The 60,476-nt window shown below is 43.9% G+C and overlaps 2 protein-coding genes across 2 annotated transcripts; one reads left to right on the forward strand and one right to left on the reverse strand.

Annotated features, from left to right (window-relative positions):
• The first annotated feature begins 22,793 nt into the window (after positions 1 to 22,793).
• Positions 22,794 to 44,203, forward strand: RPA2 (replication protein A2). Its single transcript, XM_055573981.1, has 9 exons — positions 22,794 to 22,943; positions 23,227 to 23,333; positions 27,972 to 28,073; positions 28,402 to 28,515; positions 34,505 to 34,579; positions 35,065 to 35,181; positions 40,824 to 40,931; positions 41,098 to 41,192; positions 43,310 to 44,203. The coding sequence occupies exons 1-9, from the start codon at positions 22,934 to 22,936 to the stop codon at positions 43,392 to 43,394; spliced, it is 813 nt and encodes a 270-aa protein (XP_055429956.1). The 5' UTR covers positions 22,794 to 22,933; the 3' UTR covers positions 43,395 to 44,203.
• Positions 44,204 to 44,818: 615 nt separating this feature from the next.
• Positions 44,819 to 59,533, reverse strand: THEMIS2 (thymocyte selection associated family member 2). The gene is made up of 6 exons (XM_055573980.1): positions 59,428 to 59,533; positions 56,821 to 56,961; positions 53,941 to 54,351; positions 50,921 to 51,993; positions 47,509 to 47,665; positions 44,819 to 47,085 (listed from the first exon to the last, which is right to left on the reverse strand). Exons 1-6 carry the CDS (start codon positions 59,519 to 59,521, stop codon positions 47,033 to 47,035), a joined length of 1,929 nt encoding a protein of 642 aa, XP_055429955.1. The 5' UTR covers positions 59,522 to 59,533; the 3' UTR covers positions 44,819 to 47,032.
• Positions 59,534 to 60,476: the final 943 nt, after the last annotated feature.

Consider the following 60,476-nt stretch of genomic DNA (forward strand, 5'->3'; position numbering starts at 1 on the left):
TACTGTATTGGTGTTTTTCTTTCTGGCTTACTTCACTCTGTATAATAGGCTCCAGTTTCATCCACCTCATTAGAACTGATTCAAATGTATTCTTTTTAATGGCTGAATAATACTCCATTGTGTATATGTACCACAGCTTTCTTATCCATTCATCTGCTGATGGACATCTAGGTTGCTTCCATGTCCTGGCTATTATAAACAGTGCTGCGATGAACATTGGGGTACTTGTGTCTCTTTCCCTTCTGGTTTTCTCAGTGTGTATGCCCAGCAGTGGGATTGCTGGATCATAAGGCATGTCTATTTCCAGTTTTTTAAGGAATCTCCACACTGTTCTCCATAGTGGCTGCACTAGTTTGCATTCCCACCAACAGTGTAAGAGGGTTCCCTTTTCTCCACACCCTCTCCAGCATTTATTACTTGTAGACTTTTGGATTGCAGCCATTCTGACTGGCGTGAAATGGTACCTCATAGTGGTTTTGATTTGCATTTCTCTGATAATGAGTGATGTTGAGCATCTTTTCATGTGTTTGTTAGCCATCTTTATGTCTTCTTTGGAGAAATGTCTATTTAGTTCTTTGGCCCATTTTTTGATTGGGTCATTTATTTTTCTGGAGTTGAGCTGTAGGAGTTGCTTGTATATTCTCGAGATTAGTTGTTTGTCAGTTGCTTCATTTGCTATTATCTTCTCCCATTCTGAAGGCTGTCTTTTCACCTTGCTAATAGTTTCCTTTGATGTGCAGAAGCTTTTAAGGTTAATTAGGTCCCATTTGTTTATTTTTGCTTTTATTTCCAATATTCTGGGAGGTGGGTCATAGAGGATCCTGCTGTGATGTATGTCAGAGAGTGTTTTGCCTATGTTCTCCTCTAGGAGTTTTATAGTTTCTGGTCTTACGTTTAGATCTTTAATCCATTTTGAGTTTATTTTTGTGTATGGTGTTAGAAAGTGTTCTAGTTTCATTCTTTTACAAGTGGTTGACCAGAGTTCCCAGCACCACTTGTTAAAGAGATTGTCTTTAATCCATTGTATATTCTTGCCTCCTTTGTCGAAGATAAGGTGTCCATATGTGCGTGGATTTATCTCTGGGCTTTCTATTTTGTTCCATTGATCTATATTTCTGTCTTTGTGCCAGTACCATACTGTCTTGATAACTGTGGCTTTGTAGTAGAGCCTGAAGTCAGGTAGGTTGATTCCTCCAGTTCCATTCTTCTTTCTCAAGATCGCTTTGGCTATTCGAGGTTTTTTGTTTTTCCATACAAATTGTGAAATTATTTGTTCTAGCTCTGTGAAGAATGCTGTTGGTAGCTTGATAGGGATTGCATTGAATCTATAGATTGCTTTGGGTAGTATACTCATTTTCACTACATTGATTCTTCCAATCCATGAACATGGTATATTTCTCCATCTGTTAGTGTCCTCTTTGATTTCTTTCACCAGTGTTTTATAGTTTTCTATATATAGGTCTTTAGATTCTTTAGGTAGATATATTCCTAAGTATTTTATTCTTTCCGTTGCAATGGTGAATGGAATTGTTTCCTTAATTTCTCTTTCTGTTTTCTCATTATTAGTGTATAGGAATGCAAGGGATTTCTGTGTGTTGATTTTATATCCTGCAACTTTACTATAGTCATTGATTAGTTCTAGTAATTTTCTGGTGGAGTCTTTAGGGTTTTCTATGTAGAGGATCATGTCATCTGCAAACAGTGAGAGCTTTACTTCTTCTTTTCCAATTTGGATTCCTTTTATTTCTTTTTCTGCTCTGATTGCTGTGGCCAAAACTTCCAAAACTATGTTGAATAGTAATGGTGAAAGTGGGCACCCTTGTCTTGTTCCTGACTTTAGAGGAAATGCTTTCAATTTTTCACCATTGAGGATAATGTTTGCTGTGGGTTTGTCATATATAGCTTTGATTATGTTGAGGTAGGTTCCTTCTATTCCTGCTTTCTGGAGAGTTTTGATCATAAATGGATGTTGAATTTTGTCAAAGGCTTTCTCTGCATCTATTGAGATAATCATATGGTTTTTATTTTTCAATTTGTTAATGTGGTGTATTACATTGATTGATTTGCGGATATTGAAGAATCCTTGCATCCCTGGGATAAAGCCCACTTGGTCATGGTGTATGATCTTTTTAATGTGTTGTTGGATTCTGATTGCTAGAATTTTGTTAAGGATTTTTGCATCTATGTTCATCAGTGATATTGGCCTGTAGTTTTCTTTTTTTGTGGGATCTTTGTCAGGTTTTGGTATTAGGGTGATGGTGGCCTCATAGAATGAGTTTGGAAGTTTACCATCCTCTGCAATTTTCTGGAAGAGTTTGAGCAGGATAGGTGTTAGCTCTTCTCTAAATTTTTGGTAGAATTCAGCTGTGAAGCCGTCTGGACCTGGGCTTTTGTTTGCTGGAAGATTTTTGATTACAGTTTCAATTTCCGTGCTTGTGATGGGTCTGTTAAGATTTTCTATTTCTTCCTGATCAAGTTTTGGAAAGTTGTACTTTTCTAAGAATTTGTCCATTTCTTCCACGTTGTCCATTTTATTGGCATATAATTGTTGATAGTAGTCTCTTATGATCCTTTGTATTTCTGTGTTGTCTGTTGTGATCTCTCCATTTTCATTTCTAATTTTATTGATTTGATTTTTCTCCCTTTGTTTCTTGATGAGTCTGGCTAATGGTTTGTCAATTTTATTTATCCTTTCAAAGAACCAGCTTTTGGTTTTGTTGATTTTTGCTATGGTCTCTTTTGTTTCTTTTGCATTTATTTCTGCTCTAATTTTTAAGATTTCTTTCCTTCTACTAACCCTGGGGTTCTTCATTTCTTCCTTTTCTAGTTGCTTTAGGTGTAGAGTTAGGTTGTTTATTTGACTTTTTTCTTGTTTCTTGAGGTGTGCCTGTATTGCTATGAACTTTCCCCTTAGGACTGCTTTTACCGTGTCCCACAGGTTTTGGGTTGTTGTGTTTTCATTTTCATTCGTTTCTATGCAAATTTTGATTTCTTTTTTGATTTCTTCTGTGATTTGTTGGTTATTCAGCAGCGTGTTGTTCAGCCTCCATATGTTGGATTTTTTAATAGTTTTTCTCCTGTAATTGAGATCTAATCTTACTGCATTGTGGTCAGAAAAGATGCTTGGAATGATTTCTATTTTTTTGAATTTACCAAGGCTAGCTTTATGGCCCAGGATGTGATCTATCCTGGAGAAGGTTCCCTGTGCACTTGAGAAGAAGGTGAAATTCATTGTTTTGGGATGAAATGTCCTATAGATATCAATTAGGTCTAACTGGTCTATTGTATCGTTTAAAGTTTGTGTTTCCTTGTTAATTTTCTGTTTAGTTGATCTATCCATAGGTGTGAGTGGGGTATTAAAGTCTCCCACTATTATTGTGTTATTGTTAATTTCTTCTTTCATACTTGTTAGCATTTGTCTTACATACTGCGGTGCTCCCGTGTTGGGTGCATATATATTTATAATTGTTATATCTTCTTCTTGGATTGATCCTTTGATCATTATGTAGTGACCATCTTTGTCTCTTTTCACAGTCTTTGTTTTAAAGTCTATTTTATCTGATATGAGTATTGCTACTCCTGCTTTCTTTTGGTCCCTATTCGCATGGAAAATCTTTTTCCAGCCCTTCACTTTCAGTCTGTATGTGTCCCCTGTTTTGAGGTGGGTCTCTTGTAGACAACATATGCAGGGGTCTTGTTTTTGTATCCATTCAGCCAGTCTTTGTCTTTTGGTTGGGGCATTCAACCCATTTACGTTTAAGGTAATTACTGATAAGTATGACCCCGTTGCCATTTACTTTATTGTTTTGGGTTCGAATTTATACACAATTTTTGTGTTTCCTGTCTAGAGAATATCCTTTAGTATTTGTTGGAGAGCTGGTTTGGTGGTGCAGAATTCTCTCAGCTTTTGCTTGTCTGAAAAGCTTTTGATTTCTCCTTCATACTTGAATGAGATCCTTGCTGGGTACAATAATCTTGGCTGTAGATTATTTTCTTTCATCATTTTAAGTATGTCTTGCCATTCCCTCCTGGCTTGAAGAGTTTCTATTGAAAGATCAGCTGTTATCCTTATGGGAATTCCCTTGTGTGTTATTTGTTGTTTTTCCCTTGCTGCTTTTAATATTTGTTCTTTGTGTTTGATCTTTGTTAATTTGATTACTATGTGTCTTGGGGTGTTTCGCCTTGGGTTTATCCTATTTGGGACTCTCTGGGTTTCTTGGACTTGGGTGATTATTTCCTTCCCCATTTTAGGGAAGTTTTCAACTATTATCTCCTCAAGTATTTTCTCATGGTCTTTCTTTTTGTCTTCTTCTTCTGGGACCCCTATGATTCGAATGTTGTAGCGTTTAATATTGTCCTGGAGGTCTCTGAGATTGTCCTCATTTCTTTTAATTCGTTTTTCTTTTATCCTCTCTGATTCATTTATTTCTACCATTCTATCTTCTAATTCACTAATCCTATCTTCTGCCTCTGTTATTCTACTATTTGTTGCCTCCAGAGTGTTTTTAATTTCACTTATTGCATTATTCATTATATATTGACTCTTTTTTATTTCTTCTAAGTCCTTGTTAAACCTTTCTTGCATCTTCTCAATCCTTGCCTCCAGGCTATTTATCTGTGATTCCATTTTAATTTCAAGATTTTGGATCAATTTCACTATCATTATTCGGAATTCTTTATCAGGTAGATTCCCTATCTCTTCCTCTTTGGTTTGGTTTGGTGGGCATTTATCCTGTTCCTTTATCTGCTGGCTATTCCTCTGTCTCTTCATCTTGTTTAAATTGCTGAGTTTGGGGTGTCCTTTCTGTATTCTGGCAGTTTGTGGAGTTCTCTTTATTGTGGCGTTTCCTCGCTGTGTGTGGGTTTGTACAGGTGGCTTGTCAAGGTTTCCTGGTTAGGGAAGCTTTTGTCGATGTTCTGGTGGATGGAGCTGTATTTCTTCTCTCTGGAGTGTAATGAAATGTCCAGTAATGAGTTATGAGATGTTTATGGTTTTGGGGTGACTTTGGGCAGCCTGTATCTTGAAGCTCAGGGCTGTGTTCCTTTGTTGCTGGAGAATTTGCTTGTTATGTCTTTCCCTGGAACTTGTTGGCCCTTGTGTGGTGCTTGGTTTCAGTGTCGGTATGGAGGCGTTTGATGAGCTCCTGTCAATTAATGTTCCTTGGAGTCAGGAGTTCCCTGGAGTCAGGGATTGGACTTAAGCCTCCTACTTCCAGTTATCGGTCTTAATTTTACAGTAGTTTCAAAACTTCTCCTTCTATACAGCACCACTGATAAAACATCTACGTTAAAGATGAAAAGTTTCTCTACTGTGAGGGTCACTCAGAGAGGTTCACAGCGTTACATGGAGAAGAGAAGAGGGAGGAGGGAGTTAGAGGTGACCCAAATGAGATGAGGTGGAATCAATAGTGGAGAGAGTGGGCTAGCCAGTAGTCACTTCCTTATGTGCACTCCACAACTGGACCACTCAGAGATGTTCACAGAGTTATACAGGGAAGAGAAGAAGGAGGCAGGAGACAGAGGTGGCCAGAAGGATAAAAGGGGGAAATGAAAAGGCGGGAGACAGATCCAGCCAGTAATCAGTTCCTTAAGTGTTCTCCACCGTCTGGAACACACAGAAATTCACAGAGTTGGGTAGAGTAGAGAGGGGTTAGGGAGGAGATACAGGTGACCTGGTGGAGAAAATGGAGAGTCCAAAGGGAGAGAGAGCAGTCAAGCCAGTAATCTCGTACACTAGTGAAAAATGGGTCCTGAAGATTGGGTTCTTAAAGGTACAAAATTGGTAACAAATACATAAAAACAAAAATTAGAAATTAGAGTAGAGTTTGGAATTTCAAAAATGCGATGTTAATGAAAAGGAGAAGGAAAAGAAAGAGAGAAAAAACGAACAAAGAAAAACAAACAAGGTCGTGAAAGTAATAAAGAAACTACAGGTACAAAATTGATAACTAAAACCAAACAGCAAAAATTAAAAATCCAGAGTAGAGTTTGGAATTTCAAAAATACAACGTTAAAAAAAAAAAAAAAAAAAGAAGAAGAAGAAAAATAAAGAGAGAAAACAAACAAACCAACCAAAAACAATGTCGCAAAAATTATAAAGAAAATACAGGTACAAAATTGATATCAAATACCAAAAAGCATAAATTAAAAATCTTGAGTAGAGTTTGGAATTGCAGATATACGATGTTATATAAAAGAAGAAGAGAAAGAAACAGAGGAAAAAAAAAAAGTCACAGCAATTATGAAAAAAACTATAGGTACAAAATTGATAACATATATCAAAAGGCTAAAATTAAAAATCTAGAGTAGAGTTTGGAATTTCAAAAATGCAATGTTAAAGAAAAGAAGAAAAAGAAAAAAGAAAAAAAAAAAAAAAAAAAAAAACCACGGTCAAAAAATTATAAAATATATATATGAAGTTTGCTGAAGAAGAAAAAAAAAAAAAATAGGGTCTTTTTTTTTTTTTTTTGCAAAGTAATAGTTATAAAAGTGAAAATTAAAGGACAATAGAGGACTTAAAAAAATTTTTTTTTTAATTAAAAAAAAAAGAAAGAAAGATTGATCGTAAAAATAGTAAAAATATATCTAGGTCTTTCTCTGGTTTTGTTGTGAGTATTGTGGGTTCAGTTCATTTTTGGCAGTTCCTTAGTCCGACTTATATTTCTCAAGATCTATAGGCCCCTTCCTGTGTAATCCGTAGTAACCACAGGGTTTTAATCTATGGCCTGTAGCTTCCAAGGCGTTTCCCTCTGTTAGAGCTTCTTCTGTTTGCTGGTCTCTTCAGTGTCTGGTTCCCGCCCTGACACAAAGGGGACGGTGGAGGACCCTATTTTTTTTTTTTTTTTAATTTAGGCTCACTTGTTCAGCCGCGCTGTGGGGAGGGAGGGAGGGATGCTGCAAACAGATAACACTGGCGTGCGCTCGAAGTGCCTCGGTCACACTGGGTCTGCCCCCGCTCACGGCGCGTGTAACCTCCCTGCCCACACTGCTTGGGCTCTAGGTTGTTCCGCCGGGAACAATCAGAGGCCGGCCCTGGACTGAGCTCCCAGGTCCAAGCCGCTCAGGTTCAGGCACTCGGGTAGTCCTCAGAGGCGCAGACTCGGTTGGGCCTGCGTTTTGTGTTCTTCCCAGGTCGAGCAGCTCAGGCGATGAGGTGCTTGGCGGGCGCCAATGCTGCGACTTATCGCCTCCCCGCCACTCGGTTATCTGGGTGTAAAACCGGCGCACCTTCTCAGGCAGATGTTGACCGTCCAGACCCCCAAGAAGTTTTAGTTAGCAAAGAAGCCTGCTTACAGTTTTATAGATAGTGTCTCTCTGGGGCTGCGATTGCCCCCTTCCGGCTCTGGTTGCCTGTCACCGGAGGGGGAGGTCTGCAGCCGGCTATCTCTGTTCAGTCCTTTGTTCTGTGCGTGGGCCTGGCGGTGTCTTAGGTTAGGGCTGGCTTTTCGCGTGGTAGATATCCCACAGTCTGGTTTGCTAGCCCAAATTATTTCGCTCAGATAGCGCTCAGGACATTCGGCCCGATTCTTACTCTAAGGGACACAGCCTGTGCCGCACTTCCCTGCCCAGCCCCCGCTTGCTAATGCCGTGTGCAGGCGTCTGCGCTGCTTCTCCGCTGGGGGAGTTCCCGTAGGGCTCACAATCCGCGATTTTTAATTGTTTATTTATTTATTTATTTTTTTTTTTTTTTTTTTTTTTTTTCCCCTCCCTTTTATGTTGCCCTCTGTGCTTCCAAAGCTCGGCACAGATTCGGCAGTGAGAGGGTTTCCTGGTGTTTGGAAACTTCTCTCTTTTTAAGACTCCCTTCCCGGGACGGAACTCCGTCCCTCCCTCTTTTGTCTCTTTTTTTGTCTTTTATATTTTTTCCTACCTCCTTTCGAAGAGTTGGGCTGCTTTTCTGGGTGCCTGATGTCCTCTGCCGGCATTCGGAAGTTGTTTTGTGGAATTTACTCGATGTTTAAATGCTCTTTTGATGAATTTGTGGGGGAGAAAGTGTTCTCCCCGTCCTACTCCTCCGCCATCTTGGCTCCTCCTGCTAGAATTTTTTAAAAACAGCATAGAGGATCTAAAAACAACAGTGTTACTGACCCTCCTCCTTGGCCTCATTTTTCTTTTTTTAAATTTGTTTATTTTAATCCAAGGAAAATTGCTTTACAACATTGTGATGGGTTTTGCCGTACATTAGTATGAATCGGCCATAGGCATACACGTGTCCCCTCCTTCCTGAACCCCGCTCCCACCTTCCTCCCTTGTTCGTTGTTCAGTCACTGAGCCATGTCTGATTCTTTGCGACTCTGTGGAGTAAAAGCATGCCAGGCTTGCCAGGCTTCCCTGTCCTTCACTATCTCTCTGAGTTTGCTCAGCTTTAGCATCAGTCCTTCCAATGAATATTCAGGGTTGATTTCCTTTAGGATGGACTGGTTGGATCTCCTTGCTGTCCAAGGGACTCTCAAGAGTCTTCTTCAGCACCACAATTTCAAAGAATCAATCCTTTGGCACTCAGCCCTCTTTATGGTTCAACTCTCACATCCGTACATGACTACCGGAAATACTATAGCTTTGACCATATGGACCTTTGTTGGTAACGTGATGTCTCTGCTTTTTAATACACTGTCTAGGTCTGTCATAGCTTTTCCTCCAAGGAGCAAGTGTCTTTTAATTTAATAGAAATTGATAAGGGACCAGACGAGAGATTCAAGCAAGGCTTTACTGGGACTTGTGCTGCATCACGACAGAATGAAAACAAGACACCAGTGCCCTGGCTCACTCTCCCAGGAGGGTGGGCTGGTTCTTTAAGTGGGATGAAGATAGGAGCAGATGGTTGGACTGGAGGGGTAGTTTAGACGGTCTCCCCACCCCTTGGTGGTGCTGTGTGCAGGGGTCCTACACAGTACCCAGCTTTTGCTCCCAGCACCTCAGAAGTTTGTGGCCTTTTTGTATCTTATTTTCATAATTGGCCCAACTGCTCCTGCTTGCAGTTATTTTTAGCTGCTTATAGTTTCTTTGTATTCTGTTGCTCAAGGAGGCATTTACCCAGGTGAAAGTGCAAGCACTCCAGTAGAGGGTCCCAGGTCCCAGCCTATCTCAGGAGTAATTCCTAGTAACCATACCACCAGGGAGATACTTGGTCAGTGTTTAAACTTTCCTGATTTTCTCATAGTATTTTTTAAAATTTAATTAAAATTTTTGTTTAACTTACGGAAAAACTGGAACGCACTTTTTGGCTAACCAAATACAATTGATTTGCTCAAATCAAGATCCAAATCAGGCCCACACGTTGCATGCAGTTTATCTGTCTCTTTAAGTCTTTCTTAATTTTAGACTTTTCCCCCTCCCCGCTTTTTTCTTTTCCCTTGTTAAGGAACTAGGTCATTTTTCTTGTGAAATTTCCCACATTCTGGAGTGTTTGGCTGATTGCCTCTTGGTGTCATTTAAGTTGTTCTTCTGTTCTCCATACTGCCTATAAACTGGTAGTTAGATCTGAAGTTTTGATGACGGTTAGCTTTGAATTTTTTGGCAAGATGACATCTCATGCGGTCTTGTGTCCCACCTGTTGCATTGCAGAGCAAAGGCGCATACTTGTATGGTTGTCCCACCAGCTCAATCTTAATGTGCAGGCGTGCCTGCGTGCTCAGTTGCTCAGTCAGTCTGACTCTTTGGGCTTCCCAGGTGGCTCTAGTGGTAAAGAACCCGCCTGCCAATGCAAGAGATGTAACAGATGTGGGTTTGATCCCTGAGCTGGGAAGATCCCATGGAAGAGGGCATTGCAACCCACTTCAGTATTCTTGCTGGGATAATCCCATAGACAGAGGACCTGGCGTGCTGCAGCCCATAGGGTCACAAAGAGTCAGAGACAACTGAAGCGACTTAGCACGCATGCACATCTGACTCTAAGACCCCATGGACTGTGCCACACCGGGCTCCTCTGTCCATGGGATTATCCCAGCAAGAATACTAGAATGGGTTGCTATTTCCTCCTCCAGAGGATCTTCCCAACCCAGGGATGGAACCTGTATCCCTTGTGTCTCCTGCATTGGCAGGTGGGTTCTTTTTTTTTTTTTTAACCTTATTGAGAATATTTATTACAACTGCATAAAACCTATGGGCCAATTCTTCTCAACTTGATATTTTTATGATACTGAATTTTTCTGCCCATGAGTGCAATCTATTTCTTTATGTATTTAGATCTTCAATGTTTTCCTTCTTTTAATTGAAGTATTGTTGGTTTACCATGTTGTATTAGTTTTAGGTATATGGCACAGTGATTAAGTTATGCATACATATATTCTTTTTCAGACTCTCTTCCCTTATAGCTTATCACAAAATATTGAGTATAGTTCCCTGAACTATGCAGGAGGTCCTTGTTGAATATCTATTTTATATATAGCAGTGTGTTTATGTTAATCGGAACTCTTAGTTTAGCCCTTCCCTGCCCTTTCCTCTTTGGTAACCTAAGTTTGTTTTCTAGGTATGTGAGTCTGTTTCTGTTTTGTAAACTGGTTCATTTGTATTTTTTAAAGGGTCCATATATAAGCTATATCATGATACTTGTCTGTCTCTGTCTGACTTGCTTCACTTAGTATGACAACCTCTAGGCCCATCCATGTTGCTGCAAATGGCATTATTTCCTTCTTTTTTATGGCTGAGTAGTATTCCATTGTGGGGTGTCTGTGTGTGTGTGTGTGTGTATGTGACATCTTTGTCCATTTATCTGTCGATGAACATGTAGGTTGCTTCCATTTCTTGTCTATTGTAAATAGTGCTGCAATGAACCCAAAGCACTCTTTAAAATTGTGGCTATGTTTGAGAAAAACAAGAATAAGCTCCTTTCCCCTCTGTTTGTTTAATGTGACTAGACCATCAAAGCACTAAGCATCTTAGGGTAAAGAAGAGCTGAAAGGGTGAGGGAATGGGCAATAAGGACAAAGCATCACGATTAAGAGCTGGGCTCAGGAGTCACATAGAGTTGGGTTCAATCTGGTTTCTCTTTTTACTAGCTCTGCAACCTCAGGCTGATTACTGAGCCTCACATGGAATATCCAGGCACATCAGTACATCACTAGCAGGTTACAGGAGCAAGGAGATATTCATACATAGGTCAGGCAGGCAGGGTGGGCTTGACCAGAGACCTCTGAAGCATGATTAAGCATCTTGGTTTCACTGAGACTGGAGGGGTTTCCAAGACAAGAGACCTTTAGTTTTAAAAATGGGAAATTCTTGTGACATCCCTGGCAGTCCAGTGGCTAAGACTCCATGCTCCCACGGGTTTCATCCCTGGTTGGGGAACTAAGATCCCACATGCTGTGCAGCCAAAAAAACGGGAAAGTCCTGGGCAAACTGGGATGAGTGCCCCTTTAGCTTCTGCACCTCTGGTGCCTGCCAGCCCTAAGTGTTTAGTCCAGCACACCACACAGGCCCCATTTTCTTCATATGTCTATGACATAAATGCAGGTTGGGAAGCTCAGTTTCCTCATCTGTAAAATAGGGATGACAACAGCGCTTACCTCACTTGGTTGTTGTGAAGATGAAGTGACTAAAGCAGGATATTTGACCCTGCCTTCCCAATCCAGAGGCATACCCAGGTCCTATGTCTTTCCCAATCTAATGCCTTTTGGAGCGGCAAAGCATCTAAAAAAAACTATCCACAATGTATTTGTCAGCATAACAAATGTAAGGTACAGCAACATGCTCTGTTAAACTGCAAAAATAAATGTTAACTCCTAACTTGAAGAGAGAAAGGCTTCCATTCATGAGTGACTACTAAGAAGGCTCTAACAGCAGGGTCCCTCTGTATCCTTCTCCATGCAAAGGAGGAGAACTGAGTCCGTGTCTTGGGAAAAGAAAAAAGTCAGACTGGATGAGGCGGAATGTCCTCCTGCTGCCAGAACACCAGCAGGCTTTAAGAAGCATCAGCAGCGCTGGTCCGTCTAAGGAACCAACCTCTAACCGACCAAGCTGTGACAACTGCAGCATTAATAATAACACGACACTTGTTTTCCTCTTCTTGTCATAATTACGGGAGCAACTTGCATCTGTGAAAGGCCATGAGTTCATGTTGTTGTTTAGTCGTTAAGTCATGTCCAACTTGACAACCTCATGGACTGCAGCACGCTAAGCTTCCCTTCACTATCTTCCAGAGTTTGTTCAAAATCATGTCCATTGAGTTGCTGATGCTATCCAACCATCTCATCCTCTGTATCCCCCTTCTCCTCCTGCCCTTAGTCTCTCCCAGCATCAGGGTCTTTTGCAATGAGTCGGCTCTTCCCATCAGGTGGCCAAAGTATTGGAGCTCCAGCTTCAGCATCAGTCCTTCTAATGAATACTCAGGGTTGATTTTCTTTAAGATTGACTGGTTTGATCTCCTTGCAGTTGAAGGGACTCTCAAGTCTTCTCAAGCACCAAAATTTGAAAGAATCAATTTTTTGGCATTCAGCCTTCCTTATGGTCCAACTCTCACATCCATACATGACTAATGGAAAAACCATAGCTTTGATTATATGGACCTTTGTAGGCAAAGTGATGTTTCTGCTTTTTAATATGCTGTTTAGATTTGTTACAGCTTTCCTTCCAAGGAGTAAGTGTCTTTTAATTTCATGGCTGCAGTCACTGTCTGCAGTGATTTTGGAGCCCAAGAAAAGAAAACCTATCAGTTTCCACTTTTCCTCCTTCTATTTGCTGTGAAGTGATGGAATTAGATGCCATGATCTTAGTTTTTTGAATGTTGAATTTTTAAGCCAGCTTTTTCACTCTCATCTTTCATCCTCATCAAGAGGCTCTTTAGTTCCTCTTTCCAAATAGAAAAAGAGCACAAAAAGTTAGTTAAAACATACAAGAATGGTGACTAGTACAGGATATGTTTAATTTTTTTATTTTCATAAGAAAAATTAACACATGGATACTTTGCTTCTTTTATTAACTGAATTCCTATTTATAAAATATACATACATACTGTTCCCACTTGGGTATAAAAGCAATTCACTGACCTGTGAGGAGTCAAATAGTCCCAAACAATGGGAATTGTGTGAAGAACAAGATAGGCTGACAGGCTGGATTGCTCACACACAATAATCAAGAAGGGAATCCAAGAGCTAATTAGCCAACCAGAGTCTGGCTAACCCCAAGGACTCTATTCCTCCTCCTCTAGGAAGTGAAGATTTCAGGTGGCCCTATAAATATCACAAAATAATGTATCAGTAGGAATACATGAATTTGCAAAAATCGCCATCAATGTATCAAACAGGATATGTGTGAGTGTGTTCACTCAGTGGTGTCCAGCTCTTTGCAATCCTATGGACTGTAGCCTGCCAGACTCCTCTGTCCGAGGGATTTTCCAGGGAAAAATACTGGAGTGGGTTGCCATTTCCTCACTCAGGGGATGGTCCCAACCCAGGGATTGAACCCACGTCTCCTGCATCTCCTGCTTTGGGCAGGCAGATTCTTTACCACTGAGCCACCTGGGAAGCCCATGAGACAGGACAGCAGTTTATATAATGCCACCCAAGTGAGACTGAAAGCTCATGATTTTGAGGGAGAATATCACATTACAAACAATGAAAACCTAAGAGAAAGGTATGATTTTAAAACTCTTATAGACATTATAAAAAGGGAGCTCATTTTGATCATCAGTGGCCTGGTGAAAATCCCCTTGGACCACACAAGCAGATCTTAAGACTGACCAAGAATCAGTTGATTGAAGACCCAGATCTAATTACCTCAACTGAACTAAGATGACATTTCTCTTTCTTTCCAGTCTGATCGGATTTTTGAAAGCCCAGAAAGGAATATGAATAATATTACAGAAACCATAGGACAATAACAAAAGAAAGCAATGGTCCAAGAAAGCAGGGGGCAATAAGCTCCAGATTTTGTGGGGCCCATGGCTGAAACAATTTGTGTGGCCCTACTTAAGAAAAAAAATGCATAGTAAGGTATTAAAGAGGCATACAGACAAAAGAAGGGCCTTGGAAGAGGCTATGCAAGCAAAGAGCACTGAAATTTAAACTTCATTACTTTCAGTTATCATTTTTGTTTCTGATCTCCTCTTGAAGATGTTTGAAGAATTCATAAGCATCAGCCAAACCAGCACTTTAATTACAGTTTAAAATTTTAAGGAGGATTTCCCTGGTGCGGAGTAGATAAGAATTTGCCTGCCAAGGTAGGTGACACAGGTTTGATCCCTGGTCCAGGAAGATTTCTCATGCCTTGGACTACTGAGCCAACTCTCTAGCACCTGAGAGCCGCACTACTGAAGCCTGTGTGCCCTAGAGCCTGTGCTTTTAACAAGAGAAGCCATCGCAATCAGAAGCCAATGCACCCTGATGAAGAGTAGCCCCCAGCTCACCACAGCTAGAGAAAGCCTGTGTGCAGCAATGAAGACCCAGTGCCATCAAAAATAAATCAATAAAAAAAATCAATAAATAAATTCTTAAAAAGGATCCTGCAAGCTGAGTGGCAAAGTCCACCAAAAAAACTATTTTAAAAATTTAAGAATAATTAATTAAGTTTGTAAAAGATGATGCTGTGAAAGTGCTGCACTCAATATGTCAGCAAATGCGGAAAACTCAGCAGTGGCCACAGGACTGGAAAAGGTCAGTTTTCATTCCAAGCCTAAAGAAAGACAATGCCAAAGGATGCTCAAACTACTGCACAATTGCACTCATCTCACATGCTAGTAAAGTAATGCTCAAAATTCTCCAAGCCAGGCTTCAACAATATGTGAACCGTGAACTTTCAGATGTTCAAGCTGGTTTTAGAAAAGGCAGAGGAACCAGAGATCAAATTGCCAACATCCGCTGGATCATCAAAAAAGCAAGAGAGTTCCAGAAAAACATGTATTTCTGCTTTATTGACTATGCCAAAGCCTTTGACTGTGTGGATCACAATCAACTGTGGAAAATTCTTCAAGAGATGGGAATACCAGACCACCTGACCTGCCTCTTGAGAAACCTGTATGCAAGTCAGGAAGCAACAGTTAGAACTGGACATGGAAGAACAGACTGGTTCCAAATAGGGAAAGGAGTACGTCAAGGCTGTATATTGTCACCCTGCTTATTTAACTTATAAGCAGGGTGTGTGGGTGGGTGGGTGTGTGTGTGTGTGTGTGTTAGTCGCTCAGTCATGTCTGACTCTTTGCGACCCCACGGACTGTAACCTGCCAGGCTTCACTGTCCATGGAATTCTCCAGGCAAGAATACTGGAGTGGATTGCCATTCCCTTCTCCATATATGCAGGGTGAAAAGAAAGTGAAGTCGCTCAGTTGTGTCTGACTCTTTGCGACCCCATGGACTGTAGCCTACCAGGCTCTTCCGTCCATAGGAATTTCCAGGCAAGAGTACTGGAGTGGGTTGCCATTTCCTTCTCCAGGGGATCTTCCCAACCCAGGGGTTGAACCCGGGTCTCCCACATTACAGGCAGACGCTTTACCCTCTAAGCCATGCTGGGCTGGATGAAGCACAAACTGGAATCAAGATTGCCAGGAGAAATATCAATAACCTCAGATATGTAGATGACACCATCCTTATGGCAGAAACTGAAGAAGAACTAAAGAGCCTCTTGATGAAAGTGAAAGAGGAGAATGAAAAAGTTGGCTTGAAGCTGAACATTCAGAAAACTAAGATCATGGCATCCAGTCCCATCACTTCATGGAAAATAGATGGGAAAACAGTGGAAACAGTGTCAGCCTTTATTTTTTGGGGCTCCAAAATCACTGCAGATGGTGACTGCAGCCATGAAATTAAAAAACGTTGACTCCTTGGAAGGAAAGTTATGACCAACCTAGACAGCATATTAAAAAGCAGAGACATTACTTTGCCAACAAAGGTCCATCTAGTCAAGGCTATGGTTTTTCCAGTAGTCATGTATGGATGTGAGAGTTGGAGTATAAAGAAAGCTGAGTGCAGAAGAATTGATGCTTTTGAACTGTGGTGTTGGAGAAGACTCTTGAGAGTCCCTTGGACTGCAACCGGTCCATCCTAGAGGAAATAGGTCCTGAATATTCACTGGAAGGACTGATGTTGAAGCTGAAACTCCAATCCTTTGGCCACCTGATGCGAAGAGCTGACTCATTTGAAAAGACCCTGATGCTGGGAAAGATTGAAGGCAGGAGGAGAAGGAGACGATGGAGGATGAGATGGTTGGATGGCATCACTGACTCAATGGACATGAGTTTGAGCAAACTCCGGGAGTTGGTGATGGACTGGGAGGCCTGGCGTGCTGCAGTCCATGGGGTCACAAAGAGTTAGACGTGACTTAGCGAATGAACTGAACTGAAACAATGTTTAAATACCAAAAAATTGACTTCAAGGTTTATCACCTATAAGACTTTGATAAATTGAGCGTTAAACAAATAATTCTAAGTGCTCTGCTTCACTTATAAAAGCCTCTTTAATATGAAAATGAAACTGTTAGCGTCATTTCCAGGGCTCCAAAGAGCTCTGGTATCACAGTCCTCTATGTCTCAACACAGGAAGGAATTCTGCAAGAGGCAAAGTGATAGAGAAGAAGTGATTTGTTAGACTAGGACGCTTGTAAGTTTCACAAGGGCTTCTCTGGTGGCTTAGACAGTAAAGAATCTGTCTGCAATGTGGGGACCTGGGTTTGATCTCTGGGTTGGGGAGATCTCCTGGAGAAGGGAAAGGCTACCCACTTCAGTATTTTTGCCTGGAGAATCCCCATGAACAGAGGAGCAGGCAGACAAGTGTTGCACTGCCCGGAGTACTCAGTGGGTTACATTTTTATAATCAAAGGAAGAGAGGGAAAGGGGAGAACATCTTTGTCTTTCTTAAATAGGTGTCAGGTTTCCTTCATCGGTTCCTCCCCCAAGTAAGGTGGGGAAGTTTTCTTGTCACTATATGATCAGGCCAAGACTGTCATAACATTTTGGAATAATATTTTCAGGTCTCAGTACAATGAAGGTCTTTCATTTTGAATATTCACCTTTCCATAAATGATGGTTTTTTTGTGGGCACAGGGCATATTTTGGGAGTCATTAACTTGTTGACACCACTGGGCAGGTTGTAGGCCTTATTCTCTACTATTGTTTTATTGTTTGGGGGGCATTGTGCAAAGAACACGTCTTCGGGGCCAAAGGGCATGTTTTGGAGGTTATTAACTTACTGAACTTACTGGGCAGGATGTAGGTCTCATGCTACCATTGTTGTATTGTTTTGGGGCATGTCTCGTGCTTCTGTTGCATGGTTTTGTCGCTAAGCAAAGATAGCTTGATTTTGTTAAGCCAGCCAATCTGGCTTTGATGCTAAGCGACTTGTTTTGCTTCAAGAGTCAAGCAAGCCCACATTGTTTCAGAACATTTTCATTACTTTTTTGAGTGATCATTAGTCTTATTGTGGTCTCCCAACCCCCCTAAAGTTCCCTATCTACAATTCCCTAATGGGGTTTCTAAGCTATTTGATTATCCTATGCCATTCCTGCTTATTTATGCAGAGCACATCACGCAAAATGCTGGACTGGATGAAGCACTAGCGGCAATCAAGATTGCCAGGAGAAATATCATTAATCTCAGATATGCAGATGATACCACCTTTATGGAAGAAAGCAAAGAGTAACTAAAGAGACTCTTGATGAAGATGAAAGAGGAGAGTGAAAAAGCTGGCTTAAAACTCAACATTAAAAAATAAAAGATCATGGCATCCAGTCTCATCACTTCATGGCAAATAGATGGGGAAACAACAGAAACTTTTTATTTCCTTGGGGCTCCAAAATCACTGCAGATTGTGACTGGAGTCATGAACTTAAAAGACACTCACTCCTTGGAAGGAAAGCTGTAACAAATCCAGACAGCATATTAAAAATTAAGACATCGCTTTGCTAACAAAAGGTCCATATAGTCAAAGCTATGGTTTTTCCAGTAGTCATGTATGGATGTGAGAATTGGACCATAAAGAACACTGAGTGCCAAAGAATTGATGCTTTCAAATTGTGGTGCTGGAGAAGACTTTTGAGAGTCCCTTGGACTGCAAGGAGATCAAAACAGTAATCCTAAAGGAAATCAACTCTGAATATTCATTAGAAGGACTGATGCTGAAGCTGAAGCTCCAATACTTTGGCCACCTGATGCAAAGAGCCAACTCTAGAAAAGACCCTGATGTTGGAAAAAACTGAAGGCAGGAGGAGAAGGGGACAACAGGGGACAAGATGGTTGATGGCATCACTGACTCAATGGACATGAGTTTGAGCAAACTCCAGGAGATGCTTGAAGGACAGGTAAGCCTGGTGTGCTGCAGTCCATGGGGGTCTCAAAGAGTCAGACATGACTGAGTGACTGAACAACAACAATCCCTATCAAAAAGAATTCTATCAGTATCAACCAATTCATAATGACAATTACTAGTAGAAATAATCAGCATGATATAAAACTGAAAATGACTACTCCATCCAGTAAAATTATCTTAGAAAAAAAGAATCATATTTTGCATATAACATTGAGAACTACCAGGAATCCCCTTAATCAAATTGTATTCGATAGAAATAAGCACCCATGAAACTATAGCGGCAGATGTGAAAAAAAATTAAAATTTGGTATGGATCAAATTTAAAAGATGAATTTAACCCTCATTGTAAAGTTTACCCAGGAAAGAACTGATTCACAGTGATTTCTGCAAAATTGAAAATAGAAAAAAATTAGAAATGGCTAAATCTCACTGTACAAAAAATTGAACAGGAAATCAAATCTAAATGAAAGTTCATTGATGTTGAGACAGTTCTGATCAAAATATGTTTGTTTATGATGTGGAGGAAAAATGAACTTGGAGGTTAAAATGGCAGGTCAAAAACTTCCGGAGATAATGCGTATGAAGCATTTAGTAGAGATAATGCACATATCTGGCATGTGGTATATACTCAAGAAATACTAGGGTTGATTAATTTTTTTTAATTGTGGTAAAATAGAAACAGCATAAAACTTACCATTTTCAAGTATAGTTCAGTGGCATTAGCTACATTCCTGTTATTGCGCAACCATCACCACTATCCATCTCCAGAACTTTTTAATCTTCCCAAATGGCAACCATACCCATTAAATGATAACTTGCCATTTCTCTCTCTCTCCAGCCCCTGATAACTGCCATTTACTTAGGGGTTCATGTCCCTGTGAATTTGATTACTCTATGTACATCATAAAAGTGGAATCATACCACATTTGTCTTTTGTGACTGGCTTATTTCATAACGTCTTTTATGAAAGACATGATGCCATTTTTGTCATTAGCATAGTCTCCTACGTTCATTCATACTGTAGCATGCATGTACCAGAGTTTTCTTCAAGACTACATAATATTCCATTGTATATTCATACCACATTTTGTTTATCAATTCATCTGTCAATAGAGACTTGGTTTGCTTCCACTTTTGACTTTTGTGAATAATGTTGGCTATGAACACTGGTGTAGAATTATCTCTTTGAGTCCCTAATTTCAGTTCTTTGGGGTATACACCCAGAAATGGAACTGCCAGATCAACCAGGGATTGAACCTGTGCCCTCTGCATTGGAAGGGTGGAGTCTTAACCCCTGCACAAACAGGGAGGTCCCCACCAGATTGTTTTTAAACTGTAGTTTTTCCTTTTCTCAATCTTGCTGTGGATATCCCTGATAGCAGTCTACCTAGATAGGGAAATGAAAGACTTCTCAGAAATCCCTTCCATGTGACAGGAAGACTTCAACTTGATAAAACAAAACCTTGAGAGATGAATTCACTGCCCCCCACGCACAAACAGAAAGTAAATACTAATCATTTTATCAATAATTGAGAACTGAGCCCTCTGCTCAATTTATCAGATCACCAAGCTCTTGAAAAGAGGTGCAAAAATCTTAGTTTGACGTTTTGCATTCTTATATTGAAAACAGTAATATTCCATTTTATTTATTCAATTATTTCGATTGCTCTGGGTTTTTGTTGCTGCCCATGGGCTTTCTCTAGTTGTCACATACAAGGACCCTTCGTTGTGGTGCACGGGCTTCTTGTTGCGGGGATTTCTCGTTGCTGAGCACAGGCTCTAGGCTCCTGGGCTTCAGTAGTTGCAGCACACAGGCTCAGTAGTTGTGGCACACGATTCAGTTGCTCCGCAGCATGTGGAATCTTCACGGGCTGGGGATCAAATTCACATTCCCCAGCACTGGCAGGTGGATTCTTATCCACTGTACCACCAGAGAAGTCCATCATTTTATTTATTTTAAAAAATATGATCTTAGGCTTCCCTGGTGGCTCAGTGGTAAAGTATCTGCCTGCCAATGCAGGGGACCCGGGTTCAATCCCCAGTGTGGGAAGATCCCATATGCCTTGGAGTAACTAAACTCGTAAGCCACAACTACTGAGTCTGTGCTATAGAGCCCAAGAGCTGCAACTACTGAAGTTTGCTCGTGCTATGGCCTGCACTCTGCAACAAGAGAAGCCACCTCAATGAGAAGCCCGTGCTCTGCAACTAAAGCAAGGCCCTCGCAGCAGTGAAGACCCAGCACAGCCAAATATAAATAAATAAAAGAAAAAATTTTTAAGTATGATCTTCTCAGCTGAATTTATAACTAGGTGCACCCCAAATGAGGGTGACTACCCCAAATGAACCCACATCTTAATTTTTCCAAATACTCTTATTTGCAAACATGTTATTCTACATATCATAAATATGTTCTTCCTTGTTACACTGTAAGTTTCAGTCACCTGAAGCTTAACCTAATAATGTTATCTTGGTATGACTTTTGTTCTTGGCTGTATCTTGTGTATTTCTCAGCAATGATTTTGAGGCTGATGGAATTTACATAGGAAAGAAATGGCACACAAGCAACATCTGGCCCACAGATACCTTTTCTTTGACCTAGGTAGCATTTTGCAATTTTTAAATTACTTACAAACACTCGAAATTTGCAAATATTTACATAAAGTCACAGGCTTCTGGCACCTACTAAAAAAACTTAAATGACCTGGCAATGCTGAGCCCTGAGTCTTTGTTGCTGCGTGCAGGCTTTCTCTAGTTGCAGTGCAGGGGCTTTTCGGAGGGCTTCTCTTGTTGTGGAGCACGGGCTCTAGGCAACTGAGCTTCAGTATTTCAAGCGCATGGGCTCAGTAGTTGCGGCTCTCCGGCTCTAGAGCACAGGCTCGGTAGTTGTAGTGCACAGGTGTAGATGTTCTGGAGCATGTGGAATCTTCTCAGACCAGGGATCCAACCGGTGTCCCCTGTATTGGCAGGTGGATTCCCAACCACTAGACCACCAGGGAAGTCCCACTGAGCCCATATTCTTTATGTCAGTCAATATTTATCATTATGCTTGTGTGGCTGTTTTGGTTACTGTAAAGAAAAAGTTTTAAAAATTCCACTCTATTATCCAATCTATTATGTTTACAGTTTTCCTGCCTGATCCCCTTATCCAATTGAGTTTGTGCCCCAATTCTAGGATGTCCAGGAAGGTATACTAACTACGTTGGTTGATGGAATCAGACGTCCTGGACTTGAATGTAGACTCCCACAACTGAGTTTCAGTTTTTCATCTGTAAAGCGAGGACAACAGCAATATTATGTTTAAGACAGTCCCAGCAGTTTTATCAAAAGGAAATACAATGGCCCAGAAGCCCAGAGACTATGACTATCTTTTTTACCACTGAATACCAGTGGCCAGCACAGAGCTTGGAAGGTCAATGCTGCGCTGCTGCGTCGCTTCAGTCGTGTCCGACTCTGTGTGACCCCACAGACGGCGGCCCACCAGGCTTCTCTGTCCCTGGGATTCTCCAGGCAAGAATACTGGAGTGGGTTGCCATTTCCTTCTTCGTGGAAAGTCAATAAATATTTTTAAATAACTGGGGGCTGGGGGCTGGGGGCGGGGGGCGGGGGAGGAGGGAGGAGGGAGGAGGAGTCCTAACAACGTAGTAGTACTTAAGGCAGAGGACTGCCACTCTCTTTGGTAGGGACACAACCACTTTATACGGAGCACTTTAAGCAACCGAGGACACTGAGCTGAATTAGATCAGGGTCAGGAAAAGACTGGTTGGGATGTCATTCTCATATTTTTTGCCATCCTGGGAAAGTGTAACTTTCTCACAGCCTCACTGGGGAAAGTAAGGACGAGGAGATAGCAATAAGAAACGAACTTGGCTCTTTATGGAAAGGTCTTCCCTGGCAGCTCTGGTAAAGGATCCGCCTGCAATGCAGGAGACCCCGGTTCGACTCCTGGGTTGGGAAGATCCCCTGGAGAAGGGAAAGAATACCGACTCCAGTAATCTGGCCTTGAGAATTCCATGGACAGAGGAGCCTGGCAGGCTACGGTCCATGGGGCCGTAGAGTCGGACACGACTGAGCTACTAACACTTTATGGAAAAGGATACGCAGCCCTACTAGGTACCGTGAAACTAGTACTGTGACTTTCCCGAATGCGCAAATAAAGCGCGATCACCAGACGGAGACGCAGAAGCAAGAATTCTACCATAACGCTTTAGATTGGGGATTCTTTTGATTAGTGAGAGTTTGGCGGGAGAGGAGGCCGTACAAAGAAAGTGATGTAAGGTGTCACTCACTTGATGCGGGTGGGATTACACGGTCTGAGATCGTGAAGTATCAAGACGTATCATCTTGATTGGTTATTTCCTTGAGACATCGTCCTATCTCAGTGGTTCTCAGCCTTACTTTCGCTTGCGCAGTTTGTTTTGCCCTTTGTAATGATGGCCGCCGGGGCTTCTGGCCCTCACGGGATCCGAGTGCGAGTTTTCAGGAGCTTGGCCCGAGAAGACGGAAAAGGCGTAGATTCGTGAGCACTGATTGGCTGAAGCCCGAAGCGTTCTTGTTGCTGATTGGCTCTGTCCTTCGCGGGAAGGAGTTTGTGGCGCCAGCGAAAAGTAGATACTGCGCAGCGGGAGCGGCAGGGGTCTTGAAGGGGTTCGGCGAACCCTCCTGCGAGAACCTTCTGGAACTCTCCTGAGGGAATCGTGTCGAAGATGTGGAATAGTATGATGAGTGGGGCGCGTGATGAGAATCGCAGGAAAGATTTAGCAAGGAGCGGGGTGGGCGAGGCCTGTGGCGGCGAGGGTCTGGGAGGAGCAGGGGGCTGGCTGAGGGGGCTTGTGGGCCGGGGGTGGTGGGATGGGGCGGGGGACGGTTAGGGAGACGCTGAGAGTGGTTAGAGCGACGCCGAGAGTGGTTAGAGCGAAGTCTGGGGTGGGGGTCCGGTGGGTTGTTCAAAGCCTTGGAGGGCAGCACAGATGTTTATACTGTTGTTGTTTAAAACCAGGTGGATTTGAAAGCTATAGCAGCTCCTCTTTCGGGGGAGCCGGCGGCTACACACAGTCCCCTGGGGGCTTTGGATCTCCGACAGCTTCCCAGGCCGAAAAGAAATCCGTAGGTTGAAAGCGTACTTCGTTTTATGTTATCCTTTCCTGAAGTTCTTAACTCATCTGTGAGAAAATTTATGAGAGAAGTGTGTTAAACCTGAGCTGTAATGGTCAGTTATTATCGAATTTTATAATTGAATGCTGTTAGTATTGAAAAGTGATGTTTTCCCTAATTTTGCATCCACTGTTAACTTGGCTCTATTTTGAAATTTACCAGTAGAACTAATGAGTCAGTCTTGTGGGAAAAAAACTTGTTTGTTTAGCCTAGTTTGCATTCTTCATGTATTGAAAATCAGTTTTCAATGAAATTTAATGAGGTACCCTGAAAAGTGAAAGTGAAAGTTGATCAGTCGTGTCCGACTTCTTGCGACTCCATGGAGTATACAGTCCTTGGAATTCTCTAGGCCAGAATACTGGAGTGGGTAACCTTTCCCTTCTCCAGGGGAATCAAACCCAAGTCTCCACATTGCAGGCAGATTCTTTACCAGCTGAGCCTCTAGGGAAACCGCAATGAGGTGCTTCCCTGATAGCTCAGTTGGTAAAGAATCTGCCTGCAATGCAGGAGACCCGGTTTGATTCCTGGGTCCGGAAGATCCGCTGGAGAAGGGATAGGCTACCTACTCCAGTGTTCTTGGGTTTCCCTGGTGGGTCAGCTGGTAAAGAATCCGCCTGCCATGTGGGAGACCTGGGTTTGATACCTGGGTTGGGAAGTTCCCCTGGAGAAGGGAAAGCCTACCCACTCCAGTATTCTGGCCTGGAGAATTCTATGGACTGTATAGTTCATGGACTATATAGTCCATGGGGTTTCAAAGAGTTGGACGAATGAGGTGCTCTAACTAATGCAGTGAAAAGAGCTTGGTCTTTGAAGTCTAGTGGATATATTACATGTTGAACTGTTGCTCTGCCACTCCTTGTAGTATCATAGGACAAATTTCTTAAAATTGGGAGTCCGTTTTGCATCTGCTAAATGGGATTAATAATACATACTTTACGAAGTTGGTGTGAGACTTAATACTATAATAATATAATTATGCCTATCCCAGAATTGCTTTCAATAAATGGCCCCACAGAGTATTACAGAAAACAACTTGAGTTTTGGAGCCAGAATACACGGTGTCCAGAATCAACTTTGCCTTTTAACTGTTGGTCTGAGTTTAGTGAAGCAACTTACATCCTTAGTTTTGGTGGCCCTTGATTTTTCTCATCAGATAATAGTACTAGTACTACTCATGTCACAGGGTGGTTCTGAGACTTGATAAATAAAATAATGTATAGGAAAGTGATCTGTAAAAAGCTACCCAAATGCTTATTATTCACTCTTTCAGAAATAAGTTTGCATTTAATAGCTGCTGTTGATTTCATCTTTTTAAAAATACAGAATTTGGTGTTAAGATTCAGTATTAGTCACTTCTGTATTTTTTGTCCAGGTTGATAAGGTTTTACCTGAGCTGTTGATTCACAGGTGTGTATCGGTAGGAAAGAATTCATTGATAATTCCCATACATTTGGGCATTGCTTTATATTTTTCATATGATTGTTTTATATAATCCTGTAAGAGACTTATTATTTACTCCATTGTACAACATAGGCTCAAGGTGATTAAGGGACACCTGAACTCGCATAGCTAGTAAGACAGTGCACATATGATGCTGCACAAATCCAAAATCTGGTGAGCAACTTCTGTCTATTATATCTTTCTTTTTCCTACGAAGACCAGAGGGAACTCCAAGTCCTCTAAATTTGTCTTCTTTGAGGCTGTAAAGGAAAAAATAAAAGAAAGACCATTGGTTCTTATCTTTTCTTCTTAAGCTTAATATTTTTCTTCATTTCCAGCTGTTAGAATTTTTATCTCAGAATCTCCACCTGACTGGGGCTGTGTATTAAGAACACTTCTAGAGAAGTGATGGTTGTAACCTGGAGTCTCAAACCCAGGTCTTTTATGTTTAAATCCAGTACCTTTTCCATAGTAAATTAAGTTGACATTCTATCTAAAACATTGCCTATTGATTATAAACCTGTTATGTTTGATCAATTCATGTGAAATTTCCAAAATTGATCATGTTTTGCCTTTTAAAATGGTGGGGTATTTTTGTTTTTTGGATTTTTTTACAGTACTGTCAGAGTAGCCAGTGATTCATAGTCTACTAAAAAATAATTTTTTTTTTTCTTTCTCCAAAATTAAACATACTTGTGCTTGCACTCTCTCTGAGACTCTTTGGAACAAACCAGGAACTCTTTGTGATCGTTCCTGGCACATAATAGGTGTTCGTTAAAACACAAGAGGGCTTCCCAGGTGGTTCAGATGGTGAAAAATCTGCCTGCAATGCAGGGGACCAGGGTTGGGAAGATCCCCTGGAGGAAAGAATGACTACCCACTCCAGTATTCTTGCCTGGAGAATTCCATGGACTGAGAAGTCTGGTGGGCTACAGTCTGTGGGGTCGCAGAGTCGGACACGACTGACTGACTGACTAACAAAACACAAGAATCCTCTGTGATTTGAGGTGAATTTGAAGGTTTACTGCTGCTGCTGCTAAGTCACTTCAGTCGTGTGCAACTCGGTGTGACCCATAGACGGCAGCCCACCAGGCTCCCCCATCCTTGGGATTCTCCAGGCAGGAACACTGTAGTGGGTTGCCATTTCCTTCTCCAATGCATGAAAGTGAAAAGTGAAAGTTAAATCGCTCAGTCGTGTCCGACTCTTAGCGACCCCAGGGACTGCAGCCTTCCAGGCTTCTCCGTCCATGGCATTTTCCAGGCAAGAGTACTGGAGTGGGGTGCCATTGCCTTCTCCAGAAGGTATTACCAACACCTCAGTAATTACCCATATATAACGTTTTTACCTGAGGAATAATAATTTTTATTGAATATGTATGACTATATATAGAGATTGATATTAGCAGTTTTATAACAGTATATGTTTTGTTTACAGCTCCACAGGTTGATATCCTCATTTTACAGAATAGGTGGCAGTGTGTCCAGGGCTGTGGAGCAGGGGTTTGAACACAGGTTTATAGGACTGTCTGGCTCCAAAGCCATGTTCTTGCTGCTCTTACCATGGTGGCTCTTAGTTTTCTTATGCTGAAGATACAGTGAAAATCTCAAGTGTGATAGATGAAAACAGAACCTCAACAGATTTTAAATGTATAAATACTAATATAGCATATAAGTTCATTTACCAATACCATAAAATTGGAAAACATAGTTGGTTCCTTTACATCCTTATTAAAAACTATTGCAGATAGAAAGAGTGAGAAATAATAGCTGGCCTAATAATTGCTAATATTTCTTGAGTGTTTATAGTGTGCCAGATAGTCTATGTACTTCACCATATATTTACTTCTCATAATGATTTTTAGTGATTTTATCATTCCTTGTTTTATAGATGAGGAAACAGAGGTAAACAGATGAGTAGAGAAATGTGATCAAGGGCACACTACTGAGTGGTGGAGCTATAATCTTTACCCTCAAGCTTGGTTGCCACCTTGTGTGACATACGTGCTGGTAGTTGGCTGGGCTTACTTTCTTCTATCCTGGCAGTACTCACCATTCAAAATTATGCTTCAGTAAGGTGAAATGTTGCTAGTATCATGTATCTTCAGAGATAAGCTTTGACTTCTAAATCAGTTTTACATATAGAACAGTTACTGAGTTTACATCTTATTGACTTCCAACAGGAAGAACCCTCATCTTTAATGCACCATGCTTTTTCTGTCTTGTACATAGTCCTTCCTAAGAGTCTATGAAAGTGCGTATTTGCTCACAGTCTATAATCCGTGTTCCTTACCCACTGTTTTTTCACCATCAAAATTTTTGTGCTTCAAGGTCCAGCCTAAATGCTCCCTCTTCTTGAAATTTCCAGTAAATTTTTCTGAGATTCCACTTAGAGTTTCTCATTCTGTAGTGTACAGAGATCAAGATTGTTGCTTACATTTGTACCTCCCCTAAGTTAGGAGTATGTTGAGGGCAAATCCTATTCCATTATACTCATCTTTATGTCCTCTGACCAGTGGTAGGCAAAATAAGAGTTTACACTGTTGTTAGGTTGCTTCCGGATATGAGTTGGGTGTCTGTCCTCTTCTGCCCGTTGCCTCCTGTCCCTTTCCTTTAGGATGTCCAGTGTGACCAAGCCTTTGTCCCATTTTCCCCATACTCGTGTTTGATTGTCAGAACATCTGTCCTAAAGCTATATATCTAAATTTTTGTTGTCATTTATCATGAGACTTAGAACAACTCCAGAGTTCTTTTTCTGCTGACCATTTCTCAGACCCCTTCCAATACCCATCTCATCAGTGATGAAAACCCAGCTCCAGCTTGCCTTCATCCTAAAGCTGGAGTTTCTTCTTTAAAGTCTGTTCCAGAAGCAAGTCCTTACACTCTCCACAATCTGGCCTACTCATTTTGGTGATCCCTAGTGCAGCACAGACTTATCCATTCATCAGGAACTTTGAAGTCGGACAAACCTGAGTTTGAAGTCTAAAGTATGGCATTTGTTAACTATATAATCTTGGTTTTCACCTGTATGAAGTAGAGATAGGATCATATTGAAGATTCAATGTTATATGTATAGTGCTTGACACATAGCAGGTGCTAAATGAACAGTGGTTAATTATTTTCTTGATTGAATTTATGCATACTTTTTTTCAGAGAGCTCGAGCTCAGCACATTGTACCCTGTACCATATCTCAGCTGCTTTCTGCTACTCTGGTTGATGAAGTATTCAGAATTGGAAATGTTGAGATTTCACAGGTATGGAAGAGTACAAGAGTCACTTAACATGAAGAATGAAATAAAACTGCTGCTACTGCTAAGTCACTTCAGTCGTGTCTGACTCTGTGTGACCCCATAGACGTCAGCCCACCAGGCTGTCCCGCCCCTGTGATTCTCCAGGCAAGAACACTGGAGTGGATTGCCATTTCTTTCTCCAATGCATGAAAGTGAAAAAGTGAAAGTGAAGACGCTCAGTCGTGTCCAACTCTTAGCGACCCCATGGACTGCAGCCCACTAGGCTCCTTAAAAATATATAAATGTTACTTTGGTTTCCAAGAAAACTAAACTTTTTTCCCTTCTGGTCTAGGTCACTATTGTGGGGATTATCAGAAATGCAGAGAAGGCTGCAACCAACATTGTTTACAAGATAGATGACATGACAGCTGCACCCATGGATGTTCGCCAGTGGGTTGACACAGATGTAAGTAGTTGTTTTGGAATCAGTGGAGTTACTTTGGGACTTTGGCGATGTCGAACTTGTTTAGTTTTACTTTTTAAAGTTGGGTCTTATTATAAAAATAAAACATAAGCAAGATGTCAAACACAGAAACCTTAACATGAAAGGCCAGTACATTTTATTTCATAAAAATTTAAAATCTTTGAAACTTCCCCAAATACTATAGTCAAAGTTAAAGGGCAAGTGACAGGACATACTATAATGTAAACTTTGTGAGTACAAAGATTTTTTATGTTGGCATAGTATCCCCAGCACCTAGAATAATGCCAGTTACATAGTGGGCCCTGAGTAAATATTGTTCAAATGAGTGGGGACATTTTTTGCAACGTATTACAAACATTTTAAATTTTTAATTAAAGTTCTTAGAAAGGAAAAAGCACTGCACCTTAGGAAAACAAGGAAAGAAATGCACAAGTAATTCATAATAGGTGAAATACAAATTGCAACAATTAGAAAAGCAGGTTTACTAAACATTAAGATACCATTTTTAACTTATTAAATTGACAAAGGAAAAAAAAAAAGAATAGCAACATCTACTTCTATTGAGAGCAGGAGGCACTTAATTTGGGGAATGGTTTGTTAGTGTTTGTCTGGGAAAGCGGATACCATCCTACCTTGATGTTACGAGTATAACCTTTCTCAAAAATCAGCCGATGATCAATATCACCCATCACAGAAATGTTGATCTAGCAGTCCACTGCTGGAAATTTACATTAAGAAGATAAAGATGTGTGCAAAGATTCAGTTGTAAGATTGTTGATCATCACATTATTTATCATAATGGAAAACTAAAAGGAATCTCGATGTTAGCAATAGGATATTATTAAATCATGGTATATTTTTAAAACACTGCAAATGATGAAGAAATGTATGTATGGTCACAAAGTGTTTACCATAAATGTTGAGAGGAAAAGAGGTTGTTAAAGATAGTATGCGTGATGTGGCCCCATTTTTGCAAAGCACCCATGTATATGAGTATATGTATAAACATGGAGAAAATAGACCGAAAGAAAATATATGCTTATTACCCTTTTATTTTTTAGTTGGGCAGGTGTCTTGGTTTTTGTTTTTTTCTGCACTGTGCAGCTTTTGGGATCTTAGTTCCCTGACCAGAAATCAAGCTGTGCCTCCTACAGAAGCATGGAGTCCTAACCACTGGACATCCAGGAAATTCCCAGCTTCTTCATTTTTTAATGTTTTTAAAGTGCATTCATTTTAGAAAATTTGGATAATACTTTGTATGCTATTTTCACTTCAAAAACCACAGTCATCTGTGAAGAGTTAACTTGATAGTTATGTGTTCTTTATTTTTTGCACCTCAGAAAAATATAGGAGAATTTATTGAACAGTTATAATTGGAATACCAATTGGAACAGTAATAATTGGAATTCTGAACTAGACTGCTTGATTCCAGGTAGACAAAGAATGTAACCACACAGTCCCTGCCATCAAGTGGGGAGGTAATTACTAGAGATGCCTAATACTACATACTCATGCAAAATGTATGGTGCTTACTTTTATAAGTGAGCATTTAAAGATTACCTGAAATCCCACATCTCCAAGATGATTACTGTTACAGTACATTTTGATAAATATCCTTTTAGACATTTCTCTCTGCATATTTGTACATTTAATGAGAAGGATGCCTACAGTTTTACATAAAGGATAATATGATGTGCAACTGCTTCATAATCTGCCCTTTTCACTCAGAACTCTCCCATTTCTTGTGACCACCTGTTCCATGATAAGGATACATCATCCCTTGCTTCTAGACCCAATCAGGGAACATTTGGCTTATTTCCATCATTTGTTATTATAGAATATGCCCCAGTGAGTATCTGTGTGTACATCTCTTTATGATTATGAGATAATCTCTTTAAGATGAATTAAACTAGGCTTTCTGGAGGAAATATACATTTTAAAATACTTTCTTTTTTGGTTGTTCTTCCACTTACGATTTTACATTTTTTTTATTTAATTAGTGCATGAGAATGTCCAGTTAGTTCCCCACACCCTAACAGTAGGTTTTATGAATCTTAAGTTTTTGGATGATAGTTTAAAAAATACAATCTTGTCATTGAGAATGTTATTTTTTTATATGTAATTTGGTTTAGTGAGATTGAATTTTTTTAACTATATTTAAACAAGACTGGGAGCTGACTGTGGCTCAGATCACGAACTCCTTATTGCTATATTGAGACTTAAATTGAAGTAGGGAAAACCATTAGGCCATTCAGGTATGATCTAAATCAAATCCCTTATGATTATACAGTGGAAGTGACAAATAGATTCAAGGGATTAGATGTGATAGAGTGCCTGAAAATCTCTGGACGGAGGTTCATGACATTGTACAGAAGGCGATGATCAAAACCATCCTCAAGAAGAAGAAATGCAAAAGGTAAAATGGTTATCTGGGGAGGCTATTTGTAAGAATAGCTGAGAAAAGAGATTCGAAAGGCAAAGGAGAAAAGGAAAGATACCCATCAGAGTTCCAAAGGATAGCAAGGACAAATTAGAAAGCCTTTCTAAGTGAACGATGCAGAGAAATAAAGGAAGACAACAGAATGGGAAAAACTAGAGATCTCTTCAAGAAAATTAGAAATACCAAGATGGGCAATTAGAGATGCAAAGATGGGCACAATAAAGGAAGGAAACAGTATGGACCTAATGGAAGCAGAAGATATTAATCAGAGATGGCAAGAATACACAGAAGAACTACACAAAAAAGATCTTAATGACCCAGATAACCACAATGATACGATCACTCACCTAGAGCCAGACATCCTGGAATGCAAAGTCAAGTGGGCCTTAAGAAGCATCACTACTAACAAAGCTAGTGGAGGTGATGAAATTCCAGCTGAGCTGTTTCAAATCCTAAAAAACGATGCTGTGAAAGTGCTACACTCATGTGCCAGCAAATTTGGAAAACTCAGCCACAGAACTGGAAAAGGTCAGTTTTCATTCCAGTCCCAAAGAAGGGCAATGCCAAATTGAACTCAAACTACTGCACAGTTGCGTCCATCTCACATGCTAGCAAAGTAATGCTCAAAATGCTCCAAGCTTGGCTTCAAGAGTACGTGAACCGAAAACTCCCAGGTGTTCAAGCTGGTTTTAGAAAAGGCAGAGGAACCAGATATCAAATTGCCAACATCCATTGGATCATAGAAAAAACAAGAGAATTACAGAAAAACATCTACTTATGTTTCATTGACTGTGCTAAAGTCTTTGTGTGGATCACAACAAACTGGAAAATTCTTAGAGAGGTGGGAATACCAGACCACCTTACCTGCCTCCTGCACAACCTGTATGCAGGTCAAGAAGCAACAGTTAGAACTGGACATGGAGCAGAGGACTGGTTCCAGATTGGGAAAGGAGTATGTCAAGGCTGTATACTGTCACCCTGCGTATGTATATGCCAAGTACATCATGAGAAATGCTGAGTGGGATGAAGCACAAGGTAGAATCAAGATTGCTGGGAGAAATATCAATAACCTCAGATATGCAGATGACACCACACCTATGGCAGAAAGCGAAGAAGAACTAAAGAGCCTCTTGATGAAGGTGAAAGAGGAGAGTGAAAAAGCTGGCTTAAAACTCAACATTCAGAAAACTTAAGACCATGGCATCTGGTCTCATCACTTCATGGCAAATAGATGGGGAAACAGTAGACACATGAGAGACTTTATTTTCTGGGGCTGCAAAATCACTGCAGATGGTGACTGCAGCCTTGAAGTTAAAAGACTATGACAAATGAGTCTATGACAAATGTAGACAGCGAATTAAAAAACAGAGACATTACTTTTGCTGGCAAAGGTCCGTCTAGTCAAGGCTGTTTTTTCCAGTAGTCATGTATGGATGTTCGAGTTGGACCATAAACAAAGCTGAGTGTCAAAGAATTGATGCTTTTGAACTGTGTTGGGGAAGACTCTTGAGAGTCTCTTGGATGGCAAGGAGATCAAACCAGTCGATCCTAAAGGATATCAACCCTGAATAATCATTGGAAAGACTGATGCTAAAATTGAAACTCCAATATTTTGGCTACCTGATGGGAAGAGCCAACTCAGTAGAAAAGATCCTGATGCTGGGAAAGATTGAGGCAAGAGGAGAAGGAGACGACAGAGGACAAGATGGTTGGATGGCATTACCAACTCAATGGACATTAGTTTGAGCAAACTGTGAGAGATAGTGAAGGATAGGGAGTCCTGGTGTGCCACAGTCTGTGGGGTCACCAAGAGTTGGACACGTCTGAACAACAACAAAAAAAATGTTAATTTGTGGGAAGATTTTTCAGTTGTCTAAGTGCTTTGATTCCCTAGGAGTGTTTATTTTTGTTTGTAAGAACCTGAAAAGTAGTAATCTCTTATCATATTATTTTTCTAGTTTGTCTATTGACTTTAAAAAGCTTTTCCTTGTTTCAAATTATTGTTTTTTAATTGTTCGTGTTTCCTTCTATAATTTCTATGGTTTCTTTTCATATTTCTATATATGATTAAGCCTTTTTATAAATTTTGGTAAAAGGAAAGAAGTATAAATCCAGCTTCACTTTTTCCAAGTGGTTTAAAAATGTTCTTTGTGGGAATACAGAGTTTTATCTGTGGTATAGATTCAGCTATATAGAGTAATAGAATGAAATGCAAATAGTTGATAACCTCCAGGTGATGGGAGTTGGAATGCTTTTTATTTTTAAACATCCAGATTTTCTATTCTAGCTTTTTATTGTTGTTATTCTAGCAACATTCTCTAAGTGGGCCTCCCAGATGGCTCTAGCGGTAAAGAACTCGCCTGCTGCTGCTAAGTTGCCTCAGTTGTGTCCAACTCTGTGCGACCCCATACACGGCAGCCCACCAGGCTCTGCTGTCTCTGGGATTTTCCAGGCAAGAACACGAGTGGGTTGCCATTTCCTTCTCCAGTGCATGAAAGTGAAAAGTGAAAGTGAAGTCGCTCAGTCATGTCCGATTCTTCGAGACCCCATGGACTGTAGCCTATCAGGCTCCTCCGTCCATGGGATTTTCCAGGCAGGAGTACTGGAGTGGGTTGCCATTGCCTTCTCCAGGAGACATAAGAGACACGGGTTTGATCCCTGGGTGGGGAAGATCCCCTCAGGAGGGCATGGCAACCCACTCCAGTATTCTTGCCTGGAGGATCCTGTGGACAGACAAGCCTGGTGGGTATAGTCCGTAGGGTCACAAGGAATTGGACACAGCTGAAGCAATTTAGCAGACACACATGCGTTCTATAAGCAGAAAATAATTTTGAGTCAGCTTATATGTTTTTCTTATAAATAATAGGTGCATAGTCTAGAAAACCCACAAAGAAATATTAAAATCATTTATAATTATCCCAGTTAACTTTTGTTAATATTTTGACATGTATGTTTCACCTCATGGGAAATAAGCTTTTTTCCATGAGTCACAAATGATATTCACAGACAATAAATAGAATTCTCCGTTTATCCTTTGTAGTAGTGTAAAGTATCCCATTATATGAATGTATACTTTTTGTTGAATATTTAGGTTGCTTTAAATGTTTTAGTAGTATTCAAAACTATGCTGAGATGACTATTCTTAAAGCTAAATCTTGATTACATGTTCTCAGTAATTTTCTTAAATTTCTAAAAGGAGAGTTGCTGTACTGAAAAGTATGTCTACCAGAAAGTTGTGTGCCTAAGAGCACTGCCTGAAAGTGCCATAATTGTTTGCTGGTTTGTTTGTTTGTTTGTTTGATATGCATGATGTAGAACTTAGAACTGGAACTTACTTTTAGAGATATTATCTTAATTCCTGATTTTATTTTTTAAAATATTAAATTCTAAAAGGCAGGGAAAACTAGTTAGTGCTACATTAGGATCCTTTAGCTCTTACTTTGTAACTTTCTCTACATAAATTAGAAATTTTAAAGAGGCTTTCACCAACATCACCAAAACCTAAGTGTGTGTTTGTATTTTTTCTGTTAGGATGCCAGCAGTGAAAACACTGTGGTCCCTCCAGAAACATATGTGAAAGTGGCTGGTCATCTGAGATCTTTCCAGGTAAAGTCAGAAAAAAAACAAGAACAGTTAAAATGTATTTGCATGAAGCAGTTTCTGGAGTCATGCCTACATTTGGGATACTTAAGACTTAACTAATTCTCTATGTTTAATGGGAATTATATTGAAGTTATTTTGTTATTTTCTTCTTCAAAAGGAAATAATGAGTTTTTTCAGTTTAAAACAGGAAGTAGAGAAAGAACAAGATCTCAGCCTACAGTTGCCAGCTATGGCATTCATTAGATGTGGAAGGGCAAACACTGGATTTAGAGACTAGACTGTTTAACCTTGGGAAAATCATTGAACATCTCTGAGCTAGTTTTGTTTTTTGACTATATTTCATTGACTATATTTGAATTAATTTTGAGTTGAAATTTTTCAATATATAGCACATTTTCCTCATTTAATAAAATACTGTAACCAAGAAAAGAGCCAGTTGACTTGAATGTACTTATCCTTTGTTCACATTTTTCTATTTATTTTAATAGAACAAGAAAAGCCTGGTAGCCTTTAAGATCATGCCCCTGGAGGATATGAATGAGTTCACCACACACATTCTGGAAGTAGTCAATGCACACATGATGCTGAGCAAGTCGAACAGCCAGGTGAGCAGTTTCACTCTGTTCGTTTTTTTTTCTCTTCCCTGGAGGAACTGCTTCTGTGCTCAGGCTTTGATTTCCTTAACATTTTGCAGATCGAGCCAGAAGACAGGCATCATTCAATCCTCAAAAAATCTTCTCCGTGAGCTTTGTCATGTTACTTTATTCCAGATGAAACACTCATATTCCTCTCATAATACCTCTCCACTGTCTTGAATGGCTGAGGCCCAGACAGACTTCAAGTGTAGACTCATCATTATAGGCTGAGCTTTACTTTAGGATTTTCAGTCCATATTCAGAGAAAAACCCCAACTAAGACAGCATTTTGCTGCTTCCCTTTCAAGCTATTGGCTAAATGAGAAAATTTATTCACCATTATTTTGTCCTGAAATTATACTTCTTGTTTCATGTGCTTCTTGTTTCTCAACATCTTTTTCTGTATGAATTCTAATGAATTTAGTTTGACAAGTCCATCTAGGACCACACAAAAGGTTTGTTGATCTGAGTTTTAGAATGCCCTTAGATGATTCTGGTAGCAAGGTGTAGGACTGGTTACAGTAGGAGGGACTGGAAAACTGATTTGCTTTTGCATCCTGTTCTTTGCCAAGCACTTTGCTAAGCACTGAGGATACAAAGAGAAATTCGTTCAATTTATTGAGCATAGTGTATGCAAATCATTATTCAAGGTCCTAGGAATACAGCAGTGAACAAGATGGATAAAGTATCTGCACTCAAACTTACATTCTTGAGAAAGATGAATCATAAACAAGAAAATAAATAGTTATAGATACTCTAGTGGAGGTGATAGAATTCCAGTTGAGCTATTTCAAATCCTAAAAGATGATGCTGTGAAAGTGCTGCACTCAATATGCCAGCAAATCTGGAAAACTCAGCAGTGGCCACAGGACTGGAAAAGGGCAGTTTTCATTCCAATCCCAAAGAAAGGCAATGTCAAAGAATGCTCAAACTGCTGCACAATTGCACTCATCTCACATGCTAGTAAAGTAATGCTCAAAATGCTTCAAGCCAGGCTTCAGCAATACGTGAACCGTGAAATTCCTGATGTTCAAGCTGGTTTTAGAAAGGGCAGAGGAACCGGAGATCAAATTGCCAACATCCTCTGCATCATCAAAAAAAGCAAGAGAGTTCCAGAAAAACATCTATTTCTGCTTTATTGACTATGCCAAAGCCTTTGACTGTGTGGATCACAATAAACTGTGGAAAATTCTGAAAGAGATGGGAATACCAGACCACCTGACTTGCCTCTTGAGAAACCCGTATGCAGGTCAGGAAGCAACAGTTAGAACTGGACATGGAACAACAGACTGGCTCCAGATAGGAAAAGGAGTACGTCAAGGCTGTATATTGTCATCCTGCTTATTTGACTTATGTGCAGAGTACATCATGAGAAACGCTGGACTGGAGGAAGCACAAGCTGAAATCAAGATTGCCAGGAGAAATATCAATAACCTCAGATATGCAGATGACACCACCCTTATGGCAGAAAGTGAAGAAGAACTAAAGAGCCTCTTGATGAAAGGGAGAGAGGAGAGTGAAAAAGTTGGCTTAAGCTCAACATTCAGAAAACGAAGATCATGGCATCCGGTCCCATCACTTCATGGCAGATAGATGTGGAAACAGTGGCTGACTTTATTTTTCTGGGCTCCAAAATCACTGCAGATGGAGATTGCAGCCATGACATTAAAAGACACTTGCTCCTTGGAAAGTTATGGCCAACCTAGACAGCTAAAAAGCAGGGACATTACTTTGCCAAAAGGTCTGTATAGTCAAGGCTATGGTTTTTCCAGTAATCATGTATGGATGCGAAAGTTGGACTATGAAGAAAGCTAAGTGCTGAAGAATTGATGCTTTTGAACTGTGGTGTTGGAGAAGACTCTTGAGAGTCCCTTGGACTGCAAGGAGATCAAACCAGTCAATCCTAAAGGAGATCAGTCCTGGGTGTTCATTGGAAGGAGTGATGTTTAAGCTGAAACTCCAATACTTTGGCCACCTCATGTGAAGAGTTGACTCATTGGAAAAGACCCTGATGCTGGGAAAGATTGAGGGCAGGAGGAGAAGGGGACGACAGAGGATGAGATGATTGGATGGCGTCACCGACACAATGGATATGGGTTTGGGTGGACTCTGGATGTTGGTGATGGACAGGAAGGCCTGGCATGCTGCAGTTCATGGGGTTGCAAAGAGTCGGACACGACTGAGCGACTGAACTGAACTGATAGATACTCTGCAGTAAAGCAAAGTAGGACAGGACAGTGATGAATAAAAATGTATGGTATAATTTTAGATGAGAAAAGAACATTTGAAGCTAAGGAAATAAAAAATGAGAAGCCACAGGATTGGAACAAGCTTGGCATATCTGAGAACATTAAAAAGCCACACTGTCTGGAGTGAAGCAAATGACAGGAAGATGGTAGAGGGATGTAGACAAGGAAACGGGACCCAGAGGAGGTAGGGCTTCATAGGCTGTAGTAAGAATTACTTTCTTCTGATAGTAAACTTTCAGAAGATTTTGACTAGGGAGCGATGGGGTGTGATTTACCATTGCAAAAGCTCATTTGAGCTCTTGTATGGAGAGAGATTGAGGCTCCAGCAATAGCAACAGTAATTTGGGGGAATGGTAGCAGCAACTGGGAGAAGAGGCTGGATTCTAACCTATTTTGAAGGTAGAGCTGCAGAACCTATTGATAGTTTAGAAACAGGATCTAAAGAAAAGGGAGGGTTCAGATATAACTCCTAGGTTTGGGACTTGAGTAACTAGATGAAGCTAGCAGGTTTTGGGGATAAAATCCAGAATTCTGTTTTGGATTTAACAAATGTGACGTGCCAGTTAGACACCCAAATGGAGACCAGAGTGGAAGGTTGACTGTATAAGGCTGGGACTCGAGGGAGGGATCAGGGCTAGAGGAAGCACATCATTGTGTGGATGGTATTTAAAGCTTCAGATGAGATGGGATACCTAGTGAGTTATTAGAGACCTGAGCTCTGGACACTAACCTTCAGGAGTGTGGAGGCACAGGAGCCAGAGAAAGTCAAAGAAGTTGTCAGCTGGACAGGAGGAAAATTGGGGAATGTGATTCCATAGGATATTCTGAAAAGAGTATTCTAAGGAAGGGATGGAGTTCAGCTGCAGAATGCTGCCCAGAAGTCAAGTAAGATGATGAGAGGGGTCTGTTGAATTTGGAAACGTGGATCTTCAAAAGAGTGGCTTTAGTAACGGTTAGGGGGAACATGGGTTAGAAAGAATGGGATTGGATAGAAAGTTTAGAGTGTTTATTTTATGACTGTGCTTCATAACATGTGTATGTATGTTATGTATGTATAACATAAAATATGTATCATTTTATGTATGATACATAAAGTATGTATCAAATGTTCTATGATAAAAATGGTTTAAAGTTAGAATAGGTGGAAGTTGTGAGCATAGACAATTATATTGAGGAGTAAATAAAGTAATCCTTTCTCTCAATGAGTTGCCTCAAGCATTGCAGGGGTGGGGGGGTTCAGATCACTTAAGCAGTGGAACCAGCAATGAGTGGCAAGTGCAGTACACATGGAAGCACAGAGAGGAGTTGCCCATCCTGACCCAGACATCAAGAAAGGCCTGCTGGAGGAGATGATGCCTAAACCTAGTCGTAAAATGGGAGGTAAGGGGGATACCTGAAGCAGGTCATATCAGCAGAGGTGTCCAGGGAAAAAATAGTGTTCAGGTCAGTACTATCATAACATGAGATTTCTGTTTTCCTAGAAAGCAGTGTGAAGGCATCTAGCTTGAAAACAAGAGGATCATGACTGATTTTTGTTGTCTATTTTTTTATGACCTCAAAGCATTGGCATTTAATGGATAAATGTTGAAGGAATGCGTCTCCTGCCTGGATGGGAGTTCCCCTGATGAGCTTCCACAATGCTCTTTTACTTGTAATGAGTACTTAACATATTTGATCTTTTGTCATCTTTATTCAGTTCAATAAACATTGACTGAGCACCTGCTGTCCACCGGGCACTGCAGAGCTGAAGGGAAGTGACAAACCGTGATGGCTGCTGAGAGAGGGAATGGGGCGAGTGCTGTGAGACCAGAAACAGTACAACTAACCTGGCCTGGGAAGGTGTCAGGGACGGCTTCTTGAAGGCAGTGGCAATTAAGTTGGGCTTTGAAGGATAAGAAGAGTGTTTCCCAGGCAAATGACAAGAGGAGCATTCCAGACATGGAATAAAGTGTCAGAGGCGTGTGTGAATGGCCAGAAGTCCCTGTGTTAAAAGCTAGTGGTCAAGAATTAAAAAAAAAAAAAAAGACTCTGATGTCTAATTGTGGTAGGTCTTGAATGTCAGGAGTTTTCATATTATTTTCACAGGCAGGGGGAGCCAGCTGAAAACGTTTAGGTGGAGGAGAGACGTGATCAGAAATTATTACTTGGAGCAATAAAGAGGGTTGATTGACGTAGGAGAGACTTGCAGCTGAGACACTAGTCAGAAGACGGGGTGATGAGGATGGACTGGAACTGTTGAAGATCATATTAATAGGCTGTGGGCAGACTATGGGAGATGAGTGACTGGAGACACAGATGGCTGACTTCTGCAGGACTGGGCTTGGGCTTACTAACTGAGATGGAATGCATAGCAGAGTAGGCCAGTTCGGGGAGGAAAGTAGTGAACTTTATTTTGAAGTGCATGGGACATCTAAGTGGTGGTCTGCAGCTGATGGTTGGGGACAAGGATTTGTGGTCTCGAAGGAAGTCTGGGATGAAATCCTGGGGGAACTATCAGCCTTTTGAAAGATAAGTAGACGAGGAGACTGAGAGGAGATACTGAGAAGGCAGAGTTCAAGAGTTAAGTGGACAGCTAGAAGAATATGGTGCTAGGAAGCCCAGGGATAGGTCCCTTTCAAGAGGAGTGTGGTCAGCAGTGTCTGCTTCTGAGAGGTCAATTGTTATGAGGGACTGAAAGGGATTACTGGCTGTGTTGGTTGAAAAGCATTGGTGACTTTGGTGGGAACAGTTTCAGGGGTATATTTGGGGAGAATCCAAATAGGGGAGAAGTGAAAATAGTGACTATAGTCTATTGTTTTTTAGAAGTTTGGTTAAAAAAAAAGAAGTGGGTGATGAGAATTGTGTCTCCTTTTCTCTCCTTGTAATGCTTAATGGCTAGCTGATGCTTGGTAAGTGCTTGCATGATTTAGCACCAAAGATAGAGAGCACTGTAGCAGAACTCATTAATTTTCTTTGTGTTCTTTTTCCTCTGGTTCCTCTCACATTGCCAAGAAAAGGGGAAGCCAGGAAGTACCTTTCTTTCTGTTTGATATGATATATATATTTCAGAGAATGACTTTATCTTATGAAATACTCATTAGATAATAGCTGTCCTTTCCAGTCTAAGCAATTGTTATTTGGAAAATTCTGCTTAGGACATTACCTGGCGATGCAGTGGTTAGGATTCAGTACTTTCACTGCCATGGCCTGAATTCAGTCTCTGGTTGGAGAACTAAGATCCCATAAGCCATACGTTGTGGTCAGAAAAACAAAAAAAAATTTGCTTAAATTGTTTTTTGTAAACTACTTATTAAGCTATTTAAAAGAGTTAAGAACTATGTTTAAATTGGTAAACTTGCTACTGTTGTGAACTTCTTAATTCAGCTTTCAGCAGGGAGAGCACCTATCAGCAATCCAGGAATGGGTGAAGCTGGGAACTTCGGTGGGAGTAACTTCATACCAGCAAATGGCCTCACTGTGGCCCAGAACCAGGTAAACACTGGAGTGGCTCCAGATTTTGCAAGACACAGAGCTGTAAATTGTTACTTTCTTAATGGTGCTAAGTATCTGACTCATTTCTTTCTTATAAAGAGATTCTCGCTTGATAGGGGAACTGATTCATAGTAGTTACTGAAATGCTTCTGATTTGAATCTTCAGGTGCTGAATTTGATCAAGGCTTGCCCAAGACCTGAAGGATTGAACTTTCAGGATCTCAAGAACCAACTCCAACACATGTCCGTAGCCTCAATCAAGTGAGTATTTGGTTTCTGTGAGCTAGGGTTCCAGAATTATACCCATTTTACCTCACCAAGGTTTCCTTTAATGAGAAGTGAGTTTAAAAAAAAGAACAACTGTTGACTGATAAGAGGGAAGTTGTTCAGTCATGGAAAAATAGGAAAAGGACTCATAAAGATGGTGCTGCCTGTCACTTCCCTCATTCATTGTTTCATTCAACAAACAGTAAGTCCAGTTACGTGTGAAGTATGTAATTTTGAGCAAAAATTGACATGATACCTCTTGTGGAATTTAGTCTGGAGGAATGAGATCCTGACTCCTGGTCCTCAGGTGTACAGTCTCATTGGTGTTACTGTCCCAGATGTGGAGAGTGTACCACACGCTATCTGGACCTAAAGCCGTTAGACAGTCCTTCTAGCATCATTGTCCTGATAACCTGTTAGATGAGCAGCTTCCTGATTCTAATGAACTTGTATTGTGTTCAAACAGAGTATTGTGTTTGTGATAGCTATTACTATAAATCAGTTGAAATTCTAGATCTCGATAGAGAAAAATGCTCATGTCTCATTCCATTTCCTGTCCTATAAGATGAGGATAATAATTCCTGTCTTAAAAGTTACTGTTATGATGAGGTCCAGAATGGTGGTCACAATAGTAGGTGCTTTCTAAGTTGTTACTATTATTAAATATGATATTGACACTGATCCAGTTCAGTCACTCAATCGTGTCTGACTGCGACCCCATCAATCGCAGCACGCCAGGCCTCCCTGTCCATCACCAACTCCCCAAGTCTACTCAAACTCATGTCCGTTGAATCAGTGTTGCCATCCAGCCATCTCATCCTCTGTCGTCCCTCTCCTCCTGCCCTCAATCTTGCCCAGCATTAGGGTCTTTTCCAATGAGTCAACTCTTCGCATCAGGTGGCCAGAGTATTGGAGTTTAAGCTTCAGCATCAGTCCTTCCAATGAACACCCAGGGCTGATCTCCTTTAGGATGGACTGGTTAGATCTCCTTGCAGTCCAAGGGCCTCTCAAGAGTCTTCTCCAACACCACAGTTCAAAAGCATCAATTCTTCGGCGCTCAGCCTTCTTCACAGTCCAACTCTCACATCCATACATGACCACTGGAAAAACCATAGCCTTGACTAGATGGACCTTTGTTGGCAAAGTAATGTCTCTGCTTTTGATTATGCTATCTAGGTTGGTCATAACTTTCCTTCCAAGGAGTAAGCGTCTTTTAATTTCATGGCTGCAGTCACCATCTGCAGTGATTTTGGAGCCCCAAAAAGTAAAGTCTGACACTGTTTCCCCATCTATTTCCCATGAAGTGATGGGACCAGATGCCATGATCTTATTAGTTTTCTGAATGTTGAGCTTTAAGCCAACTTTTTGACTCTCCTCTTTCACTTTCATCAAGAGGCTTTTTAGTTCCTCTTCACTTTCTGCCATAAGGGTGGTGTCATCTGCATATCTGAGGTTATTGATATTTCTCCCTGAAGGCCTTAAAACCATTTCTGGAAGACCTTTTCTTTCCTTCCTGCAACTTTATTTCCCAGAGGAAAATTGGAGGGCCCATGGATGGATGAGGAGCTTTTTTTTTTTTAAAAGCTATTTCTACTAGGAAACATTATGTGCAAGCTAAACAACAGCTTTAGATCCTAGTTTCAGACGCTCGTTTAGACTGGTATTTAAGTGAGGTCCTACTTTCTTTGCTTTATACAATCTGGGAGAGGGATCCAAGGCAGCCCTAAAACCATTGTCTCCATGGATTACCTCAGTTTTGCAATTTAACTGATGTTTCTCCCTGCAAGAGCCTTCTCTGAGCAAACGGCTGTGAATTGGTGACTCAATGGTAAAGAATCAGCCTGCCAATGCAGGAGACACGTTTGATCCCTGGGTCAGGAGCATCCCCTGGAGAAGGGCATGGCAACCCACTCCGGTATTCTTGCCTGGGAAATCCCATGAACAGAGGAGCCTGGTGGGCTACAGTCCATGGGGTCACAAAAGAGTGAGACACGACCTAGTGACTAAAACAAGAAGATAGAAAGTTGGGAAATGAGGGAAGTTTACATTTTCAGCCATATCTAAAAGGGAATTTCCTATCTTCTGCATTTGGGTGTTTTCTTTCTTTCTAGGCTAGCTGTGGATTTTCTAAGCAACGAGGGACACATCTATTCCACCGTGGATGATGATCATTTTAAATCCACAGACGCAGAATAACTGGATCTAATTGGGTACCTGAGATATTTTCCAGTTGGACCTTTTTTTGCAGCCTCTTGTCTCCAGCTGTCGATATAATTGGCGAGTTGACTTCTAGGAAGTAGATTTCATCTATAAAAGATCTCAACTGACATCCTTTTGAAACTTACTACTACTCTTCTGTGTTTTTCATGGACTTCCCTGGTAGCTCAGACGGCAAAGCGTCTGCCTACAATGTGGGAGACCCGGGTTCGATCCCTGGGTCAGAACGATCCCCTGGAGAAGGAAACAACAACCCACTCCAGTATTCATGCCTGGAAAATCCCATGGACCGAGGAGCCTGATGGGCTACAATCCATGGGGTCGCAAAGAGTCAGACACGACTGAGCGACTTCTGTGTTTTTGAAGCTCAAAGGGATATGGGCCACTGAAAAGGATATAAACCAGGGCAGAATTTCTTAAAGAAGTAACAGATTAGTTAGTTACAACATCAAGATAAATGGAATTGAAACAGATGCTACCAAGAGAGTTGGGCAGTACTGCTTAAATAATGCTCAAGAGTTTCTATTCTTAAATTGTTTCCTCTTGAGAGAAGATGAGCAGCACTGGGCCCACTCAACTCTGCCTTTTTTTGTTCCCCACTTTGGTTATGTGTTGTTACTTTCGGAATTGCACTTTTTTCACCTTGTCATAGTAGCTGCCAAAGTGTGTTTTTATAAACATGGGGTTCTAGAGCGCTGGCTTCCTGGGGCAGAGGAAAGAAAGAAATGCATGTTGTACAAAATCAGTACGTTCATATGTTTAATAAAATAGTTCTATTATTGAAGTAACTTGTAAAAATGTTATTTCTTTATGCTGCAGTAATTAATACTTTATCATCTCAACCTAATTCTTAGATAAGTTAATGAGCTGTAACATGCAAATAGAAGTTCTGTAGCTGCTTTAAGTGTTTCTAAATGAGACCTACCAGCAGCTGTGTGGATAAGGCCCCACCCCACCATGGTTTCTGACAGCAAACAACAATGTGGTTGCTCTCTCTGCCCACAGGATACTTCCCACCTGGGGAGCTGTGCAGACGCTTACAAGCCAGTCAGCCAGTGTGCTTATTTGCAAGCGTGTCCATTCCTGTTTCCTAAAAGAACAATGGCTAAAAATAGGTTTAAAAAAATGTATTCATTTGAATATGGAATGCATGATAGAATACTTTCATGGGTGGTGGACTTCTCTTTCTAGTTACCATGCTGACGCCCTCAAATGGGCAAGGGGACAAGAGCAGTGGTTCAGGTTTTTTTTTCTTCTTTTCATTTTGAATTTGACTTAGCAATCAAAAACTGCTTGGTCATTAACCCAGTTAGTGTTTATTCAGTACCTACTGTGTCGGCCCATTTGCCAACTTCCAGGAGTATAAAGCAAGAGACTGGTGTCCCAGGTGTTGCGACTCCACATTCCCCGTAACACAGAGTAGCTGCCCAGTGATAGAGTTCCCTGCCATCTTGGCATTGACATGATCTTACACGAGTTCTGTGGTTCCCGAGCACCACAGAGGCCCTTGGGACTGAGCAGAGGCGGGCCACTCCTCAGCAGAATGAAACCCCAGCCTCTAGAGCTTCTACCTGCTCAGGCCGGGGGAACGTACAGTTTTGGATGTTTGTGGTCACCTGGGACATTGGGTATGCAGTGTTCTCTTGGCATACTGTTGAGACAGCAGAACGGCACTGTGACCCAAGCTCTCAGAAATCCCCAGTGTCATGGCCAAGCCATGAGTCCAGCCTCCTCTCAGGAAGGTCTTTCTAGGTGTACAGGTGGGAAATGTTGAGAGAAATTAAAAACCCTTGATACATTTTTGAGCATGCATCTCCAAGTTACATTCCTTTATTTAACAGTTATTTATATCTGTTACTATGTTAGTTTGTTATGTGTATTACAAAACATTCAAAAATTAAAAATGAAAAAGGATATTAAAAATAAATATAAAGGGATACTAATACAGAACATCACGGTTTGAACTGTGCAGGTCCACTTATACTCAGATTTTTTTCAATAAGTACATACTACACAATCCGCAGTTGGTTGCATCTGTGTATACAGAAGGCCAACTGTAAAGTGATCAGGATTTTTTGACTGTGGGGGTCAGCACGCTCACCCCCTTGTTGCTCCAGGGTCAGCTGTAATTCTTTGGTTTCCCAGTCAGTCATCATGCGCATTCACGCTGGAGATTACTGCCAGGGGGTGGGGGACACTAACCTCACTATAGTACCCTCCCCCCACCCCGTGGTTTATCATGGAGGGAAGACGGCACAAGCACCCTGAGGGTGGTGTCTGCCTCTGGTCCGTTCCCTGCCTGCCCCCGTTGCTCTGGTAAGACATTCACAACGTGGTTTTCAAGCATGTTTTCCTTGTAAGCCCAGCTTTCCCTACTGGGAAATCACTGCCTTTCTCCTCATGGTAGCATTTGGCCACTCAGAAATCCCCTTTTGTGGAAACTGGTGGTCCTCTCCTGTGCCTCCCTTTTGTGACCTTACTCAGTTTGGTGCCAAAATCCAATGCAGACATGAAAGTGAAAACTGTTGCCATTTTGCATGTGCTCCTGACCCCTAGGGGTTCTGTACCCAGGAGGAACTTTTTTTTGCTTACTGCTTTTCCCAGAGTGCTCTATCCTCAGGGTCCGCTGTGTAGTACAAACTGTGTCTGCAGAGGAGGGCATGGGAACTGGCGTGAAGACAAGGATGAATGCTAGGTACTGGAGACTGGCCCAGCAGCAATAGTCACCGTGCAGTGGTCACCTGGAGAGCTCTGTGCTAGGGTGGGGCATGGGTCCAGAGAGCCAGAGGGATGGTAGCAGACAAAGGAAGGACACTGAGGTGTAATGCATAGAATCCAGGAGTGGAAACTGGACCCTCTATTCAGCTCCCACCTCAGCTGGAGACTCCTACCATCTATTTGTCTATCCTGTCCTCTGCTGACAATCCTGCCATTGTCTACCTCAAGAGAGTTGAGAATTTAGGTAGGGCTTGTAAAAAGTCTGGCACATAGATGCAACTTAATAAGTGATCATGATTATCATTCTTCTAGAAGCTCAGATGTAATTTTTATTCTCTGGTTTTGTAAAATAATTATAGTCACCTCTAGCTGTTCATGTGCTGGGTGCTGCAGAGATGAGGAAGACAGTCCTGGTCCCTCAGAGGCTCAGAGCTGGGGATGGGGAGGGGGAGACGAGAGTGGAGCAGGGGTGGTATGTGTCTTAAAAAAACTCTCACTGCAGCGTGTGATCAGGATTGAGTCCCCAGAGGCAGGAGGCACTGTGCTGCCAGCATCCAGGTGGGCAGTCTCTTGGATTCCTTCCTGCACTAACTAGTGGGGCAGCTGGTATTGCAGATGCAGGATTGAGTAGAACCCAGTCGGCTACTTGATACCAAAGCTCTGAGGCTGAGAGAGCCGAATGCAAGATGCTGGGCCCAGAGAAGCCAGCTCTGGGTGGTAGGAACCTGGAACTGAGGGGAGCTGGTGCAGGTTTCCAGTCAGTCCTCAGACAGCCATTCCTCGTGCACAGTCTGATTTCTGAGAGGTCTTGTCCAGGGTCCTCTAAAAGCCTGTAACTGTCAGCTGGTATCTCAGATTCCCTGAGAAGCAGCAGTTAGGACGTAAGGTTCTTCCAGCGCCTAGAGGGTTTTCGAAAACTGCTCAGCTATTTCTTCGTAATCATGTTCATCATCTGCAAAAGAATCCAGGTCAGTAAGGATCTTCGGCCTTAGGTTGCTTCCCATCTTTAGGGCACTTCCACCCCCTGGACAGGGAGGGTTTGGTCTAGATGCTCTAAGGTCCTTGCTAGCCCAGAAGCCACAATTGGTTGTGTCTGCACACTTTGCCAACCTTCCTGTGTGTGTTGGGGAGGGTAGTTGGATGAAGTCATTTTGCTTGCCAGGGCCCTGGAGCCCCTAGGTGAAGGACAGTAAGGATCCTTCAGCCTAAGCTCACCCCATATAAGCCTGTGCATCCAACTAGGACTGCAGAAGGGTCTGCCCAGAGGCAGGGCCCTGCTGAGGGTATGGCTGGTGCCCTCAGAGGCAAAGCAGCAGCAGAAGGGTGTGGGGGAGGGGAGAAGCAAGGATTGGATGAACGGGCTGAGGGAACTCACCTGAATCTTCAGTGATGGGCATAGCGGGCCTGCGGCCCTTCTTGCGGCCAGGAACCTCACTGTATAAATTGGAACTGTCCCGGGTGACCTTCGGCAAGGACTTCGTCTTGAGTTTAGGCAGCAGAGGTGGTTCCTGCAATTCTGAGACTTGAGAGGACTACATGGAAGAAAAAGCAGAAGTCAGCAGGGTCTCAAGAAACAGGGTGGCAGAGTCCACAAAATGCAATTTCCTCCAATTGTTACTTCCTCTGCTCCCCTCTGAACTTCCCTTTCAGAGTAGCACATCTCAGAACACCAGGAGTTTTTGCTACAAGCATTTGAAATGTTCTTTGGCAGGGGAAAAAGGGGGTCAGAATTAGGGATGATGGGATTGGGGGCCAGACAGGAAAATGTCCCTGCATTTTTCCACGGGGATTTGGTCATCGTCCTTCAGATCTGTCGCATTTTTCCACGGGGATTTGGTCATCGTCCTTCAGATCTGTCGCCGAAGGAACAAAATGTAGTCACAAAGCCTCAGAGCAAGAGTGCAGGGCTGAGGAGCGTCCCAGAAGGAAGAGGACTTTTACTGAACCCCTCCCATGTGCTAAACACACCATGTGCCAAACACTGTATGCATGTCAGTCCATTTCACTCTCTGAGGAGCTGTTTGAGTCCCCAGTTGTAGGTAAGGAACCAGGCTCAGTGAAATTGTGCCACACCACACCTCACAAGGGATTTCTGGCCAGGTCAAGCTTGGGGCCCAGAACAGGTCTGTGACCTCTAAAAAGCTGCTGCTCGGGACATCCCTGGTGGTCCAGTGGTTAATAACCCACCTGCTAGTGCAGGGGGCGCGAGTTCGATCCCTGGCCTGGGAGGATCCCACATGCCACAGGGCAACTATGCTTGTGTGCCACAACTACTGAGTCTGTGCTCGAGCCCACGTGCCGCAACGAGATGCCACTGCAGCCACAATGAGAAGAAAGCACACCACGAGAGAAAGCCCACGGCCAGCAATGCAGACCCAGCGCAGCCAAAAAAGAACAAAAGTAAAGCCACCGCTTTTCCCGCCATGCTTTCAAGAGCAAACAGTACAGCGCCCTGGTGAGCAGCAGAGAACACCCGTGCCCGGGGAGGGGAAGTTGCTGGTTCTAGGACAACAAGCAGGGAACGGGCCCAAAGAAACCAAGGCTGGGGCGCAGGTCTCGGCTCTGTACCGCATTCTTTCCAACACTGTCACAGGCCTGCCTGCGTTTCAGATGTCCTAGTCTATTCTTGATGCTTGTCAGAAAACAGCTACCCTACCCGCTGCCCCACAGATAGGAGTCCCTTCTGGGGCTGAGATGGCTCGGGGTCATTTTTCAACTTCCACCACCATCCCACTACCTCCCCACATAGTACAAATACAAGTCTCTCCACATCCCAAGATAATAGGCTTGTTAACAGTTTACAAAGTGCTTTTTATACAACTCATTCTCCCCTACGCCCCAACACCCTTTATCAGCAAAGCATGGCAGGTAGGTGCTCAGGCCATGTGGTTGGACCCAATTTCAACCCCCAGCCTGCCACTTGCCAGCTGTGTGTGTGTGTGCACGCGCGCACGCTTAGTCGCTCAGTCATGTCTAACACTCCGTGACCCTTTTGGCTGTAGCCCTCCAGGCTCCTCTGTCCATGGGATTTTTCAGGCAAGAGTACTGAAGTGGGTTGCCATGCCCTCCTCCAGGGGATCCCCCCAATCTCCCCAAACCAGAGTCTCCTATGTCTCCTGCATGGCAGGTGGGTTCCTTACCTGCTGAGTCATTGGGGAAGCTCTGTGTGATCTGAGGTAAACTCCTTTACCTCTCTGTGCCTCTTGTTTTCTCAACCATAAAAAGAACTGCCAGTGCCCACCTCAGAGGGAGGTCGTTGAGGGCTGGGTGGAGCTGCATATAAGGTGCCTGCCCCAGAGTAAGCACCCAACAAGTGAAAGTGAAAGTGGCTCAGTGGTATCCGACTGTGACCCCATGGACGATACAGTCCACAATACTGGAGTGGGTAGCCTTTCCCCTTCTCCAGGGGATCTTCCCAACCCCGGAATTGAACCGGGGTCTTCTGCATTGCAGGCAGATTCTTTACCAACTGAGGCTAACAAAACCGCACTGAGAATTAGCAACGTTCTCTCAGGCTCACTAGTGAGGAAACGTGCCCAGAGCAGAGGTCCAGGCCGCAGAGTGAGGAAGCTGGGATGTAAACTTCGTGTTTCTGACTCTTTGGTTCTTTCCCCCTTGTTGTGATTCAGTCTGGTTCCATTCAGACTCACTGACAGTGAGTTTTTCTCTGGAGAAAGTTTTTCTCACTTTCTCCACCTGCCTTGGAGTCAGCAGAGCCTGTCCCACAGAACTCTTGTTCTAGCCCCAAAGACCAAATACAACTGATTAAAACTTCGTGACTGGATGTCCCTGGTGGTCCAGTGGTTAAGAATCAGCCTCCAACACAGGGAACGTGGGTTCAATCCCTGGTCCGGGAAGATTCCACAAACTGCGAGATGGCTAAGCCCACACGCCTGGAGCCCATGCTTGGCAACAAAAGAAACCCACACACCACAACTCGAGTAGCCCCTGCCCGCTGCAACTAGATCAAGTGCGCACAGCAGTGAAGACCAAGCGCAGCCAGAAAGAGAAAAAGCGACACAGCCCCCCACCTCCAGGCTACATACAGCATGCAGTGTGAATGCAGACAAGGAACGACTGTCACTGCCCTGGAAGAAATCTAAGCGGAGCCTTGCCCAGGAGTCTGAAAGGAGGAAGAACGTTCCTGGCAAAAAGACTGGCTTGCGTGAAGTGCTGAGGCGGGAATCTTGGCATATCGAGGGAGCATCAGGAGTTGGAGTGTGGGCTGCTGACACGGAAAACAGGCCTGGGAAGGCAAGGCTGAAGTCAGCTCTAAAGGACCCTGGATACCATGTTAAGGGATTCCATCACCCCCAGCAATGGGGAGCCACTGAAGGGTTCAGAAAATGGGGCTGAGGCCCCTCAGCGACCAGGAGAGATGTGGGAGGCCATTCCGGTATCAGTGGGGAGGGGTTGAAGAGGCTGCTCTGACAGTTGGGGTGAAAAATGCTGCAGCGTGAGCTGGGGAGTGACAGCAGGGTTAGCAGAGACAGGAAGAGCCCCGTGAACTTGGAGTCGCAATGCCATGCTCCAGTTCAGGGCCCCTGAACTGTGTAACTTGGGGCGCATCTCAGAGTCTCTGAGACCTCATTTTCTTAACCGTAAAATATGGATAATCACACTGATGTCAGGATGGTCAGGATGGAATAGTGGGTACCTGGTGTGCACATTTATAAACTGTAGGTTCCCTACGACTGGAAGAGAAGTGCGATGCCAAAGAAGGAACAGCAGGACTCGAACGATGCCAACAGAGGGCCCCTCCCTGCCCCCTGGGGTTCTCTTGGTACCTTGACGCCTTTCTCCTTGCTCATCTGCTTCTTCTGCTCACTGAGGCCCTTACTCTTTGGAGGCCTGGGCGGGGGAGCTTGACTCTCGAAGGCTGGTAGCTTCCGCAGGCGATAGTAGAAGGCCTCCGTCAGCTCCTCCACTGTGGCCATGGGGAGGGCCCCAGACGGCTGGCCCGGCAGCTCCCTGACCTCCATGACAGTCAGGTCCAGCCACCGGGGAGGGATCTCAAAGCACATCTCGGGGTCGGAGTCCAGGCTGACCACCAAGAAGGGTTCCAGGATCTTCTCTTCCAGCTGCAGGCCCGGGAAGGAGGGCAGAGGGTCGGCGGGGTGCCTGGGGTCCTTGGCCACCACTTTGACCTCACAGGGCAGTGAGAACTGGGCAGTCAGGTCCTGCAGGCTGTAGCGCCGGGCATCACTCAGCTCCTCCACAAAGCCGCCAGAGAAGTAGAGGGGCAGCAGAATCTGTTCTTGGTCCTCCACTTCTTCATCCTCCCCAGCCTCTTCCTCCCCAGTCTGCTCACCTAGCCGCTGACACACCAAGACATCTATGTCTCTCTCATGTTGCCCAAGGGCCTGGCCAGACCCCAGCACCTCCAGCCTGTCACCCACAGCCAGGGATGCAAACCCCAGGTTCTCCAGCTCATCTCCCTCACAGTCCTTTGTGGCCACGACCCGGAGCGGCTGGCCCGGCTGGAGAGCACCCAGGAGGTCGTAGGCCGTGGGGAACTCTCTCGGCCGCCGCCGCAGCTTGCCCCGGTAGGCCCCGGAGATCATGAAGTGTCTGGGCACCTTCCGGCCCCTGGTCGAGGCCAGGAATCGCCAGGGCGGTGAAGCCACGCCATGGAGGCAGAGCCTCTGGCCCTTCTGTAAGGAGCTCAGCCACGGGCTGAGGAAGTTAGGGGACCCCTGCGGAACTTCCAGGATCTCTGTGGCCAGGGGGAAGGGGCCTCCCCGGGCCAGGGCCTCGCTCAGCAGCAGCGGTTGTATGAAGTGAATGTGCTGCGAGGAGGTGGTGACGTCCTCCACGTCGACCTCCAGGGTGGAGGGGATCTTGACGATGGTCCTGCGCACTGTGGAGGGGAGAAGTCAGCCCGGGCCCACGCCCTCCTCCCCTCAGAGGTCTGGGTCTGCTGACCTGCCTGTCTCCGTCTTTTCCTTCCTACCAACATTTTCCTATTGTGCCAGCTTCTTCGCCCACTCCTTTCCTTCTACCTCTTTTAAAAAACTTATTATAGGGACTTCCCTGGTGGCCCAGTGGTTAAGACTTCACCTTCCAATACAGGGGGGTGTACGTTTGACCCCTGGTCGGGGAACTAAGACCCCTACATGCATGCCTAGTGGCCAAGAAAACCAAAACATAAAGCAGAAGCAATATTGTAACCAATTCAATAAAGACTTTTTAAATGGTCTACATTAAAAAAAAAAAAACTCTTTAAAAATTAATAAAAAGTTATTATAGAAAGTTTTAAATGTTTACAAAAGTAGAATAGTATTGTGAACCCTTATGTGCCTGTCACCCAGCTTCAACATTTAAACCCGTGGCTCATCTTCTTTCATTTATACCCCCATCTATCCATTCCCCCTCCACTGGGTTACTTTGAATCAGAATAATTATATCTTGCCATCTGTGACCATTTCAGTGTGTATTGCTAAAAAAGGGATAATTAAAATTTTAATAATAACTAGGCAATGCTCACATAGAAATAATAATTTGGTAATTCCTTAATATCACTGACTATCCAGTCAGTTAACTTTTAAAATTTTAATTGAATTTTTAAGATAATTGTGTATAATTAAATATATCAAATTGTATATATTCAAATTTTATATAATTTCAATATAATTTTGAATATAAGCTGTCTTTCCAAATCCTTTCTGGATTTGAATAGATAAAGTCAAATCAAGAAAAACACTGACTGCATGGCTTTGGATAACATCCTGCCCTGGTGCTCAAAGTGCCAAGTGCATAAACTCTAAGAGAATGAGGAAAACTGGCCTACCCACTGTGTTGTGTGAGTCGTACCACATGGAAGTCAGAACAGGGAATGTTCCCATTTTGCAGATGAGAACACTGAGACTCCGAAGAGTGGTGGTGACTTCCCTCAGGTCACATGGTTGGGATTTTTGCTCTGTGCGAGACGAGCTGATAACTGGTTGAAGCTGGGAGATGGGCAGATGTGGGCTCATTATATATATATATATATATATATATATATATTTTTTTTTTTTTTTTTTTTTTTTCCTTTAGAATGTTTTCTAGATTACCTGAGCTGCCTTATTCTTCAGGGCAGCCAACTCGTTATTTAAAAAATACAAAAACAAACTAGTAAACAAAGCATAGGTTGTTTCTTAAGACAGTCCTCAGTGAGGCTTCTGGTAGCATCCAAAGCAGGGTTGATGAGGCAGGGGTCTGCCCAGTTTGGAGGCCAAGCCTGAGTGGAAGTAGAAGAATGGGGTGGGAGTGCCCTGGGAACCTCAACAGATACACCCATTCTTCTACCTTTGCTCCAGCGTGGCTGCCAACCAGCCAGACCTGGCAGGTTCTGCCTCTGCTTCACCAACCCTGTGTGTGCAGCCACCAGCCCGCCTAAGAAGTGACCTATGAAACAGCCAGGGGACTCAGCCAGACAGTGCCTTCCCATACAGGAGGCCCTTCACCAACAATCCTGCCCTCCCCAGAAACAGGAAAATACATTTCTCCAGAGCAAAGGCTCAAGGTTTCACTTGGTAACACTGTTTCTTTCTCCTAGCAGTGGACAAGCGCACAACCCAACTGTTGCCCAATTTTATAAACTATATGGGATCTCACTCAAGTTACCCTGTTTTCCTATCTCCTTTTGCACCCAACTTCCACTGCTGGGGAATCTTTACTCCGTTACATTGTATATACCAGGTAAACCACCCAGAATCCCTGGTTTATCCATAGGGAGGGGGGGCATCGTCCATCAAAGCAACTCCCCTGGGACCCCTCTGTCCCTCCCGCCTCCCACGCCCATCCTCCTGCCCAGGGAACTCACAGTGCATGATGGCTTCGACCTCATACTGGGGCTTCAAGGTCAGGGAGCGCCAGGGGAAGGCGGAGCAGGTGAGAAGGGTGTCCCTCACGGTGGGGTCCTGCAGCACCTGGAGCAGGGTCCGAGGGGGCCCAGGCTCCAGTTTCCAGAAGGGCCCCTGCTGGGACAAGGGCAGGTGCAGAAAGACCTGCTGGGCCCCGGAGTCCAGCACGCAGCGGGCACAGCAGGCCCCCTGGTGCATCTCCACAGCCTCCAGCTTGAGGGGCTGCTCTTGAGGCACCACCCTGGCCTTGGTGGCGATTCTGTGGGTCGACATGAAGCGGATGGGCAGTGACTTGGAGCTCTGGGTTGCAGCATAGACCAGCTCTTCCAGGGTTCCATAGCTCTGGGGGCCGGTGAGGGAGCTGAAGAGGCCTGTGGGGGCACAGCAGGGGGTGTCAGGGTGGGGCAGGCTTTTGCTCAGCCTAGGGCTGCGAACCCCACACCCAGGTCTGGCTGCAGAGAACCAGGCAGAATCCCAAGGACAGGGGTCAAAGGTGGGCCAGTGTTGGCATATCCGGGCTGCAGGGCTGAGGGACTAGAGGCAGCAAGTAACCATTTGCGAATGGACAGCAAGGGGCAGGGCTGGGGACGGTTCCTTCCAACACAGACACAGAGGGATTGTCACCAGAGACAGAACAGGACAGACACGCTGACTGCCACATTTTCCCACCTCCCAGCCCCTCCTGCCTCTAAAGTTTTCCATCTTTGCCCCCAGACACCTTAGCACTGCTCTGTTTCCACACACCAGCTCCCGTCACCCTGTCCTGGTTGGGCGAGCGCCATTGTCCCTCCCAAACTAGAAACCCAAGAGCTACTGGCCAATGACCTCTGACCACCCCTTTCCCCTTCCTCCCGACGCCCTGTCCATTCTTCTGCTACCAGACTGGCCTAAGATACCCCATGTCTGGAGGTAATATCACTTCTACGTTTTCCTGCCGAAACCCTCCACACAAATCTATTCAAGGAAACACCACACAAACTCGGTCTGAAGGACATTCTGCAAAAGTACTGATCTGGACTGTTCAAAAAACGTTGATATCAAGGCAAAGGCAGGCGGAGGAACTATTTCAGCCTGAAGGAGACTAAAGGAGGCCAAACTGAATGTCATGTGTGATCTGGGGCTGGATTCTGAATCAAGGCAAACACCAGGCTATCAAGGATATATTATAGGGCAGCTGGTGAAATTTGAATACAGACTGTGGGCTAGACAGTAGTATTGTATCAATACTGGATTTTCTGAATTTAATCACTCAACTACAGCTTTGTGAGTGAACACCTTTGTTTTCTAGGAGATACACTGAATTAGGAGTAATATTTAGATGTAATGGGGCATCATGTCTGTAACTTACTCTCAAATGGTTCGGAAAAAGATACATATATATATACATACACACAGATAGATGTATAAAAAGATTATATATATACACACATATATAGTAATATATGTTCATATGTATGTATATGTATATATAATATACAGAGAAAACAAATGTAACAAAATGCTTAATAATTGGTGAATATGGATAAACAGTATATAAGAATTCTAGAAAGTCTTCTGTAAGTCTGAAATTATTTCAAGTTTTTAAAAAATCCTCAAAATAGAAAACAAAACATATCACTTCCCTTTTTAAAACCCTCTTTGGCTAGTTAATGCCTTCAAAATAAAGACTGAAATGGATCAGTGCCACACACAAGCCTCCGCCAGTGGTCTGGCTTCCACTCACCTCCCCACCTCTTGTTCCTCACCTGGAACCCAAGCCCTCACCAGGCCCCTGATAGACCTGATGCCCCGTTATATCTAAATATTACTCCTAATATTTGGTGCATCTCCTAAGAAACAAAAACATTCACTCACAAAACTGTACTTCAGGGATTAAAATCAGGAAAGCATACTGAGAACAAGCCCTCAGAGGGCACCTGCTCTGAGCCCAGTCCTGTTCTAAGCGCATCATATGTGGCAACTCATTTAATGCTCACATCAACCTTGTTGCTCAGTCGTTCAGTCGTGTCCGACTCTTTGAGACCCCATGGACTGCAGCACGCCAGGCTTCCCTGTCTTTGACTGTCTCCTGAAGTTTGCTCAAACTCATGTCCATTGAGTAAGTGATGCCATCAATCCTGACTCCCTCATGACAGAAGATGGAGCAGAGGCAGAGAGACCATGGGAACTCAGCACAGCCACAGCTAGTAGCCGGCAGACCTGGGAATTCCTGCCCAGGCTGCTGGTTTTAGCGTCTGGGCCTGTGGTCCACCACGCCGCACGCCTCCTGCAGTGACTGTGCTATGTGAACATGCCACTCCCTCTAGCTGGGATCCTTGGTCCAGCTCAGGCGCCACCTCCCCCAGGAAGCCCGCACAGACCTCTGAGGCAGGCCCCTCACACCCAGAGCCCTCTCTAAACGGGTGCCTACCTCTGCTGTCCTCCTACCTGCCATCCTGGAAGCTCCCCACTGGAGGAGGCTGTATCTGATTCATCCTGAGCACACACCCCCCAGCCCCTAGCACAAGGCCTGGTGAGCAGCAAGAGTCAATACATGTTTGGTGAGTGGATGTGGGAATGAAGACAAAAACAGGCACGTGGTCAAAGACACAAAACAGGAAAAGTCCCCGCCAAGAGGCAGACGTCATCAGAGATGGACAAGGAGAGCACACAGCCACGCCGGCTGAGGGCACCGTCAGAGCACTCAGGGGTCATCTGCGCCTCGGGGCTGGGTGGCAGTGGGTGTGAGGGCCGTGGGGGCCAACCCAGAGGGCTGGGGGTTTGTGTGGGGGGTCCAGTGGGTCCGAGAGTGTGCCTGGAGGGTTCCGGGGCACTCAGGGAGGCAGAGGTGCCCGGCTTACCCTGGAAATTGGGAGCGAGCTCGGTGGTCTGGCCTGTCCCTGGGTTCTCACAGACCACCTTTTGGAGGCGAACATGGGTGACCTTGATCAAGTCTCCTGTGGAGAGGCAGCACTCGTTCCCAGAGATCTCATAGATGGAGCCTGCGGAGACACAGCAAGCTCAGTTTCGCCCATTCAGCAAATGCTAGTCACTGGGGGCCAGGGCTCTGTTCCCCCAAGACGTCACTCACCACACCTTGGCCCTCATTGTTCCCACCACCTGGAATGCCCTTCCCTGTCTTCCCTGCCCAGCACCCACAGGCTCAGCTGTCCTCAGGCAGCATCGATGCCACTTTGCCTGCGTTTAGCACTGACTGTACCCCTCTGTGGTCACAACCGCCAGCCTCTGGAACTTAACTCATACAGCAGGACTGATCCAGCTCACCTAGCACAGGCCCAGCCTCGACAGGGTGTGTAAGTCATGAATGAATAAACCACCCATAAATCCCAATTCCCTCATTGCATACTAAGTCGCTTCAGTCGTGTCCAACCCTTTGGGACCCTATGGACTGTTAGCCCGCCAGGCTCCTCTGTCCATGAGATTCTCCAAGCAAGAAAACTGGAGTGGGTTGCCATGCCCTCCTCCAGGGGATCTTCCCCACCCAGGGATCGAACTCAGGTCTCCTGCATTGCAGGTGGATTCTTTACCATCTGAGTCACTAGAGAAGTCCAATTGCCTTATTAGACAGCTGCAAAGTCAAGCCCAGAGAGGCTCTGAGATCACACACAGCCAAACACCCACCCTGGCACTTTCTTCTTCAAATGACTTGTTTTTAAAGGAAGCACAGGAGAGAATGGCAGGCCACTGAGAGGGTGGGCCCTGTAGGCAGGGTTCCGGGTCCCCACTTTCAAGCACAGTAGCCCCACGTTTCCTGGTTTCAAGAGCTTAAAGCCGCATCCAGAACATGGAAGGTGCTCGATAAAGATCTCTCCACTCGGGCAGTGCATAGGCCCCCACCCCGCCATCCTGCTGAAGGAAGGACAGACACTGCAGGTGGGCAAACCTCGAGGCCACCTGACTCTACCTCACACCAAGGGCAGCCCCAGCAGGGCCCGAAAAACCAATGAAAACCCCATCCCACCCCAGGAAAATACACTCAGGCTCCAACACACAGTTCAGGCTCCAGACCCTCGGGGCTGGTAAGAACAGCCTTGGTGCTCGAGATGGACTCGATGCCCGCTGCTGTGCCCAGTACTGCAGGGGTATCACCGTGCTCAAGACCCATGACTGTCCTTGGAGGGAAGGACTTTCTTCCTATATAAGGACTTACCAAGACTAGGCAAGGATGAATGGGCAGCCCAAGATGATCAGGTAATCAAAGGCATTACCAGGACTCAGGCCCCGATGTCTGCCTCCAACCTGGGGCTCCGAACCACGCAGCGATCAGAGCCACCTGTCCCACCAGGATCACCATCGGCCCTTCTCCAGCTCACCCCCACCCCCACGCTGTCACCCTGTCCGGTTCTTTTCTTACTTCCTCCACTTCCCGCCTCCCAGGGTGGGGCTGGGGAAGCAGAATGAGGAAACGCAAACATTGTGACACAGTGTGTGTGTGAGGGGGGAGTCCAGAGGAGAGCAAACAGCACAGATGCCTGCAGGAAGCCCCCAGAGACAGGAAGAGTGAGATTTGAACCCAGATCCCTCAGATTCCCAAACGGGCCTGGCGGCGGGTCCTGCCCCGGGGGCCCTCCAGGTGTCTCACCCTTGATCTGTGACCCCAACTTGGAGCCTCAGAACGCTTTCCTGTGCGGACCAGGAGCAGGTTGAAGGAACAGGATGGGTCAGGGCACTCAGGCGGAGTTTGCTCTCTAAGGAAGGAGCCTCCCCCACCCCACCCAGACTCTCGCTTCCCTCTCTCCGCCGCCTCCTCCTTCCCCACTCAGCCGCCCACAGTTCCTCCCGCCCGCCCCCGCTCAGAGCTGCCACCTCTCTCTTCACCTTCACGGCCTGTCAGTTCTTCCCCTCTAGATCTTTGAGGCAATGACTACTGAGGAAGCCCCAGCTGTGCGCCACCCCTGTGAACCAGGCGGGCTGCGGCCAGGTGGGCAAATGTGCGGGCGTGCAAGGAGCCAGGAGGGCTGCCCGGAGGAGGAGTCATTTCAGCTGCAAACGGAAGAGCTTGTCGAATCAAGTACTGCCCAATGCCGAGCAGAGGGGCAAAGGCGGGACTAGAGGGACGGAAGAATAGGACATGTAGACAGGTGTCAAGGTGGGGCAGCGAAGGGTACACGGAAGGGAGGGCTGACCTGGCGTTTCAGAATCATCAAGCAACAGCTCCGCGTCGCGAGCGCCTGAGTGCTGAGACCCCGCACGGTCGGACCTCCTGCAATGCGCCCGACGGTTCCATCCCGCTTGGCTCGGTTCCACTCACCTGAGTATCTGAGCTCAGTGACTTCCCATCGCCACCCTGAGAGGCAATCAGCGACCCCCCACCCCCAATTCCACGGAGGCAAAAGCCGTGGCCCGGAGAAGTTGGGGCGCAGGCCCCAGGTTTCCAACGTCCCGGTCGGGAGAAGGCGGTCCGCGACGGGGCCGTGAGGTCGGAGGGGTCTCGGCCCTTCACTCACCCTGGAAGTAGACCCCCGAGCAGACCCGCAGCACACGCGGGAGGGAGGCGGGGTCCAGGGCGCACACGAAGTCCTGCAGCGACACCGGCTCCATGGCCCTTGCGGCTCGCTGGACGCGGACTGAGCTGCCTCCGTGCGGTCCAGCCCGGCCCGGCCCAGCGGGGCGGGGTGGGCCGGAGGCCCCGCCCAGGGGCGTTCCAGGGCGCCCACCCTTCCCCTGCTGGCCCTAGTTCCCGGGTCTCTACACGGGGGTTGCAGTACCCACCTCGCACACTCGTGGCGCTATTGTAGAAGGTCAAGACCAGGACCTGACACCGGGGAGTTCAGTTTCAGTTCAGTCGCTCAGACGTGTCTCTTTGCGACCCCATGGACTGCAGCACGCCAGGCTTCCCTGTCCATTACCAACCCCCGGAGCTTACTCAAACTCATGTCCATTGCGTCCGTGATGCCATCCAACCATCTCATCCTCTGTCGTCCCCTTCTCCTCCACCTTCAATCTTTCCCAGCATCAGTGTCTTTGCAAATGAGTCAGTTTTTCACATCAGGTGGCCAAAGTACTGGAGTTTCAGCTTCAACATCAGTCCTTCCAATAAACATTCAGGACTGATTTCCTTTAGGATGGACTGGTTGGATCTCCTTGCAGTCCAAGGGACTCTCAAGAGTCTTCTCCAACACCACAGTTCAAAAGCATCAATTCTTCTGCACTCAGCTTTCTTTATACTCCAATTCTCACATCCATACATGACTACTGGAAATACGATAGCTTTGACTAGAGGGGCTCTTGTCGGTAAAGTAATGTTTCTGCTTTTTAATGTGCTGTCTAGGTTAGTCATAGCTTTTCTTCCAAGGAACGTCTTTTAATTTCATGGCTTCAGTCACCATCTGCAGTGATTTTGGAGCCCCAAAAATAAAGTCTCTCACATATCCATTGTTTCCCCATCTATTTGCCATGAAGTGATGGGGCTGGATGCCATAATCTTAGTTTTCTGAATGTTGAGTTTTAAGCCAACTTTTTCACTCCCCTCTTTCACTTTCATCAAGAGGCTCAT

The sequence above is a fragment of the Bubalus kerabau genome, chromosome 3 (genome assembly GCF_029407905.1).
Source record: "Bubalus kerabau isolate K-KA32 ecotype Philippines breed swamp buffalo chromosome 3, PCC_UOA_SB_1v2, whole genome shotgun sequence".
NCBI classification, from domain to species: Eukaryota; Metazoa; Chordata; class Mammalia; order Artiodactyla; family Bovidae; genus Bubalus; species Bubalus kerabau.

Bases quoted from the DNA above. Each gene is read 5' to 3' on its own strand.
- RPA2 (XM_055573981.1), top strand. The intron at 28,074-28,401 runs GTATGGAAGAGT...CTTCTGGTCTAG, and splicing joins GAAATGTTGAGATTTCACAG to GTCACTATTGTGGGGATTAT. The intron at 34,580-35,064 runs GTAAAGTCAGAA...TTATTTTAATAG, and splicing joins GTCATCTGAGATCTTTCCAG to AACAAGAAAAGCCTGGTAGC.
- THEMIS2 (XM_055573980.1), bottom strand. From the start codon at position 59,521: ATGGAGCCGGTGTCGCTGCAGGACTTCGTGTGCGCCCTGGACCCCGCC. The intron at 51,994-53,940 runs GTGAGTTCCCTG...TCCCCTCCACAG, and splicing joins GGTCGAAGCCATCATGCACT to TGCGCAGGACCATCGTCAAG. The intron at 47,086-47,508 runs GTGAGTTCCCTC...ATTCTTTTGCAG, and splicing joins GCCCATCACTGAAGATTCAG to ATGATGAACATGATTACGAA.